Consider the following 72,089-nt stretch of genomic DNA (forward strand, 5'->3'; position numbering starts at 1 on the left):
ATTTACTAATTTCTTCATGGTATAGTATATGTAAGAGATACAGAAAGCAAGTTTGTATTTAGCTGGACACATCTGGCCTCCTTATGTTGTTCCCATTTTACACTGTTGCAGCTCTTTCATGTTGACATATATGAAAGTAAAAGGATCCTCCTCCATGGTTTCATTCTGTGTTGCCAGAAAATAATGGATGCCAACATCAGAAGCACATTAACGGTAAAAGTCACTTTACTGAAAAATATTCAATAATTTAAAAATCATGAGGTTTTTTTGTCACAACAAAACAGCTATTAGTGTAGTCAGATCACTCATGCAGGCCTGAGAGACTGCATGTGCTATCTGGTAATGGTAAGCACATTATTAATGCATACTTCTTGCCTGAGCACATAATAGCTGTTACCTTAGATTTAATATATGTCACTGGTAGACAAAAAAACCACACTGCTTTTGAAACAACCAATTTGAGTTAGCCATCAGGATGGAAAACTGTACTCGAGGCAAAAGAAAAATCTAATTTACCACCATGTCAATAAATACAGTAAAGCTCAGTCTCTTCCCTGCCATGTTTCCACAGCTCCTTCACTGGCCAGTGTCGCAGAACTTCCCAGTGTGCAAGTTTCATCTACAGACTGATGGTAATTCAAGAACACCTGCTATATATCATAGCCAATAGAAGAAGCGACCTTTTGGATTGACAGAAAAGCACCTTGGTCCTGAAACAACAACAGGATATCATGTGTAGGTTGACCAAATAGCTGACAGACCACATTTTCTTCCAACTTGTTGAGATTCCCTTAAACGCATCTCACCCTAGCCCTGGTGAGAATGTGCTTTGCTGGCAACAATGATCTTAGATGTTTATCATGTGGAAGACCCTGTCTGAACTAGTCACTACAAAACCCTTCTATAATTAAGGAAAAAGAAAATGCACCACCATAAATGTTGATCTTTTCTCCTCTGACAAAGGTGAAGTAGGGAAAATAAATCAAATGTTCTATGTTGTGGATGTCTAAAGTTAGGGAAGAGGAATCCTGCCCTCAGTGATGAGACACTGTAAATGAGTAATTCATGTCTGAAAAAATATTTTTATTCCAATTACCTGAAACACACAGGAAATAATTTATTCAGTTAATAAGGTTATCCAAGGTGAGAAAAAACACCATTAAAAGCAACTGTAGATTTAATGAGTGTACACTTTTCTGTTGTTTTCCTACACATGTATACAGAAAATAAAATGGTGGAATATATTGAATATCTCAAACAAGAACTTGTGAAATGTGCTTTTAGAAAATAATAATAATTTTCCTTTTTTATTATAAATAAAAATGATAATAGCATTTCATTATACTGATGCTGCCTACAGATACATAATCTTGCAAATGGCATCCACCTGGACAGTATTTTGACACAAATACAGCCTAGAAATCAGTGATGTCTGTCTTCATTTTCTCAAAATATCTCTGATTGCTGGTTGTTTGCATTTGAATGTACTGAATATTGACAGAATCTTTTAAAAGATAAGATCCATGATCATACAGCCCTGAGCTCTGACTGCAGATACACTGGCTTTTTGGGTACCATCTTCCTTAGCACCTTTTTTTGGGGCATTGGGGTAACTAAGGATGGATACCCACAAATTAGAGACAGTGTCTATGTGTAAGCACCTACCTTCATCAGTGGAGATCTGGGGCAGAGTTTCATTGCTAAAGCATAGACATCTGGTATCCTTTGGGGTGTCACAGGTATTTCATCTACGTTCCAGCTGCGAAAGTTCTCTCCTACATACAGAATTTGTATAGTCAATACACCTCAGAAAGTGGCAAAACTCATCTTAAAGTGGCTTATAGTCAGTCCGCTGACACAATTCAGGCTACTACAAGCCCAAACACTTGTCAGGAAGCTAAAGTAGATCTGGGTAACTGGTAAGAGGAGGGTGAGGTACACCATCCTTTACTGGTATGACTCACTGCTGCAGACACTCAGCTCTGAAGCCTCTTTCCAGGCTCTGTAAAGCTAAATTCCAGGCTTTCATACCAGAAATTTCTCCTTGATATCTAAGTGAACTCAGCACATGGTACACTTAGGGCTGGGTGTAATGTGCAGTGTAGTGGCTTGTGATTTGAGTCAGGACAATGAATGAGTCCAAGCACCTGCTTTGGCAGCCAGACACTGCCAGTCCTGCTGTCAGGGTCAGGATCTTTGAACGGGGGAAAGGTTATCAGATTGCAGATCCCTCAGAAAAACCCACAGTCTTCTGCTTATCAATAAAATGATAAAACAAATCATAAGATGAAGCAAGCTAAAGCATTGACAGAAATATTTTATTAGCTATAAGGAAAAAATCCTGTAAGATAACTGCATCTGATATATTAAGATGAATGCATGAAGAGAAAAGCTTTACTAACTTCTGTGCATTTTTGAACCAATAGCTATGAAGATTTCTTTTTCCTCGTAACTGCTGTTTTATTGCATAATATAAATAAAGAAAATTAGTTTTAAAATTCCATTCTTCATGTGTTCACATAGAACAAAAGGTAGGTGGTAGAGTGTGGGTGTGGAAATGTTTTGGAGAATGAGGAAAATGATAAAAAATGAAATTAGTTTGGTCTTAATTCTTGCATTATATAACAACATCATTCACTAGTTAAGGGAGATCTAGCTGTCTGTGTATGAGATCTGAACCTTAGAGATCAGTGTGACAAGAAAAAAAAAAAGAAAAAATAATCGAAGAAAAGTAGTGGTGACAATAAGTCTTACAGAACCTAGTTATGGTTCTCATTTAGGGATATAGTGGTGTCATGACTGTAACCAAGATCACAGTTATTATGGGCCTTTTGGTCTACAATACAGGAGTCTTTCAATCTAATTTCTGATATTCTAACCAATACAAGACCTCTGTAAGCACTTAATCACCTTGGTACTGCCAAGCCCCAGAGTGTCCTGAAGAAACAGAAATTAATTTGGCACAAAATCAGGGACACATTGTTCCTTCATCTTAGCCTTAATATGAAAATGCTTCTCAGCTGCTTGATCTAAGACAAACTTTGAAAAAAGCCACATCTGAGCCCAGCTGAGCATGTGTGTACTCACTGCTCATTGTAAACTAAAAGTCTCTATCCTCTGTACTGTATTCTGTGCTCTCTGTTTTTGTGTGGTACTCTTATCACACTTCAGACATATCACTGGTGGGCCAGCTGCAATCAGACTTCGTCTGTTTATCATATTCGTGGTGTTTTTGCTGAACCAAAAGTATAAAATAGGGAGACCCAAATTACATAAATTAACGCAAATTCTGAGTCGCTAGAAGTGACTGTAGAAAAGAAGTCAAAATAATATTTCTTTATAAAAAGTGTATATGTCTATGGGAAGCTCCTGAAATAGATAAATTAAGTCCTCTCTCTTGGGATAGCTAATATCAGGTTAGGTGAAAACACAAAGTCCTGTAAAAACCAATCCAACACTTGCAGAAGAATGAAACTGGTATTCATCAAGTCTATGCAAGACAAGTCCCCTGGACAAGCAAATGTGATCCTAGGTTTGACCCTTCAATGACCTTCAATGTTGAGTACTTATTTTAGTACGTGAATTTTATTCCATTCACTTATATATTACTTTTGTTTTACTTATGGCTGATTGTTTTAAAGAAGCCTGTGTTGATAATCATGTTTTCCTCCAATATCCAAAGCATTTTGCAGTTCTTATTTGTAATTGCTTGAACCTCAGTCTTCATTCTGAATAGTAAGTGGTGTCATAAACAGACTCTGATTTTTTATTTTAAGGTTTATGACAAATATATTACAGGGAATTAAACTCTGACTGTTCTATCCTGTCAGGAGTAAGTAATGCAAGAACAATTATTGGTAACATGACAGCAGCTCTGACAACTTGTTCCAAAAGGTGTGTTTTATTGCTGAATATAAGATACTGGTTATGTACCCAGTTATTATCTATTGATCTCAAAGCACTTTCCCTACTATGTTTTAAAATACCCATTAATTTTTTCTGTTGCATTTAACATATTTTTTCTTCTTTAAGCAAGTATTTTTCCATTTCTGATCTCCATATTTCCTCTGATTCATAGTTAAGGAACATTTTCTTTTTTTTTTTTTTTAAATGGGCAGAGATATGTTTCACCTTCCAGATATTTTTTAAATATCATATTAACATACATCACTGCAAAAGTGCGCCAAGAAGGCCATTCCAGAGGATGCAGCAATTTCCCAAACCAACCAAGTAACTAACTCCCCTCTTCATCTATTCTTCAATAACTGCATTATGAATTGTTCTCTTCAAGGAAATTTTTCTTATTCTTTTAACCTCCTTCTGGGAGATTCAGCTGATCTATCTTGTTTTTACTTTCTGTGGTAAAGCCTAGCAGTAACATTTTTATTATTTTAGTGATTTTCTAATATTATATGCGAATATAAACTGCCTGTGTGTCAATCCTCCCTACAGCTCTTTTTCAATAACACAGAATTTATATTCTTTTGATCACATTCTTTCAATAATAGCACAAAATGGCTCTCTTTCATTCATTCATTCACCTATCACTTCTGTATCAAATATAGATTAAAAAAAAATCTCCCCCAAATATAAGTAGAGTCCCTCAAAAAAGCAGAATCCAAGAAGACCATAATATTTCTCATAGCCTTTAAATCCTATACACAAACACTTCTCAGAAACATCTTCAAACAGCTGGTTTGCACTTTCTAAGTGTTTTTTCTAAAAATGTGAGCTGGTAAAAGAGGACAGGTTTTAGCAACCTGGAGTGGATCCCTGAGGATCTTCAGCTCTTTGATGGGGACATCCCCATAGAGGCTGAACCCATGCCAGAGAGGAGGAAAAATAAATAAGAAACAAGCAGAAAGACATGCTTCTGGAAATGGTCCCAACCCCTGAGATTCCTGTCATCTCAAAAAAGGGATGGAGAGAGTCTGGGTGAAGCCTGTGTCAAAAATAAGGACAGTTGAGGAAGAGAGGGGAGAAGAACAGCTGAAAACAATCCTTGCAAGCAAGAAGAGAACAGGTAGCAAGAGTAAGGAAAGCAAGAATAAAAAGTGTCACAGGACAGTTGTGATAAACTCTCCATCTTCTACCAAAAACCTGTGTTTTTTCTTTCTTTTCTGAGGCAGCTGAGATGGCACTGTCCAAAGTGCAGCAAGGACTAGATGGAATTTTTGACTCCAGCATAAATGAGTCCTTACCTGAACAGCTTCCATATAGGTCATTATGCAGATTGATAAGCTCCTAACATATAGTACTAGATACCATGGCACCATAGGATCAGCACTGGTGTTTGGCATATTGCATGGAAAATCATAAATTTGATTTTTTCCCTTTTGAGGTCACTTGCAAGGAGGGAAGAAATAGTAACCATAAATGGGAAGGTGCAATGATATTCCTGCTCACAAATGCTTTATTAATTCTAGGAACAAAATTCATAACAAGCAAAAAGAGAAAAGAAAATGGACACTACTGACATGGGTCACTTGAGGGACGAAAATCTAATTAGATACTAAAATTTTAGGTAAATATTTTAATATAGTTCATGTCTTCATTGTTACATTGAAGATTGTCCAGTTCAGATGCAGGAATGGATAAAAGCAGGGTGTGGAGACACATATGTAGCCCAAAAGAATAAAAACTTAGATGAGCGACATAAAAGTAAACCCATTACATTTCCCAAGACCTTGGACTGTAGCAGAGGGCAAGAAATTGCTTGAGGAGCATATGGTTGGGAATTGCAGTTGTTGATTTGAAGCTTTAGAGCTACTAAAAGAAAGCAGAGAAACTTTTTCTGAATATGTGTTGACCTCTGACCAACATTTCCCTCTAACAAGATTTGCATTCCTTTTTCTTTCTTGAGTGTAGAAATATATCAGGTGGCCAAAGTGCTGCTCCTGCAATTATTACAGTACAAAAAGAAATGTAGGCATGTGGCTGAACTGTGTTTTGATTAAATAGACTTTCTTTCCCAAGAAAATTAAACCAGCGTGATGTTATTTTTCTAGTTTATTGCCAAGCAGTCTGTGTGCAGTATAAAACCCAATTGTGTGATGAATCATATCTAACTATGATGCTCAAGATACACCCTCCATCTTACAAGCAGTGCATCAAGAGACTGCAGAAAGCAGGAGGCTTTGCTCCCACTTGTGTGACTCCTCCAGAGGCACAAACTAGTAATCATTTCCCTGCTCCAGGCCATGACATGCAGAACAGAAAAACCAAAACATGAGAATGATTTATTTTCCTCCTAATAATACAATTAGGTCACTACAGGAAATACGTAGTGTTGTGCAAAATGAGCTCTGTGTTCTAGACATTACAGCCCTTGTGTCAGCCATGTGTAAAAGTAGAGTTGCTGGTTTGGGACAGGTCTGCTGGTGTTCTGGAGTGTGGGTGAAACTGTATGTACTTTTTCTTTCCAAAAAACCTTTGCACTTCTTATTGCTGAATTTCATGAGGTTCCTATCAACCCATGTCTCCTGCCTGCTGAGGACTTTCTGGATGGCAGCACGACCCTCTGGCGTATCAGCCACTCCTCCCAGTTTTGGGTTGTCTGCAACACAGCTGAGGCTCATCCTGTCACACAGATCATTAATGAAGGTGACAAACAGGACTGGTCCCAGTACTGATCCCTGGGGCATAGCAAGAGCCACTGGGCTCCACCCCCTGGACCTGGCCATTCAGCCCACACATCACCAGCTCCTCTATTAGGATCTCACACACAACAATACAGAAGGCCTTGCTGAAATCAAGTTAGAAAATACCCACTGGTTTTTCCTCATCTACCAAGGCAGTCACTGTCTTGTGGAATGTTATCAGGACTTAACAGACCCTAAAATTAAATGGAAGTCTTCTTTGCCCCCTACCCTCCTTACTCTTTTGGACACATTAAAAAATATTAGAGACACTGAAAAACCAAAAATAGCTAAAAAGGGCACATGTCAAATGCTGATCATTTCAAAATAAAGATTTGTAAATGATTTAAGCACTAATTAAAAAAACTAGGTCCTGGATAATAAATTTACTTGAATGTGGATTCATAATTAATTGTGGCACTTCCTGCACAGACTGAAAATCCATAATGAAATTAATTAAACTAATATTTAAAAAGAAACAAACACTGTGTAACATTTGTAATTACTGTAGTGCTATAGTAGAAGTTAGAAAAGTGTATTAATTGAAATCCCTTTCTATTAATAGGTTAATTTACAAATCTGCAGTCAGAACTAAGAATTATGTCAAGGCAATAGAACAATGTGTCAGTGTAAAATAATTTAAGTATGAATTTTTTATCAATAATATTTACAGAAGTGTCAGTCTGTGGAGCAGACTCAATCCTGCGCAGGTTTTGTCAGAGAGCAGTGATGGCCATGACTGGGCAAGGCTGTGGGGAGCTGGAGACCAGCCCTGCTGCAGCATCACAGGGCAGGGACTGATGGCCCCAGAGCCTGGTCCTGGGCTGTGGTCAGGGCTGTCAGTGCCTCAGGGACCCAATAAATTGTATGATGCATGTAACCCTAAATCAGAAATGAAATTCCATTTTGTGAAGGGATTGATTGCCTGAGTAAAGCATAAAAGTTTATTGGGCAGGAACTGGACTTTGAAACAACAGTCCAGAAATACCAGCTCCCTAAGAACAGACAAGGTACATCCTTTAACGATGGACAAGAGCAGATGTGCATCAGACTGCACAGAAATAGGACAGACAAAACTGCGCCAGCAGAAACTGAGCCTCAAGCAAACTTATGAAACTTTAAGTTTCATAACGAGTTTGTTTTCAAAGAAATATTTTCTGTCTGGAAGACTGAAGCTGCATTCATACAGGACATTTCATCCACAGGAAGTTAGTCTATATATATATATATGTAGGTACATATATGTGGGATCTCAGCACACCACTGTGGATGTGCAGAGACACCAGGGGAGCCCCTGGGGGGCTCGGAAACCCTGGAATGCTGCCAAAAGGGTTTGGTGGTTGGATTTCGATCCATCAAAAGGAGAAGAACCTGTGAAAGAGGAAATGAGAGTTTCTTGGGTGTGAATGGTACATTTATAGAAGGAAATATAAATTTTAGAAATTAGGTACAGGGGGGTCATGAAGGCAAGATGGAGAATTCAGGGCGTGGTCCTGTGTTCTTCTTTCTTCTTCATGTCTTCCATTTTGTGTGGTGATGCTGGCACTTGGGGATTGGTTCATGGTGAAGGTACACTTGTCTATAAGGATGAATAGTATTGGGAAATAAAGGTAAATATGTCACACGTAATTTTTACTATAAAAGACACAGCCGCCCTGTGGGCGGGGGAGAGTGCACTCGACTGTCCTGCTGAGCGGACCTCGGCTGGGCAGAGAGAAAACTTTGTAGATAAGAGATAATAAACAGAACTGAAGACCGAAAATCTAAGAGTCCAGACTCATCCTTCGCAATCGCGGCCGCCCAGAACCACCTCTCTCCGTGTCGGGGCAGAGACACATAACAGCGGACCCCGACACATATATAGTTGAGATTAACGTAGCAAAGTCAAAGTAGGGAATACCAGAACTAGGACTGCTTATGTAACCAATTTCTGCTTGCAGGAAATAGTCTTGAATATAGAAATCATCTCTTTCACATATGTCTATTTCATTTACTGCATGTGCAAGAGATTCAGATTATTGAGTCATCTTTAAAATGAATGGGAACTCAGACACAAATATACTTACTCTGGCCCACTTACAGGAAAACGTAAGTAACAAGTCAAACATTTACAGCAACTGCATATAAGGGTCAGGTCTGAGTACAGGCATCAATAGGTACTTTCTACATCCTCAAAAATTGTGTTGTTTCACAACAATTTCACAGTGTGTCTTTCCAGATGAATATTTTGTTCCTTTAAACACTGTCTGGAAAACAGTAACCTAGGAGGAGAAGCTTGCACCTTCCCAGAAGACCTAATGCTAGGGTCATAGGAGCTGCTCCAGGGTGGAAGAAGCAAGAGCTGGGAAACTGCAGTGAGGAAGAGGAAGATGCCTGCCCCAGAAAGAAGTAAAAAGCTTCCCTGAGACCAGAGGGATGGAGCAGAGAAGTCTCCAATACAGAACACCATTGAGCTGTCTGTAAAGAAAAAGCTGCTCCACTAGGTACAGCAGATAGCAAGACAATAATGGACAAAGCCTGTCTCCTTTTTCATTACTTAGTGCCCCTCACTTTTCAATATTTTTAAAAAATAATATATAATTTAGTCAAAAAGGATGTGTTTCACATTCCCCCAAATCTCACAAAGCAGACACACAAGGTGAGGCCTTGGTCAAACAATGATGCCACCTCATTGCCATGGGTGCAGTCAGAGCTCCCTCCACAGTTTTAAGAAAATCTAATGTTTAATGTTGCTGCTAGCAAGAGTCTGTACCAAACCCTGCACTTTTAACAACCTCAGGTATTAATTTTTGTAAACAAGAATTTATTCTGGATTTTTAGATAGAAATCAGATTTCGCAGGCAGTTCTACAAAATAATACTGTATCAGAAAGTTTTTCCTCATGCTTAAATAGACACTTTTTGTCTTCTTGCTATGGCAGTCTTGCTTAGAAGTGTTATTTTACATAGTGTCAAAATGTACAATTTATGTTTTTAAGAGATGAAGTAGATGTGTACTGAGTTTGTAGCCATTTAAGGTATTTTCTTTCACAGAAAGCTACATCATGAGACATTCATTTAAACTCTCACCTTCCCTTGGCTACACAAAAAACTGAACACAGAAAGCAGTCTTAATAAAGTAATAAAGTTTGATTAATTAAATTCTTTTGCCTTGCTTTCTCTTAAGAACATAGCAAATGTGATTTTATCCCCTTCTGGAGTCATAGATCTGTATAAATAAATCCTAACATTTTCAGAGGAATAAAATAAGTTTGACTTTCCATCTTGCAATGACCTTGTGCCTCCATACACAGTAGTGCAGCCACACCAGTTTTTGTCACTTGAGGCTTTTCATTCTCTGGGGTAATTTTATCCCCTCTCACACACACCTGAGATTTTAAGAAAAAGTTTTCCCATTACATCAATTTTGTGTTTTTCCTCATGAAAAAGACCCTGTGATCTAAACCAAGACTACTCTCAAATCTTACCCCAAAAATGTATGAGCCAACAGGAAGTGCTCACTGAGGAATTAGAAACTGAAAATTCCTGTTGTCTTGTTGACTGATGTACATCCTGCACCAGAAAAGCAATTTATATTGGGTTCATACACACACTGTTCTGCTTGGTTTCTCACCTGTATATGACCTACATTGATGGTCCCAGCATTGCTGGCTCTCCTGCTTGATATTATTACCTGCTTGCTGGAATTATATCTTCTGAGACGAAACTTTCTGGGGCTTCCACTACTGGCAATAAACATTTTTCCAGGATAAACTAGCTTTCATTGCTAGAACAAAAGTGTCTGTCTGTAGCTCAGTACAGCTTTCTTTTCTTGAAGGAAAAAGTTCAGGAAAGAAAAGCAAAGGCCTTCCAGTGTTATCATACCTGTGGTGTCAGGGAGCCCTTATGTTACATTTACCCTCTTTTCTGGGAAAACACATTTTCTCTTAGGGGTGGGGAGGAAGTTTTGCAGTTTACAGTCCTTTTTCTGTGATGTGCAGAAGGGACCTACCTACATTGGGAATACTAGAAATGAAAGGAACAGAGTTGGAATAGGACCAGGTCTAATGTCTTCCTTCATATCCCACATTGGTTTATGCATGAGACAAGGGCAGGTATTCCAAGCGAAGCAGATGGAAAGCAGCCGTAACTAAAGAGAAGGTTTATGTATCAATTCTCTTGCCTGTAAATTGGATTAAAATGTTAAGTTAGCATTTCTTAGTGGCAGACAGCTGAATTGCTATAGAGTTTTCTGCAACAAATCAGTCACCCACAGTTTGAGCTAGTAAGCCACAAAGCTGAAAGTTAATACAGGTTGCTTTCCACAACCCACTAATAAGAGGAAGGCTGCTATTCAGTACACCACAGAGCTTTGAAAAGTGTTTTCTTTAACTGTTTTTTTAACAGTAGCATAAGTGTGCTGCAAAGTGGCAAGATCAAACAGTAAGGATCCATCAATTTTTGCATCCCTGCAAGGCACACACTGGATGAAATGCATGAGCTGTACCCTCCAACAACACCAACCCTACATTATTATAAAACCCACATTTCTGAAGGGAAGGCAGATTTGCACTGTGTGTGGGGTGGGATGGTGCCAATCTGTCAGATTCTGCTGCCCTTATTCAAGATAAGCTGACTTTTGCTCAGCAATGAGTTGATGGAGATGCTCTTTAGCAGGAGAAAAGGCAATGCCTGAGGGTGGGGGCACAGCACCAAAAGTCAGGAATTCACACACAGGTTTAGAGACACCCTATTTCAAGATATGCAGACTCTTGGATGCTACTCTTGCTGTAACTTCACCTCCTTTTTTCCCTAGATCAGGTCATTTCACCCAGCTCATCTCCCACTTACAATCAAAAACATTCATGAGAGGTTCCCTCCCTCCTCAGAAGAGGACAGTTCTGTGCATCTGCCCAAGAGAAGCCCCTCACTGCTTTTTTCATGCCTCCATTAACACAAAAATCCTATGTTCCTTAATTGAGTAAACTACAATTTTTACAGTCTCTTGCTGCAGTTAGGATTATTTTAAAATGCTGAAACAGTTTCTCATGCTCTGTTTACCGTCTTTCTCACTGCTCTGCATGAGCTGGCTGTACTCATTATCAGCTGCTGTAGTTCACAAGGAAATAATGTATGGTGGATTTGTAGGATAATGGGATTAAAGTATGCTTTAAGAAGTATTCCAGAAAAAAAAAAAAAAAAAAAAAAAAAAAAAGAGGCACTAGAAAAATGAAAAAGAGAAAATAAACAAATAAACAGACCAAAAAGTTAAAAACAAAGAGAAAGCTACAGAGGAAAATGAGGCACAACAGCATTAGGTTTCCTAGCTCACGAAATGTTGCGGTGCGTTTTGAGGTGGAGCACCCCGGGGATGTCCCCGGAGGGCCCCCTAGGCTGTGAGTTGGCTGGCAGCAGCAGGCAGGCAAGGAGACTCCACACGGCTTCTGAGGGTGCTGAGCAGATGAAGGTTTATTTGGGGTCCCAACCCCAGGTACAGCATGGTTACTGAGGGAAAAGGGGGGAAGGGGGAGCCTTGGGGAGGGAAGGGGCAAGACGGGGGAAGAGGCTGAGAGAGAGGAAGGGCTAAGAGCCAGACTGATCCCCTCGCACAGCTTAAGAGGGGAATTGAAGTGGGCGCGGAATCAGACTTGGGCCAATGGGATGACAGATGCAGGATGGTTCAGGGCAGGACCACAGGCTTAGAATATACCATACATTTCGGAGGGGTGAGACAGAGCATACCATTTAAATAAAATGGAATACAACAACGAAACAGCCTTCCAGCTCTCAATCTTTTGAGTAACACAGACTTAGTTCTACTGAAGCAATGTGGAGAACACGAAGAAGCAGACAAAACTAATTTAATGTTTGAGGTGTCCAGACTGATATAATGTGTTTCCAGAATACTGGAGCCTGTGTTCTGCTTGCCAGATTTTATTTTTGTTATTGGTGAAACTATACTTGGCGTAGAGGAGACCTATATTAATATTCTAGCACATCCTTACACATTGAATTAGTCCTCAGGCCAGGAAGAGCAAAAATATAGTCAGGTTATCAGCTAGACTGGAGATTAAGAAAGCAAAACAGGCAGAAGGGTTGTTCAGCAATCCATAACAAGCTAGCCACACAGACTTCTTTAATTTCCCTACATTATTTAACAGAAATCAGGACTGTGGAAAGGTCTCGGGAAAAGATGAGAAAAATGGAATTCAAAGAGCTGTGATGGAACAAGGTAATGTCAGACAATCTGAATTGGATTAAAACAAAGGAAGAAGTAAATTATTAAAAAGCAGATGGGAAGAGAAACCTATGGAAAAAAAAGAAAACCAACACTGGACATCAGGCTCTCCAAGGAACTAGTCACAGCACCGAGCCCGACAGAGTTCAAGAGGTGTTTGGACAATGATTTCAAGCACATGGTGTGACTCTTGGGGTTGCCCTGTGCAGGGCTGAGAATTGGACTTGATTATCCTTGTGGATCCCTACCAACTCAGCATATTCTGTGATAAAGTGTAAAAACGGCAGCACAAACTAAGTGAAAAAATCACCTTGGAGAAGAAAAATTAACATCTTTAAACGTATGACACAAGAAATTAATTGAATTGACAGAGTTATTTATAAGACCTTAAATTCATTTATTGCTTGAATACCTCTGACAGGAGTTTAATTAAAGCATAATCTACAGAGATTTTTTTAGCTTGGTTTCAAACAGATTCTTAAACTGCCTATGTTTATGACCAGCAGTACAGTGGTTAGTTAAAGAAGCTCATAAAACCAATGATCTGCAGGGAACAGGAAGCATCATCTTCCCCATCTGTGCTGGTTCATGCTTGTTTTCTGTAAAAGCCTCCCTGACTAGCATCCATCTTACCTGAGCTGGCAGTTCATTTAGCATGAATTTACCAACCATGCTTCTCCTATGGTCTGTAGAAATAGGCAGCTGCAGGCATTGGTCCTATTGGTTGTCCTAGATATACGGTGGGAAAGGAGGAAGAAGCAGGCTTAATTTTCACAAATTAAAATGGAGCTTGTTTAAAACTTTCTAAATATAAGTGTAATTGAACACTGGTCTACAACACTTCCATAGACTGGCAGTACATTTTAAACCGCACGCAAACCACATTTGCAGAAACACTTTCTAGTACAGTTAGACTTTTTCTTGCCTTATTCTTTAAATACTGCAAGACCTGTAGTTACACCAGGTCACATTTATTCTGCCTTTTTCAACTTTGGACCCCTAACACATTTCCAGAACTATTTTAGATACCTTTGGAAATTGTACATACGTAGAATATATATAATTCACACAAGTCAACAACAAAAATAGTTGAAGAATTACTGTATTAAAGAAATTAAACTTTTTGTACATAGTCTTCTGCACTAAATCAAATGTAATGGTGCTGAGCATTCTTCTGGCAAACCAAAATGAAGCACAGTCTGAATTTTGGTTGCAGATCTTCCCCACCCATAGGAGTGTTACATTTTTTAATACTAAAAATTTTGCATGAGCTCAAGTAGATGATCATACATATTTTATTATTATCATAACTGTTTATTTGCCAGCTCACAGTTCAGGGTTCCTTTTTTTTTCTTTTTTGGACAGAATTGATGTTCCAGTCCACCATCACTAAATAATGGAAATAGTCTTCCATTAGCTTTTACACTAGAACATAAACTGCAGTACAGTGTACAAGATTTGAGGTGCAGTGACATGCCTCACTCATACCAGAGAAGCATTACTAAAACTAATATTTGAGCACTAATAAGCAGGAATTTGCTTTGCATTAAGCATCATCAACTGTCAAATGTTCAGAAAAAACCTGTGCAGGATTTTATTAAAATAAGTTTGCCTAATCAGCCAAACTCTGAGTTAAAACATCTTTACTATTATCTATCTTAATTTTGTGATGAACACGAGAGGCTGTTACAGCCTTTCCTTGCCATTCTAATTTAAGGTCATCAATCAATGCAGGCATATCACAGCAGCAATTTAACAGGCCTCATTTTCCAGGTGATCTCACTGTTCAAACTAAAAGTAAAATTCGCAGTTAAGGCACAATATGAAGAAGAATGCATACTTTAACTTTGATAGCTGCCACTTTCAGGATGACATGGTAAAGTTACATGTTTTCTTTCAATTTCATTTTAGAGAACTAAAAATACCTGATAACTTTAACTTAGAATAGAGGACAACTTATGTTTTGCTATGCTTCCTTAGGTGCAAGGACTTTCCCAGTGTAAACTTCATTACTTTAATCATTTAGAGATAAATTACTCTACACTACTGCAATGACAAAAGACATGATGTCTGATAGTGAAGTGTAATTGATATCAGAGAGATGACAGCCCTGAATGATCAGAATTGAAAGCAGGATGTTTCTTTAGAGATGTTTAGAGACATGTCACCTCTTCAGTTCATAACTGGAAGTCAGGAGTCAGGGCAGTGAAATGATGACAGGGCAGTGGTCAACAAGGAAAATTTTGAGAACTGCAAAACTGATATGGGATGTCAGGTTTCATCAGGCCCTGTAGTATCCATGTGCTCTCAGTTTTAAATTCTCTATTATTTTTTACTCTCCCTTAATATTTTTCATGGCTGCAAATTTTTCTGACATTATTAAATTTCTCTGGCATTTCAGTAGGGTGAAAGAAATTTAAGCCTAATTTACAAAACCACATGGCTAAAATTGCTTTCCTGTTATTTACAGACATTTAGATAAGTCACTTGAAACTTCAGCAATCCCTGACCATAAGGGCTGAAAATCAGTGGAAGCTCTCCACCTTAAATTTTCATGGCCACAGGATGAGAAATAAAAATGAAATGCATAAACTTCAGGTTTTAAACAACAGATTCTCAGATGTGAGGCCCCACAGAACTGACTGTCCTGCAAATCACACTGTTGAACAGACCTCTCTTGGACAGAGTTGAAGCTGTCCAAAACAGAGTCATGAAATAAGAATGATGACTACCTGAGGTCACTGTGGACACTCTGTGCTACACACACATTAATCAGGAACAGCATTTAGCCAAGAAGTGGGAATTAAATGAACCTGACATAAATAATAAGACCATTTGATTATCACTGTCACCTATAATGGATCATGTCAACTACAGAACAGCTGGAAAAATGTACTGTGCTCTTGCTCATGTACTAATAAGCAGCTCTGCATGGGTGGTGCTTTACTGACATTGAGTGCTTGTACAAACCTTCACCGTTCGTGCTGTTGGTAAGGATGTCTGGCTGCTCTTTTTGTTAGCCACTATTATTTGTGTACTATTCAAGAGCCCATAGCAATAGAACAGAACCCTGTCACAAATTAATGGGTCTCTACTAACTGGAAATGTCAATGCAAAAATGAATATAAAGATGTTAATTTTTCAAGCAACATGAATTGCCTGACAGCACTTTATTACAGCAATGTTATTTACTCCTTCCTCCTCCCACGGTTTAAAAAGCTACTGCAATAAACATCAGCCGATTAGCTACATCCAGCATGGCCTTTTTGTTTTCAATTTACACATAAAAAATTTAATTTACAAAATGGCTGAGAGCAGCCTGGCCTAATGGAAAGCATCCCTGCCCATGGCAGAGGGATTGAAGCTAGATGATCTTTAAGGTCCCTTCCTCAGGGGAGTTATGAGTGCTACTTATGTCAGTCACTCCACATAGATATATATTCCAGGTCTGCATAAACCCAGCTTGAGACATAAGCAGCATTTCTATCTCTAAACTCTACAAAAATCATAGCACGAAGTTTGGCCCATAGTAAAAATCAACAGCACTTTGGCAAAGCTAGCAAGCAATCAAAAGTATTACAAGCTACTTCACAAAAAACAGACCTGAAAAGCAGTTCAAAATAATGCCTGATGCTTTTAAAGCATTAGAAGCATGCATCATTATTAAAACCAAGCTATTTCTGATCATCCATAGCAAGGGTTCCCCAGATGTTTCATACATCTATTTGTTTCACATTTACTGTCTTACAAACAGCCCTCAGCTCTTTAGTTGAATTTCTAAGATGTTTAATAGCAAACATTTACTAAAATCTGATTGCTTCTCCTATGAGAAGTCACACAGTGTGATCCTCAAATTGCAAAATGACCTCATGATTCAATAGGTAAGACAAAGAATATTCTTCACCCCTTTTAATTTTAAACTTTTCATCAGACAGCAATGGATTTTTATCACAGCTAAGTCTTCTGAAGATATAGATGCTGCACTTCTCAGTTCACACTTCACCTTCGAGACAGAATTCTACAGGGAGAAGTCCAGATATTCAATGACCAGATTGTCCCAGACTTCTTTTCCAATACCACGAGCAGTGAAAGGGATCGTGGACAGTGATCTCACTCCCACCAGATGAAGACTACTTTCAAGGTCTGTAAACAAATTTATTTATTGTCCAAAATCAAAGAGCAATTCTCTCCATTAAAGTGATCAAAAGCCTCTAGGGTTTTACCACATCTGGTATTTCTCAGCAGTGAGACACACTGACAGTTCCCACTCACAGCCTCAGGATTGTCTTCATAGTAGTAAACAGGAGCATCTGCACCTGGTCCTTTTATTAGTAGCTATTTGTATACATTCAAAACCCTTCAAAATCTGCTTGCCAGGAACATTTAACCACTTCAGAGAGACAAAGGAGACAAAATCCATACTCTGAAAAGATGTAGTAATAGAATCTTCTGTTTTCTTCTTTAGTACACATATTTTCTTATTTGTAAAGAGAACGAATTTTAACCTGGCAAAGCTTTCTGTAAAAAATGACAAGCCCTCCTCACACTACCATCAAGGGTGCTGAAGCTGCTGCAAAAGGAAAAAAGATTACATTTAAGTAATTATATTACATTAGAAAGTAGTTTTGATTTCTTGCAAAAAGGTTCTTGCAATTTTGAACAAGTCCCTGGGAACTTTGCATCATGTGTTAATAAAGATCAAACAAGACTGAGTGGACAGGTACATGACATATAATATTGAAGGGAGGGGAAAAGGATCAGTTGGGGAAGGCATTCAGAAGGGTTAACATTATCCCCTGCAGGCTAATGCCTCAATTGCTTTCTCTAGCCAGTGAAGAGATAAAGGCTTCTCACAGAGTCATTCAGAGCTGAAGATTTGTTTAGCTACACTGAATCTCTCTGAAGTACTTCAACTTGTTAACTTCAGAAGCAGCCTGCAGAGATTAGCCTCAAAAAGATCACACTTGCTTTTGTGAACACTCCCCAGTATTTATTTACCTTCCATCAGCAGCTGAAATTCACTACTGAGATGCACTGCTGGGTATACTGTATTGAACTCTGAACACCGTGCATTGCCCATGGACTGACGTTCATCCAGCTGGAGCTTAGCACTCCTGCTGGAATGACTGGAACAGCATCCACAGTACTGCTAGGATGACTGCAGGATTGAATTTTTCCAAGTGCCCCGTTGAAGTGCTCCGTTTGAAGGCCACCTGGATGCTGCCATACAAATGACTGCTGTGCCCCAGCACCTTCAGAATCCACTCATTGTGCAGCCGTGCTGGCACAGCTCCTTCTCTCACTCCGACTGCTCCTCGCATCACTGGAGCAGTGGTGGGAGCTGGGCTTTTGTGATCAAGCTAAACACAAAGAATAAGAATTCTCAACTTTTGAGAGCTACTATCAAAAATTTTTATGATTCTTACTTAGTAACAACATGAAAGGAAAATGGCCTTTTCATCTCAAACACATAATAAAGTTGGATTTTGTGACAAGAACACAGGAAAAAAAACATACTTCTGACAGAACCATTATCAGGGCCATTTTCCAACTTCTCCTGTTCTACAGTACTTCAACAGATCATTGTGCTTTCCTCCCTGAAAAATGTCCATGATATCTTCAAATTTTATCAAAATAAAACTTCAATGGACTCATATAAACCAAAAGAACAGTTAGAGATACTTGAAAGTTTTGGTGAGACCTTTCACAATTTATGCTTCTGCCAAATTTTTTTTCACAGACTATCTTCATAGCATAGCATAGATCAGCCATCCTTTTATAAATGTAGAATACAGAAAAAAGACTCTTCAAATTAACCTCAGGAAAGGTGCAACAAACTGAATCATAAACACCAAAAAATATTTTCTTTAATACTATTCAGGTTATAATCAGAGCTGAAAACAACACAACTGCCAGTTAGAGGTGATTTCTAAAGTACACCATAAAGTATGGACAGACAGCCCAGTACAAATCTGTGAGCACAGCATTTCCACAATCTTCTAACAACTCCAAAGCCCTAGAAACCTAAAGTTTCCTATACAACCATGTCAAACCAGACTTAACAAAATGAACTTGCAAAGGTCAAGTCAAATTGCGAAGTTTGGTAAATATGTTTTAGCACTGAAATAGTCTCTTTACCAAACAGAAAAGCCACAGTCAGATTTTAGAGGCCATAGTGTAATGAACAGAGTACTAAAAATACCAGTTATTTTTCCAAATGAACAAATTCTTAGCATATTACATAAACTACCTGCAATGCAGTATATCAAATACTTTATGTTCTGTTACAACCTAAGTAACAGTGTGAGAAATGTTAGCCATCACATGAAATGATTTTTACATAACCCTCAATTATGTAAACATCAGAGCATCCTAGTTTTAAAATGCAGTTAACCATGATTCCCTTTCAAAAACACTGAACCTTTAGACAGGAAAAAAAAAAAAGATTCCTGTCTGTTATATTCGAATATGAGGTGCTTTCTCAAGCATTCAGTCAAGAGATTTGCAGCTAAAAATTACAAGCAATTAATTTTATTCATACTAATTATATTGTGGCATTAGACTAACAAAAAACAAGGCACTCTGCCCTTTGGGGCAGTGTTCTGCAGAATTCTGCATAATTACTATCTTTGGGCTCAAAATTAATCCCAAAGCATGCGGAGAAATTAACGGGAACAGTTTTTAATTATTCTCAAACTCTAAGAATAGGAGAGGAACGTTTGCACTTTTTCATTTAATTGTTTATTAAAGTAAAGAAAAATAAAGAATTTTACAGTTTATCTTAAATTTGGAAGCTGTTATAGGCAAATATTGATTTCTGGAGAGTTTTTCTTTATTTCCTCAGCTTACACCCACTCAGAAGGGCATTTTGTATTTCTGCATTATCTGACACATTATCTGAACACTTCTCTAAAGCACAATGATTGCACAGGACAGTTGTATTTGTGAGAATACTCATTTAACCAAGCACTGTAATATCCATTGTTCTTTCTGTTCAACTCAGCAGAACAGAAAAAAAATGCAATATGGTAAAATTTTGCCAAATACATTAAATCACAGCATAGACAACCACTTTATGAAAAGCAGAAACTTCTCTACTTCAAATACACAACTGATAGTGTACACAAGGCAATTTCTAATCTGAACAATTTCAGTGAATTCTATGCTGTTTTCCATGTAACAGGCAGCAACAAAACCAAGACTTCTGGAAAGAACCAGCATTAGTTTACTGAAAAAGGAATGACATATTTGACCAGTCTACACATTCCCAATTACACTTCAATCCTTCCCAGCTGATGGCACTTCACATGAGGAGACTAGGTCTCACAAATTCTCTGAAACTGAGTTTAATTTAACTTCACAGCATGTCAAAATGAAGTCTTAAAGCACAAAAATCTCTGTATTCTCCTTGATCTCAAATACTTGCAGCAATTAAATCTTAGAATTACTTTGGAACATTTGGCAGCTGTTTATTTATTTGAGTAATAAACTCCTGAAATTTTCCCTCTACTTGAGATCAATACTCGAGCCAGGTGAAAGCTGTTCCCCTACACATGGAAATAATTTTTTTAGGGAAAAAAAATACAGGAAAAACCCCAACTTTCAGCACACAGTAGGAATAATTTCTTTGTAGCAACATCATAACACAGTTTTCCCTTTCATGAAGTAGGCTCAACAATATCCAGTATTTTAAGTATCTATTGATGGTGACTGTGTTTACTCTTGTGGTGTCAATAACACCTGTAGAGAAGTCTGTCTTTCTTACAGCAACATAACATACAGTCAGCCTGTCCTACTAGTCAGGGAAGAATCAGTGCATGAGTTACTGTGTTTTAAGAGGAAAATGAACCCTTATCTCCGTTTACAAAGAAAAAAATCAAATCCTGGGAAGTAATTTCTGCTTGCTTTAAAAAAGTCCAATTCATCAGTTGCATTTTCGAGTTCCAAAATAAATAGACCTCTGCTGCACAGCAATGCCATCTATTCCCCAGCTTTCAGGAGATGTTATGAGCTCCCAACACGATCTCTGGGAATGAGCCGTAGATCTGAACCATGCTTTAGAAACACATTTCCTAAACAAAGAAAGAAAACAGGATGTATTACTAACCAAGAAAATACAATGTTCCCTCACTAAACACATTTAAAGGATAACAGTGTTAAGTCAGTGTTAACAGCTTCATAGTAATTCCTCTGATATACCAGAAACAAAGTTTTCATGCTTCCACAGAATTTTACCTTGCCTCTCTTTTTCCAAAGAGCTCTTTATTTTAAATGAAAATGCAAGGCCTTGCAAAGTGCAGCCTTTCAAACTCTGCAGTTCCACACTCGAATGCCTCATTTTACTTACAAGCCATAATAATTTCAAGAACAGAAAATGAAGTTTTACTTTTCCACAATTATTTTCTCTTCTTGAGGTCATTACTTTTCCACAATTATTTTGTTTTCTTGAGGTCATTCATGCTTTCATTCATTTTTAATTCTCTCCTTGGTTCAGTACTTATTGACTTCTAACTACAGAATCTCAATTGTACTTTTCTTTTAGGAAGGTTCTCCAAATGTCCAAGCATATGTTAGTCTCATTTTAGCATAAAAATCCCTTTGAACTTCTTATTTATTACTGTATTATCTTAATTATCATAGTATTTTCAAGAAGACATAATAAAAATTATAAGTTTCTAATATTTAGATGTGTTGATTTTTTTAATGTAGTCAGGTTGCTATTTATTAAATGTAACATTTGCAAATGAAACCACATCACTAAGTGATGTATTTACTTAACAATATATGGAATATTTACTTTTTTATTTCATACTACTACTGCACAGAATCAACTATATTTGATTCCTTATTCAACCTTCAATTAACTTCGAAACCAGAGTAATTCTATTTCTCTCCCAAGCATCCCATTCCAGGGATGCAGACTGCTCTCACAAATAGATTAAGATACTTGACATCCATTTAAATTGTCTGTGTATTGAACAAAGCTACCCTTTTTTGAATTCCAGCAAGTGGATCAGGATCAAAATCACTGTATATATTAGACCCTTAGAAATCCAATTCTAAAAAAAACATGTTATCAGAAGACATTCTGATCTTACAGATCTGCCAACACCTGGTACTGAAGGGATCTATAAAACCCACTGAATGCAAACCTGTCTTCCCAGCAAAACAGAGAACTGCCTACTAATCTTACTATTCTAGATTGGAAACATAATTTTCGAACGGCCATCATAAAATTCTGAACATTCTAAAACAAGCCTCAGCTGCATCTAATGGAGACAGTAGCTCACCTCACCTTGGTCTGTTTTCATCATTAATATTACACTGGTTTTATTAAAGTCATAGCATACTACTCCCTGAACTATCAAGGATTTAAAATTGAAATCAATACAAGGATTAAGTGCTAAGCCTAGCTCTTTCAGCTTTCATTTCCCCTGCTTCATGAAATCATGTAAGGAAAATGAAAGCCATACTTGAGTGCTTTTTTTTCAGAAAGGAAGTGAAATTGTGCAACAGTACAAAACCTCTGAAATCCCCAGGGATTACTAAAATTTTATTTCTGTGTATCTTATTTTGGAAGTTTTTGAAGACTAGAATAACTGTAAAATCTGTAGAAACTCTGATCTATGAAAAAAAAAATAGAAAGAAGAAGAGAAAAAAGTAGATTTTGAGATACCAATTAATGAGGCTGAACAGAAGATTAAACCTAAATTATGTATGTTTACTTGTAAACTGAGGAGTGATTTTGGTCTGAGAACTAGGTTTGGTGTAGGCTGTATTTTGCTTGTTTTGTTTGGGTTGATTTTGGAAATTTGTTTTATTGTGGACTGGTTCATTTTGTTCCAGTTAAGGGCAACATCACACAGGATTGCCAGAACACCTATGCTTTAAAAAAAACAATCTATGTGCCTAATTTTACATCTGCAGAATAAGGCAGTGATGACAACATTTTGTATCTAGATGCTTTTAATTTACCTGTTTCTTGATCATGTGATGCTGTCTTATACTACTGAATAATTCCTCAATATTTATAAGAGCTTAGGAGAGGTAAAGCAAATCAACTGGAGAGGGGAATTCAATATGCAGAGCTGCAAGTACAATGAACTGCTTTATGGATGCCTTCATTCAGCAGTCAAGCAGTTCTAAATACACTTACTTTTAAAGGATTAAGCTAATTCAAGCTACATAATACAAAATGAAAGCATGCTGCAGAGGACGAGAAACAGCCTAAGTGTACCTTAAGCAATTTTACCATTTTGCCTAAGTATTCATCAGTGGTCATGTGAAATTGTGGCTTTACATGTGGGTGATGACCTAGTAACTAAAGTAAATTATTAGATTTATCATCTGTTTTCATACACTTGGTCATGGGATCATGAGGACAGCATCAGCTGAGAAGTCTGCCTGAGGCAGTACACCTCTGAAGTCATAATCCAGGTGTACCAAGGCAGGACAGAAGTCTCTGACGGAGCAGAAAGCCACACACTTAATTGATCTTCATTTTCAAATGCTGTTGATAAAATCACAGACCTCAGAAATAGTCTCTACACTTAAATGGTTTCCTTTACAACTCCAAAAAATTCCCCAAACTAATGTCAAGCAACTGCTCTTCTCACCATCAGATACTGTTCTGTGCTCTGAGAGGATTTACTTTATACTCTCTAGTTTACACAGCAAGGTGTGCAGATAATACCTTGTTTTATTTTTCTTGTGGTACCTTCAGTAATGACTGGCAGTCAAAGGGCATAAATGAGACAGATAGATGGAGGCATGGATTTCATGCAAAAACCAAAACAGCAGCAAGTCTCCATCAACCATTCATCATGTTTGCAATCAAGAGTTAAGCAAAATTATTCTGTTTTCACTGGATGACTGGATTCCATAAGCAGCAAAGCCATTTTTACTAGTACTTAGCAGGTAAGAAATACTCCTAACTTTCTACCAAAATACTCTGTTCTACTCTCTTCTCAAATGGTTTAAGATTAGAGTACTGTAATTATTTCCCAATTAGTTTAAAAGTATAGCTTTTCAAGAACAAGTCCACACAATCTGCCTCCGGACAGCAGACCATTATTGGTACAATTCAACCTCTGTACTCTGTTTCCATGTATTTCAGGAGGTGATAGGAAAGGGCCTTACACTTTCCTGTGACAGAGATAAATCTTCTCTCATAGCCAACCTTGACATCTGATTTCAGGGATTTCTAACATGGAACCCCCTCGTGAGAACAAGAGAGCTATCAGCAAGAATCAAAAAATGGTTTGATTTGAAAGAGACCTTTATGAGCACCTAGTTCCAATCCAACTCTTCTGAAAACACACTCCCCAAAGCCCCTGGAGCTCCTGCTCTAAAACTCTTACTTTTTTTACAGTATCTCATGATAAGTGCTGCTAGAACAGCAAGGACTACTGAATTAGATAGAGCATGGGAGGAAATATAGCTGTTACTTATTACTGCAGTAGCACGTAATACTGTATGCCTTTTAGACTGCACCTTAAATGCAAAGCTCTGAAGATCAGAAGCTCACCACTTTTTCACAGAACTAAATAAACGCTGAACAAAAAAAAAAAACTCACTGTTTTTTGGATTTAACCTTTTATACACTACAATGACTACAGTTTTCAACTACTGGGTAATGCTCCTCCCATTTAAGAGGACAAAACCAAAAATGTAATAAAACCTCGCACGCTATACATTAGACAGAGAGAAAAATAACAAGTTTTAAATACTGGGATTCATACACAGTAACTTACCTGCTGTCTGTGCAGGGTTTATTCCTATACCATCTAGGAAGAAGGGGAAAAAAAGAGAAAAAAAGAAGATGAAGCAGACATATTACAATTTATAACATTATATTTGCAGCTCAAAAAACATACCGGCAAGATACAACTATTACATCAGGTCATCATGCAGCTATTTCCTATAGCTAAAAAACATGGGAACTGACAAGAAAGCTCCATCACAGAGAAGTCCAAGCTACATATTTGGACAAAACTGAATTAGTGGTTTAGTATCTTCACCCCATGCATAAGAAATTTAAATAATGCTGCAATATTATTAAATTCAATTTGCAGTAAGTAGAGTTTGTGAAACATGAGAAAGTATTAATTTTATCAAGAAACTTTCACTGAAACCTCAATACAGAAACTATTAAAAATACACAAACTATATTCTTACCATTTGTTATAATGGCACTTGTTGCTGCAGGAACTTTGAACTAAGGGAAATAAGAGTAGGACAAAACAGCATAAGAGACATAGTTAAAGCAGAAAATATATGGTTAATATTAAAATTGTGATTTTAGCTGGTTCACATACCAAAAAAATGAGAAAACAGGTCCCTAACATTTATAGATATAAGTAACTTTAATGGAAATGGATGATTATTTTAGTAGTAATTCCACCAATGTAATGGAAATTTTTTTCTAAGTATCATGCAAATGTACACCTGAGACATGTACCAGGTAGCTCTAAAACATGAAGGAAAAAACCCAACAGAAACCACACACTATGAATGAGATTTTTTCTAACTAGCGCAAGTCTGGTTATGAGTTGGCAAATTTTAAGTTTTTGAGATGTCTCAGTAGAAACTTGCTAAGGCCAAATAGCCAGAACTTAAACACTTCTCTGCCCTGAGAGTTTTAATCACAGAGAAGATAATGCACTTCCCCTGAAGAACTAACAACTTGGCCCAAATTTTGATCTTTTCCATACTTGTATAACTTAAGGTACTGTGAAACTGGTTCTTGAATCACAACCCACTACAGTTAATGTTAAGCTATCCAGTTCAAGGAATGAAAGAACATTCATGTAACACAAAAGTTATCTAGATGTCATTCTTTTCAATGCCAGTTCACAAGGAGCTTCACTCCTGGGGAAGAGTTTATCAATCTTTTTTGCTCTTTGCTAACAAAGCACTTCATTCTGCCTAGTCTCAAAGAAATGCAAAAAGCTTCAGCCTGATCCAGAACAGCCTGAGGTCAAACACCCATAGATACTCAAAATACTCACACCAATTAAAAGAATGGCTTCCTAAAATTGAATATTTAAATCAGTAATGATTCTCTAAATCCACTACTCATATGACCCTATCACTAACCAACATTGTGGTTCCATGAGTAGGCGAAGTCAACAGGTTAAATGGCAACGCCCATCAGAAATGGCTCCTCCCTTTCAACATCTCCAACTACTCAGTCACACTCATTTCTGGTACCTCATACTTGCTTGTTAAACTTTCAGTCTAGGTCTCTATGTATGGGTAGTGTTGGCACAGCTGTATTAATACAGAATAAAACTAACTGGGGAAAACACAGTAAAAACCCCCAATTAAATCATCAAATATCTTTAACAGCAAGAAATATTCTGTATCATGTTCTCTCCAAGTAAATTTACAACAAAACCAATCCACAACCTCCCCCCACAAGCTGTGTTTTCTCTAATAATTTCTGTCACATAATGGTGTAACAGTAACAACATAAGGAGACTCAAGATGTGGAGTCTATTATCCCTCCTAACTGTTTCATTACAACTGCAATGCTCAAACAAAAGAAATTTTCAATAACCCAAAACTTCCCAAGTTTTCCTAAAAAACAGACAGAGAGAGAATTGCAAGAACAGACTCTCAGCTGATTTTTTGCCAGTTAGATGAAGAAACTCATCATGTTTCTGAACACTCGATTTTACTGTTTTCATCCAGTGAATGAATCTTAATCTTTGCGTGCTTCATCTGTAACAACATGATACATCTCTTCAAACACATGATGTGAGCAATTTAAACACCTAATGGTATAGGATTCCATGTGAAAGATCAACATGCAGAAACTAAAGAACACGCTAGCCACCTCTTCCCTTAACACAGTGTTTTGAATGTATGCCATATGGCTCATCTCAATACCTTCCACAATCAAAAACTCTGTGTCTTCCAAAGAGATTACTAGAAGAGAATGTGAATAGTTCAAGAGTTTCCTGATAATTCTGAAGAACTTTCCTGATATTCCACATAAGAAATTTCAGTATTAAGTATCCAAGAGCAGTACCTTCAATTCTCTTCGCTGTCACAAATTTTTATATCACTGCTATAAAATAGTTAATTACAAAAAACAGTCACCTCAATGCCATCTGCTGATGAATAAATTGAGCAAGGATTACTAAGTTTAGGATTCTGAAAGTTCTGCCAGGTCCCCACTGAGACCTGTAAAGCTTGTGACCATCTGTAACCAACAGCAGCTCCTTGTGCTGAATTAACCACTGCATTTTTATCATTAAAAAAACTTTAGCTTTCAAGAACATACAAAATGTTAAAAACCAACATCATCACTCTCTACTTACTTCTTCTGCAGCAAACTTGAGGACAGCTGTGAAAGGTGTGCTCTCAGGCACGCTTAACCTGAAATCACAACAAGTAAATATGTGGCTGCCAAAACAAACCCAAAGCTTTATCTGCTGTTAAACTACTGACTGAAACTTCACTTTTACCAGTGGAAATACTTTTGCCAAAGCTGTGCAAGCACTGTTCAAGGGGAGAACAGGTCCCTGGGGGGTGTGAGATGCTTCAAGAGAAGCCTTTTTAGCAAAGAACAGGGACACCTGTAAGTGTCAGCAGATGTGACAAATCTCAGGTGCGGGATTAAGCTCCATAGCAATGTCCTCTCCAGGAGGAGAGAACTCGGCCTCAAGCTGTGGCAGGGATGGTTCACGTGGAACGTCAGGAGAAATTTTTCAGTGAAAGGGCTGTCAAACATTGGAACGGGCTGCCCAGGGTGGAGTCACAAACCCTGGAGATGTTCATGGGAAGCCTGAGGCGGCCCGTAGTGCCACGGCCTGGCTGACAAGGCAGTGATCGGGCAAAGGCTGGACTCAGCCATCTCAGAGGTCTTTTCCAACCTGGATGACTCTGCGACTCTGGGGAACGGCAGTGGGGGAAAGCGGGAAAACCCCGAGAGCAGGGCCAGCCACGGACATCGCCTGTCATTCCAGACGCAGGGAGACAAACGCCGTTCCCGCTGGGGGAGCGCCCCGCCGGGATGGCCATTGGAGCCCATCCGCGATGTGACCCGTTTTCACTCCCCGCCGCCCACGCAGCGCCGGCACTCACACTTTGTAAGGCAGCCGGGGGTCCGAGGTGAGCGTCACTTTAAATGTGACCTTGGACCTGTGGAGAGAGCAGAGAGTGAGGGTTGGCTGAGGGATCGCGGGGGCTGCGCTCCCTCCCTCCCTCCCTCCCTCACTCACATGGTGCCGCCGCGGCCGCCGCCGCTCCCACCGACACGTCAGCGCCGCCCGCAGCACGGGGGCCTTCGCCGGCTCCGAGCTGCCCGAGGCGCGCCTGGCCAGAAAGGGAAGATGTTGTGCCCCGCCGACCCGCTATGAGGCACGGAGCTGCCGCGTTCTTCCTTAGTGCCTCACTGCAGCTGGAAGAGAGAGAGGCTGAGGGGTGGCGAGTGCAGCGGAGAACAGTGGGGAGGATTTCTAATGAGGCAGTGGCACTGGCTGTTCCGCGGCTGAGGTAGGACCCCGGTACCGGGAGCCGGCGCTTCCGCAGGAGCTGGAGGGAGGGGCAGGCGGGACTTGGAGGGAGCGGGGCCGGGATCGGGCTGGGCCCGCGGGATCGGCGGGCTGTGGTCACACAGGGAGTATGTAGGAGTGGGGGGTTTGGTAGCCGGAGGCCACATCTGGTGTGCTGTGTCCAATTGTGGGCTCCTCAGTACAAGAGGCTCCTGGAGAGGGTCCAGCGCAAGAGCACCAGGATGGTGACGGGTCTGGAGCATCTTAGGAGAGGGAGAGAGGAGAGCCGGGCCTGCTCAGTCTGGAGAAATGACTGGGAGGGGATCTCATTAATGCATATGAGTACCCCAAAGACGAGGGCCAAGAGAATGGTGCCAGACTTTTCAGTGGTGCCCAGCGATGGGGTGAGGAGCGATGGTCAGGAACTGGAACACAGGAAGTTCCACCTCGACGTGAGGAACAACTTTACATTGAGCGTGACGCACCGCTGGAACAGGCTGCCCGGGGAGATCGTGTAGTCTCCCATGCTGGAGACATTCAAAACCCACCTGCACACACTCCTGTGCAATCTGTTCTAGGGGAACCTGCCTTGGCAAGGGTTTGGAGTAGATGATCTCAAGAGGTCCTTTCCAAACCTAATAATTTTGTCATCCTGTTTTGCTCTCAAACCAAAATGGTCTGCAGATGCTTGTTAAAGTTATGCAGGCAAAAGTGTATGCAAACACTGATTCCTATCCCCTTAATATTTAAAACTGTTCACTTCTTCCTTGTGATGAGGGAGCTAGAACGGGAGTTTTGTTTGATAGTGATGGATACTTTTATGGGAGAAGAACAGTGGGTTCCAGTTTTGTTTGTTTGTGACTTTGGACAAATCAATTCCTCTTTAATAAGGTGCCATGGAACTACAAACTACCTTTGTCTTTAGTAGTCATGTATCTGCTAATGCAGATGATGACTGAGATTTCAACTCTGATATATCAGTATTTTCCTTACAGAAGATATTTTGTCAGATTTCCCCAGTTTCTCCTGTCTGTAGGAAGGACAGCATTCACTGCAGATGAAGTGCTTGGTGTCACACACTGCTTGCCAAACTGGTCATGGCAAAGCATTTTGTTGTGTTCACCTTCACTGGGGTCTTATTAAGGTTAAGGTAGATGCTGTACAAAAGGCTTGGAGTTGTTATAACAACTTTGGAGTTGTTATTTTATTTTTCCTAAGGACTGGCTTGTTGCCCAGGTATGAAATCCAGCTTTTCATTCTTGTGCTGTTCTTACATGAACATAGATCAAACTGAAAAAAAAAATTAAACCCCCAAGAATTTCACTATCAGCTTGTCCAATGGCAGTCACATTTTCCAGTACCTCCTGCATTTATGTTACTGTGTCTTTTTTCATGGCTGTATTGAATTTGGGAGTTGTACACATCTTGTAATCCACTAATGATCTCATGGCTTTTTCATCCCCCTGTTTTTAAGAGCTCACACTTGAAATTGGAGCTAATTAATAACCCTCTCTTAGTATTTAACCTTGCATTTAGTGCATTTAGCTAAATGCCATCCTATATTTATCTTTGCCCTTTTCAAAATCAGCTGGTTTTTTATGTGTGTTATGGCTTTGGCTTATGTAGCTCTCTTAACTGCAGCTTTCATTAATGCATTGCTGTCTCCTGTTTTCCAAGGTGTTGAATGCAGATGTGAAACAAAAGACTGATCTTTTCAGCACTTCATTTCTGGCCTCTCACTATAAGTACTTCCCCTCTGAGGAAATAAGCAGATCCAAATCTCCGGGTTGTTGGAAGTGGACTGTGTTTAGTATCCAGATTTACTTGGTTAAATCCAGTTTGAGTGTATGTGTGCTAGTGCTGAAAACAGTCTAAATCCAGGCCTGGCTAGTCCTGTGTTCTGACCCTGTGGTCTTGTCCTCTGTCAAGCAAAGGAACCAACACTTGTGACCAGGTGAAGGATCTGTTCAGGGAACTGATTTGGCAAAACCCCCCAAAATTTCCTTTCAGGTGATTTAATGTGGTTATCTTCACCACCAACAGAGAAGGACATGAGGAAGCAGAGCTGGTTGGCAGTGATACAGAACTGCACCTTAGGTCAGCTTGAGATGCTGTGGAGCTGTGTTCTGAGCAGGCATCAGGAGTTTCATGGTAATGCCAGGGGGTGGTGAGCTGACCCTGGCTGGATGCCAGCTGCCCAGGGAAGCTGCTCTGTTACTCTTCTCAGCTGGCAGGGGAGTGAAAACACAAAGAAAGGCTCAGTGGTTGGGATAAGGACAGGGAGAGTTCAGTCACCAATTACTGCCATGGGCAATACAGATTCGACTTGGGGAAATTATTCATCAAACTAGAGTATGGTAATGAGAAGTAAAATGAAATCTTAAAAGTATCCCCCCCACCCCCTCCCTTCTGGACTGAACTTTGCCTCAGAGTTCTCTACCTCTTCTCTCCTGTATGGTTCCTTTCACAAATTGCTCCAGTGTGGGTCCTTCCCAGGGATCACAAGCCCTCAGCAAACCTACTGTGGCACCTGGAGCACCTCCCACTCCACTGACCTTGGTGCTTGCAGAGTGCTTTCTTTCACATATTCTCAGTCCTTTCTCTGCTGTTCTGTGGTTTTGGTTTTTTTTTCCTCCTTCTTAGGTCTGTTGTCCTAGAGATGCTGATGGGCTGATGCTGATGGGCTCAGCTTTGGCCAGCAGCAGGTTCATCCTGGAGCCATCTGGCTTTGGCTCTGTTGGACATGGGGAAGCTTTTGACAGGGTCTCGCAGACATCCCTGTAGCCCCTGCCTCTACCAAAACCTTACCATGCAAACCCAACACACAGGGTCAGGATCTTCTGATGCAGAGTCAGGCATCCAAGTGATTTCATGAAAGGAAGACCTTTTCAGTTCTGCAAATTCAGAATTTTCCTATGCTGTCTCAATGTATTCAAAAAACTGGCAGGATTGATTTTTTTTTTTCCTTTATGAGAATTTACAGTAAATAGAGGAAGGAGAATGTGCATGATTTTTCTCCTTTAATTGGGAGAGTTAATGTGACTTGTCCTGTCTGCAAACAAGCCAGGGATGGTTTAGAGGATTGTATTTCACTGATGGGTTTATATACAACATTATCTTCAACTCCAGAAAAATTGGTTCATTTAAAACAAAAGTCTGCCCTTTTTTCCCTGTGAGTGAAGCCAGAGAAAAAAAAATTTATTTCCTCATAAAATTTGTTTTTTCTACAGCTCATAACTACCCAGACTCAAATATGTTGTGTTACAGCAGGGAAACCTAACTTTGACTTTTCTAGCTGTGTAAATGACAAAAGGAATGACAATTTCAGCAATTAATTAGAACAGTAGGGATCTGGCAATATGTAAAATCAGGTGTTCAACTGAAAGTTTTTAGGTTAAGAAAATGAAAAAAAAATTACAAACCAGAAAATAACAATATAGCCCCCTGGATGCTGTGGATGTTACTGAGATGAGCTGGAATACCTCTGACAACTCTTTGGGCAAGACCTTCTGTTTGTTAATAGCATTGCAAGAGAAAATAACTGCAGTAAATAGAAGCTGTTCATGCCATGTGCCTATATTCCACCTGGTTTGGCCTGGTGTAATTGAGTTGAGAAAAATAAGCAGAACAATAGCCACAGCACAGAGTAGAAAGTACTGGAGAACTGTGTTTATTGGTACTTAGCCTGCTTTTATTCTTCCCAGTTTGTTTCCTGTCCTCCTTGCTGTAGTCTCTGTTAGCTACAATATATTGCTGAGCATTCAAGTAGAGCTGCCCCATGACACAGAACTGGGACTCAATTTCCTGCTCCTTCAACAACAAGTCAACATGACCAGTTTGGAGTCCGGCCATAAAATTAAGCATGAGTATCTGTATTTTTGAAAGATTTCTCCTTTGTTTCGGATGCACACGGTGTGACTTAAAGCTTCTAACCTTCGTTGCATTTCTACGTTCATGAGTGCGTGTGCCATTGGAAGAATGCCAGTTTTTGTGCCCATGGAAGGAAGAGGAGGAAGAGCTTATTACACAAGCATGTATGCTACGTACTCTATGGAAGTATTAAATATGGAATTTTAAGAAATGCAGTAAAACATCTTCCACCTTCAAAATTTGCTTTTAGCTTGTCAGTTTTGGACTGAATAATGAATGTTTGACTTCCAGAAATCTTTGGTGAAAAAGTACCAAATTTAGCCTTTTAGCAGGTACCATAAAGTTAGGTCTTGGCACCAGCATACTTCTATGCTTGCAGTGAATTAAATAAAGAGCATTGCCAAGCAATGTGTTACAGGAGGGAGAGGCAGAAGAAAAACAGTGTTTCTTCAGCCAACCACGTCCCTACAAAGCACATGGAACAGACTGATCCCTTCAGCTCTTAGTGAGGCTGGGATTTCACCGGGGGATTGAGTATTGCTAACTTCCTTGAAAAAGGACAGGTTCTGTTTTTTACCCCCTCTTCTGCATTACAATCTGTTCCTGGCATTCTGGCTGCTTCTTGACCTGTCTGTACTTGTGGGACCCAGCAGTGAGTTAGTTCAAATCAGCAGAAGACATGGATGTTTCCCTGCTGACTCAAAGCATTGAATGACCTCAGGGAAAGGTCTGAGCTGACACAGCAGCAGAGGCAAGAAGATTTCCCCCTTCTGTCAGCAGGGAATCACAGAATCATAGAATTCTTTAGGTTGGAAAAAATCTGTAAGATCATTGAGTCAAGTGTTAACATGTTTGGACTTGATGGTCTTGAAGCTCTTGGGGATAAGGTTTCCTCTTGATACCATTTCCTACAGTCGGGATGCTGGAGTCTTCCTTTGGCTGGTACATCCCCTTAACTGTCCTTTGGCTCAGCGTGATGGTGTCTCTTGACCTGATTTTCCAAGCTTATAAATGTGAGCCTTTGTGACCCATCCCAGTGCAGAGAGGTACCTGCTTGGCTGCAGGATCCTCCTGTCAGCAGAAGTCATCTGCCTTTCTCAAGCAGAGTCTGGTAGGATCCTTCTGTAGGAAGATCAGCGCTCCAGAAAGGAAGAAGTAGCACTGCATCATCTCTTAAGTTGTTTTTGTTGCTGTTTGTTATCCCCCAATAATTACATATTCTATGTTTTCTCTTTTTTCTTTTATTTTTTACTTTTTCTTTTTTTTTTTTTTTTTTTTTTTTTAAACAGAATTAGTGGTGTAACACACCACATACATTTAACCTGTTTAAACTAGCCTGTTGTTACACCCCAGTAAGAAAACTTTAACCTTCTTTAAACAGGGAGTTTCTACTTTCATGAGCCTGCAGCCCATATGAGACTTTTGTTCTTGTCGTGTCACAGCATTTCTCTGTAAAATATAGGCATACATAGAGGTTTTAAAAAATGTTGTTAAGCCAAAGATAGAGGAAGATTATAACACCTTAGAAATGCCATGCAAAGTTAATCATCAGACAATTTGACATGTCTTCCTAATCTTCCTCTAACAAAACAATAATTAAAACCTATTACAGTTCTCTTGTGTCACAAACATTTTACTAAAATAATTCATCAAAATAAGATGATCGCATACAAATGTCATATTAGTCATATAGAAATCATAATGCTAGGTCTCTAGATTCCAGAAATTTTATTTTATGCCTGCATGTGGTTAAATAGTGCAGATAACCACGTATCAAAACAAGGATTAATCTTCCGAAGTACCAGCACTAGATTTTTTTTTCAATTGCTTTGAAAAAGTAATTATTAAGGATTCTTTGTAATAATCAAAGTGGTAATTCAGGAATCAAGCAATATGACAATAGGAAATAGCCCCAGGTTGTGCCAGGGGAGGTTTAGATCGGACATTTGGAAAAATTTCTTCACCAAAAGGGTTGTCAAACACTGGAACAGGCTGCTCAGGGAAGTGGTTGAGTCACCATGCCTAGAGGTATTTAAAAGACGTGCAGATATGGCAATGAGGGACGTGGTTTAGTGGTGGACTTGCCAGGGTTAGGTTTGTGGTTGGACTTGATGATCTTAAAAGCCTTTTCCAACCTAAACAATTCCATTATTCTATTATAATAAGCATTTATCAGTGTAAAAGTGGAAGGAGGAACCAAAATTGTGTACTATTTCTTGTATCTGACGCTTTTTGTTTTGGAATTTGATTCATGTGGTAGGAGCATGACACCATTACATATATATAGTGTGTCCTATTTTCAAGAATTTGTAGGAAATAATTTTCCTTCTGAATAATTTTCCAGGTGAATAAGTTTTTGGGTATCCCAAAAGTATTTTCATCTTAAAAGTATTTTGATTTATCTCTCTTTTGTCATCATGGATGCTTTTAGTGATGGCAATGCTTTTGTGATACTTGGCTTTTATATGCAGGAAATGGTTTTAAAATATTTTTCATGAGAGTCATATCTGTGTTTTAATTGGGCACTAAGAAATGAAATTCCATCTTTTCTTTTGAGCCTGTTTAATAAATTGTAATTATTCAAGTCTGGGGGAAGGTCACCCATTCTTCTGGTGAGGAAAGAAAGACATTTTTGTGGAAGGTATGGAAGGTATATAAAGGAATTTTTATGGAAGGTATATAAAGGAAACATCTCTAGATCTAAATATTTAACCTTTTCACTGCAATTTTAAACTTTATCAAAATTATTTTTGTTTGATTATGCAATGAGGACAGTTATCTTCGGGCTTGATAGAATATTTTATTACTTTGCTTGGAGAATTGTGATGAGATTGTATTTTGTCAGCCAGTCAGCAGTCTCAGAAAATACATATACCTTTATCACCTGTCTGCTGCAAGCAGTAAATTCTGTGATCTGAGCATGCTGGTCTGAGATGGCCCAGTATTTACTTCATATAATTATGCAGATTCTTCTCTTTAGTAAGATGCTCTGGGTGTTGATTTTCTTGTGCCCCTCATCAGGCTGTGCACTTCTGTCATTTAGTTTTTCTACTATTATGTGTTACAGTGGGTTGGCTTGCTACTGGAGATAAAATCACCTTATTTACAATATGACTCAGAGATTTGGACAATACACACAAACATACTGTAGACTCCAACAGTAAAACTTAAGAGTGAAGCATAAATTCAGATTAAGAATATTTTTATTTTAGTATCCCTTTTTTTCTGTAGAGAATAAATACCGATCCAACCAAGGCACTTTTGCTATACTACCAGAGTGGTTTTCTTATTGTGCTGTTTCATTTCTTAAGCAGGTTGGACTTTGCATGCAGATTTAAATTGTTACTAGCATGGTGAAAAATTTAGTGAGAATTTTTCATCCAAAATTTTATACTTTATGTGCAGCAAGAGTCCTGATTCAGCTCCTACTGCAATTTAATTATTCATAACATGCCTAGGCTATTAGATTTTTTAACAAGAAATACTTTTTTTTTTTATGAACTTTAAATAAATCAGGTTATTCTAGTGACTCCACAGTTAACATTTAATTAAAAAGAGCTACACAGATCCTCGCTGAAGTGAAGCAAGAAATTAGGCCAAATTATGTTTCCTTTTTTGAATGTAAAGACTGGTGAAGAGAAGGAGACTAAAGAAGAAATTATTTTCAGATCCAGGAAGTTGTGATTCCAAGAGGCCTAGTACAAGATTTCAACTGTGATATCCCTCACAGTTCTTTAAACAAGGTGACCTTGTATATATTCTCTTTATTCAGTCATGTGTTATGAAGATACATCTTGTATTTTTCCTCTCCATTTTGTTCTCTTTGATGGCAAGTCCAGAAGAGAGTTTATATAATCTGCAAGCATTATTGCAAGAGGACAGTTTTCACTGTCATGTAGCGCTGAGGTTACACAGATCACTAGTTTAGTGTTTGAAGGGATTAGAAGAGAGATTTACAGAAGGTGCTGCATCTCTGTGAAAATGAAAGAGAAGTGAATAATTAGGTTGTGTTTGCAAAGGCTGGACTTTTAAATTGCCAAAGCTCTTTTTTTTTATTTTTCCTTTTTTTTTTTTTTTTTTTTTTTTTTTTTTTTTTTTTTTTTTTTTTTTGTGGCAAAAAAGTAAACACGACCTTTAATTTTCTTCATCTAGAGCAGGCCTTTCTAACCTGCTGTGGTTCAGGACACCAGCCTTCAAATTGTGGCTCTGTTTATGAGGATTTGCATTCTAATTTCTTTGGGTACAAAGCCAAGTATTTCTCTGCATGTCGCCTTCCTGTGGACTTATTAATTGATCGGAGGTTTAGCTGGAATGTTCTGACCTAGGAAATATTTCTCCTTGTGCAGTTCTTGCTGTAGCACAACGCTGAAGGTTTTTCTGAGCATTTAAGATGCTTTTGTGGTAGACGTGGTAAGAAACTTCTTTTTTCTGGACCATTAGCCATAAAACAAAATCAATTCTAGTAAGTGCAAAATTATAATGGCATACGGGATTTTTAAGCTCTGAAGCATAACACTGTTTAGAAATAGTCAAGAAACATGCAGAGAACAGAAAATGACCCTTAACTAGCAAATGAAGACCAGAGTCACAACTTCTTGTGCCAAATGGGTTTCTGAAGAATGTATTAATTCTCTTCAGTAACTTTGTGCTTTCCATTGCAGGGGTTTTTATGCAGCATATTATCTTGTTAAAATATCTTCATGCCATGTCCTAAATGCTACTGTTTAGCAAGGCTTAGGAAAATATATTAACACCTTTAAATCCTCTGACTGAAATAAATTTTAACTGCAAATTCAACACTACAACAGAATTTGTAGGGTTCAGCTGAACAAATCTTGGTGAGAACTTTGTAAATATCTATACCTAAGCTAGTTCCATTGTGTTCTCTTTGCATTCAAAATGAAAAGAAGGTACTTCTAGAGCACAATTTGTAGTATTTTGAAGTAGACATCTGAAAAGATGAGCTGTTTCCTCAAAGTGCCAATTTCTTCCCAAACTGACAACAGGGAGAGCCTAGACTGGCTAGCTCTCATATTGACATCTACTGTGTACAAACAACAGGGTTTGGTGACATGAATCCCACACCTTGTTCATGCCCTTAAGTTGTTCTGGAGCTTCATTATTCAGACTCCTCTTCTACTGTTCCTCTTGTATGACTTCAGATACCCAGTTGAATTCAACTTGATTTTGTATGGTTCTTTCATTAGAATATGGGGAGACAAAGCATAAAATATAATATCAATCTTTTAGAAAACCCAGCAAAATACCAGTTAAGAATCATTCATTGGCATGAAAGTAAAATCACGTTAAGATCTGGAAGAAGAAGAAAGTGTAAATAGGATTTCAGTGGATAACTACAGTAATGGTTACCATTCTCATGCAAGAGCAATAGTCACATTTCACATTTCAAGGACAACTTCATTTGTAGCTGATGTGATGCCTTTCATCTGTAGAACTAAAGTCTTTAAGTCTTCCTCCTATAAAAAAAGAAAAAAACAGTGTTTTGATGTTGATTTAAATGTTCACCTACATGTCTTACCTTCATGCCCTCTATCCTGAAGACTTTGCTTTTACTGGGATCAGTTGTTCCACCACATGGACTTGGTTTAGGCTATTACATTTTTAGCAGATAATTCTCTTTTTCCATAGCTTCATTGCACCTATTTGCTTTAGCAATTGCTTTGGGAGCACTCCTAAATATGAATCAGGATTATGGTTGTAGAAAGGCTGAGTAGTGTACAGGGTAGTAAATGGTGGCATAGAACCTAATAAAAGAAATTAAATGGAAAAAAATGCAAAAGGAAGGTTGAATAAACTTATTTGAAAGAAGATATCACAGAATCTCAGAATGATTGAGGTGGGAGAGGACTTCTGGAGGTCATTTGGTCTAATTACTGCAGGACCACCTACAGCAGATAGCAGAGGACCATGTGTACTTGTCTTCTGAGTGTCTTCAAGGATGAAGATTGAAAATTCCTTATCTCCCTGGGCACCCTGTGCCAGTGCTTGGTCACCTTCACAGTGAAAAAGTGTTTTCTGCTGTTCAAGAAGAACCTCCTGTGTTTCAGTTTGTGCTCTTTGCCTCTGGTTCAATACACCAATTCAAAGGAAACGAGCTGTACAGGAAAGTGATGGAAGAAGAAAAAAAATACAAATTAGATTGGAAAAGAATGGACAAAATTTGAGGACATCACCTCTACTGCTCAGAAGAGTGGAACCAAGATGGTAAAACCACAAGGATTGTTAATGAAGTAGTATGATCACTGACACTACATAAAATGGGAAAATTAAATGAGCAAGTGTGAGATAACATCAAATACATTGTTGACTTGCAAAATCTACCCAAAACTGATAGAGGAAAAAAAATTCTCTGAATTTTACTTGTTTTCCCCCATAGCTTAATTATTGATTACATTTGTACTGTTTTTATTTGGACACTTTTTTTTTTTTTTTGTAGTCTAGCAAAAAAGTTCTGCCAATATGCTATTCTATATATTTCTTCTTCTTGTATATCAAATTAATTTTTTTATCCTGAATAACTCCAGCATTACTTATATTTTCTTTGTTTTCTGCTTTCTTTTGCTGATCCCTACTTTATTTTCAGTCCAAGCATATTTTTCCACTTATCTCTCTGACTTCCCTATGGTGTTCGCCCTCAGTCCTGTTTGTGTTGCACAAATTACCAGTTCTTCACCATTTCTCACCTTCCATCTGTTTTTTCTTGATGTGTAAGCCAAGAAATGGTTGCTGCAAGACTATCGAGCATTAAATTAATAGTATTATCTGTTACTTTGAAATGTGTTATCTTATGTGGATAATAAACTCCTGGATCTCGTTTGTTTTCCTATACAGAGTAATCAGTGATGCAGATTCAGACAATGTATTCCAAGTGAATCACCTGTACAGAGAAGCCAATGTAAATGTTGCCTAAAAAGAGGATTAGTGTCTTTCCTTGGCAATACACCACATTATACCTACTGTAAAAACAGCAGATTTCCAAACACAGAAGGCCTACTCTAAAAATTAAAAAATACCACATGGAGATGCTATACATTATTTAATAAATGTATAATATTAGCATCTATCATAGGATGTAAAATATGTCATATTAACAATTTTCCTTGGTTTTTTTTTTTGTGATTCACAATGAATCATGTTGCTTTGGCAGGAAGTTCAGAAACTAAAATGGTAATGTGACATTCATTATGACATGATAGTTGGTCTTAATATCAGGTTGTAGCAGGAATCATATTCTTACAGAACTAAGCATTCAGAATTTAGTAGGTTCCAAAACCATAATAAATAAATTAAGTGCTAAAGAAAAATACCCTCAGAAATAATTTAAACTCTTTTGTTAGACTTAGTGCTTAGATTTGTACCATAGTTTTTAATCCACATTCTTCCTACCTATAGCACAAATAAACTGATCACCTTAAATAAAGTGACTGTGGAAAACTGTTGTTACTTCAAGGAAATCCTGTCTACTCAAAAGTTCCTCCAAGGTGTCATTTTTATAGGAAATTATTTAGATAGTTCTGGGAAAGTTTTAGTTTAGTTTAGTTTAGTTTGACTTCTAATTAGAAGTGTTTATTTTGAAAAGGAGAATGACAGAGAAGTATCAGTTAAGTTTAGGTTTTTGAGGAGTGTTAGTAGGTAGTTCGTGAAGTCGGTGGTCTATTCTACAGCTGCAGATTAGCCCAAACCCCCAAGAACAGATAAGAGTGCATTTGCTTGCGCTCATTTGTCCATGCTGCATGAGGTAGAGCATAGCTGTTTAAGGTAAAACTTCTATTGACTCCTTAGACAGGAAGATGATTGTGGAAACTAATGATCTTCTGAATTAGAATGACTGTGTTTGTTGAATGACTTGGCACCACATGTGAAATGGCTGTGCTTGCTATTGATATTTTGTCAGACTAAACTAGTCTTTTTCACTTCAAAGAGAATTGTATTAACTCTGTTTCAAAGCCCATGAAGGCGTGCTTTATCAAAGGCTTTATCGGTATGGTGGAAATGGATTTTCTAAGAATCCCTCTTGACTTCTTGAGTCAATTATTCTGTTCAAACTGCTTTTCTGGTTTTCAGAACATGAATGTTACTGGAAAGAGGTAATCTTGCTATATTGTGGTATGCTGAAGATTTTTATGTTGTTATCTACATTATTCTTTTCAGAATTGCAGAGTATTTGAAGCTGTAAGGTGCCTCTGGAGATGGTCTACTTTACCTCTCTTCCTCAAGGCAGTATTACCTAAAGCTGGCCACTCAGATGCTTTTCCAGTTAAATTTGGAATATTTCCAATGTCGAAAACTACACAGCCTATCTGGACAACTTATGGCAGTGTTTGACTTCTCTCAGAGTAAAAGGATCACCTCTTTTGATGTGCTGGTGATGTTCTTAATGCAGCCCAGGATGCAGCTGGTGTCCTTTGCCACTGTGGGCACATCGATGGCTCATGGTCAGCTTGTTGTCCACCAGCTCTGTGAGTAATTTTCTGCAAAACTGCTTTCAAGCCAACCAGACCAGGCCTGTACTGGTGCAGTATCAGTGTTTATGACCTGGAACAACATGAAGAAAATTGGATTAAACATTTAATTGTGTGACATCTAGAGGAACAAAATACTTAGAATATTTTTCTGGCTAAAGACAATACTCCAGATGCAGTCTCAGGTGCTGCGTACAGAAGAATCACTTCCCTTATTTTGCTGACCTCACTTTCTCCTGCAGCCCAGTAATGCACGTGACCTTCATTGCTCACTTTTCTGCAAAATTGATCTTCCTCAACCAGTTTTGTTACCTGATGGTATTCCATCCCAGACACAGGACTTGCTTTTGCTCTTGTTAAACTTTCTGAGTTTCCCTGAAAACTAAACAGGCATGGTAAATGATATCCAGTGCTTTCCATCAGCTGCATAGCTGACCATCATGGAAAGCTATTAAGTTGCTCAAACAGAGTTTGCCCTTTTTAAATTGGTATAGATTAAATTGATTCCCAGTCACCCTGAGTCCATCATATGCCCCAGATAAAGAATCCAGGAGGATTTGCTCCATAAACCCCTCAGTGACATTAGAACATCTGGTTTGTAGTTCAGTTTTTTCTCTTCCTGGGTCTGATGTTTCTATTTTACCAGTCACCAGGAACCTCCCATGCTTGTCACAACCTTGCTAAGACCCTGTAGTGCAGCTTTGCAGTGGCACTGGCCAGTTCCCTCAGCACTGTCTTGTTTTGTGAAAAAAACCCTTCATCTTTAGGTGCTGTGCTTTAGCATGTGCAATTCTGCTTCTCTCTTCCTCCCTGTAAACATATGTATCAAGAAAGAGAGAAATGTACAGGCTAATGTAGAGAAATTCCAAGCCAATGATAGAAAAATATAGATCTTCAAGAAAATTTTAGAAGAGAACACAGCTTATATTTCTGAACTTTTTGAAGGGGCCTTTGCAATTCACTTCAATCGATCAAAAATTTTCCTCACACATATTTATGACTGTAAAATTAGGAATGTAAAGCTGCCTTTGAATCTTTTTCTAAATTTTTAGAGAGAAAAAAGTAATTGAAATTGGGAAAAAACAATAAGCAAAAAATGGGAGGACTCACAGTTGTTTGGGTTTTTTTTCCCTGTAAACTCTTGTCTAATTTTGTTTAAAAAATGGGTTGTGACCATAATAAAAATTAATTTCAGTTTTTTGATTGAGAGCAGATCTTTATGATGGGTTAATTTTAACCTATTCATGTGACTCTGTTCATATAACTTTGGTTAATACTCAAGCTAGATACAGCTGGGCACACAAAAAGAAAGAAAATGTTTCCTAAATATATAATCCACTAGTCACATTTACCAAACTGTAAGACATGTCTACAAATCCTTAGAAAAGAAAGGATTAGTTTTGATCCACATGAATAGTAAATTCAGCTGAAAAGACGTAGAAATGATTGAGTTTGAGCAACTCGGCTCTTAATCCACTCTGTTAAATAAAAACTGAAAAAGAACATATCCTACTTTTAATATTCGCAAATTGCTTAGTTGGGGAGAGTTATTTTTGCTGTTGGCAACAGTTTAATTGTGTTTTTTCTTAAACTTCAGTTCTGCAACACATATTTAGAACCAATGTGTTAACATTTGCTTTCCTTGTTCAAATAATGCTTCTTTTACCTCATATTAAATCTTGCCTGATCAATTCGGAGAATGTTTTTCACCGTGTACCTCAATATAAAAACTAATAGTGGTGGTGTGACTTTCTTATCGACTTTTCCATGGGAAGCAAAAGGTCTTATTTTGTTAGCTGGGATGATAGAACTAGGCAAGGAGAGTGAGACAAAATGCCTTTTATCATGGACTAGTGTGGCATGTGCCAGCTTCATGCCCTGCCTATCACATCGTCTTCATTCTTGTGGATCTTGAGTATGTCCAATCAGTCAGTCTGAAACCTGTGCTGAAGATCTTGCTTGGAAAGGCAAATTTCTTAGCAATGTTGTGTCTTATGGAAGTGCCTCCAGACCTTTTCCAGAGTCTCAAAGAATTCTTCAGAATGGTCTAGAAGACACATTTCTTTCCCACTTTAAAAAAAAAGAGTGTGGAAACCACTGAAACATCTGATTTTGCTATGGTCTCATCTGTTCATGTAATTAGATCATTACAGGGTGGTGGCATTTGGGTAGGACAGGATTCAGTTACCTAAAAGTAATTTTGCTCGTGCCATTTGAAACACTCTGTTGATCTAAGCCCACTACAAGGGGCTGGAAAAGATGATACACTTCAGAGAGACTTTCACTCATCTTGCTCCTCAGTATGAAACCCAGGATACCCGTGGCAGGTAAAATGGTCCAAACTTACACCATTACACATCTAAAGCCTTTATCAAGCAGTTGGACACCTGAATCACTCTTTAGTCTCAGGGATACCATCTCCCTCTATGCTGAGTAAAGCACCTTAACCACCTAGATTTTGGTGGCCATAACCTCTAAATGAATCCCACTCTGGTTGCCTTGACTCCCATTAAAGACAACTCTTCTCAAGTGAGATTCACCTGTATTGTTTGATATTTTTGCCTTCAGATATTTTACATCCTTAAACTTCCTGTTTCTTTTTAGTTGTTTTTGAGGGATGCCACATGTATGTGTCTGATTTTTGTGTATTCTACCCCATTTGTGTTTGGTGGCTCAGCTGTGCAGATTAACAATGCAGACTGGATGCGACACAGAAAATATTGGATCTTGTTTTCAACAAGATGCATAATATATCAAATAATTTGTCTTCCAAATAAGGAGTAAAAGAGAGTCTGTCATAACCTACCTGCATGTTTTGTAGATTAAAATGCATTCAAATTATTTCTGTGATGCTTTGCTATTATTACTTATCACACCTTAATTACGGTTACTTACATTGCTTTTCCAATTTCTCTCATATTTAGCATGTATTATTCTTCCCTGGGTAATATTGGTATTGTGCAGCATAGTGATTAAGTAAATATGGATGTTTCAGTAAATTGACCCTTCCCTCTAGCTAAAAAGGACTGGAAGATAAGTATAAAAGAATAGAAAAGTCATTGCTCAAACATCAAACATTAAAGTCTTGTTAAATTTTTAGCTCAGGAGAACTGGATGTAATATACCCGCATTCAAAAATTAAACCCACTGTAATAATCTAGAGGAGTGCAAGGAGTAAATTTCCCCACTCTTCTTCTTCTTTATTACATATACATATAATTTAGATGTAACTACCTGCTCTAGGTGTATTCAGGATTTGTAAGTTTCTTAATGTGCAAATGATTTGCACATTATATCTATATCTATATCTATATCTATGTCAATCTATATCTATATATATGCTGTAGTTTTTGTTCAGTATAGTAATCCTACTCTGATGTAAAAGCTTTTTCTTTCATTATTAAGGATTTATGTTCTCTGTGTAGAAAGCCCAAGATATTATTTGCCATTAGCATGATTTAATATTAAAACAAGTTTTATTAATCACCTTGCAGATATTCTCAGCATGTCTAAAAATAATTAAAACAAGTATGTAACTTATGATGTGAAGTTTGTTCACAGAATTTGATTTAGCAGCTTTGCCAGTAGTCAAAGGATCAAAACATCAGTAGAGAGCTGAAGAAGCAAACACTGTGTGAAGAAACAGCCTACTCCATTAGAAATGGTAAACAAGTAAGAGTGAAGACTGAAAACACCGATTTGTGTTTCGGCCTACTTCATTTCCCTGTACCATTTCTAAAACCAGTTCTTCCCCATTTATCTTAGTGCTAGGGATTGATTAACCAATGCATTTTTAAACACTCAGACTATTTAAATCAGTTAGCACAGGAAGTTTTTGGCATAATTCTGCTTAAGAACTGCATGTTCTTTTTCATTTAAATTTTGAATGCAAGCACTACCTTATTTAGATTAAATAAGAAAAATCATAGGCTTATCATGCAGAATGCCATAAATCTGCTTTGGAAAATCTCATGCAGAATTTCATATGGGAGTGGAAAATGATACAGTGCAATTATTCTTTAAGAAAATAAGCAAAACCCCACAACAAGTATTTTAAAAGTGTAATCAGGCTTTTTGTTGTAAGCTAAAGTGGTGAACATGTAATGAAGGAGCTCTGCTATTACCTTTTTATTCTTTAGATGGAGTTGGAAAAGTCTCTCCCTGTCCAAAGGCCCTGTTTCACAGGCTGCTTTCCAAGGACTCGCTGACCTTGGTGAGAATGAGATACAGTATTTCTGTAACTGCAAAAGAATGGGACATCACTTTGTTGGAGCCACACACACATGGTTTATTTTACTGTTGACATCTAAAGTAACTAAAACACTAAAGATTAAACCTAAAATTCTGATTTACGATGAAAGATAGAAAGGCATACATGCAAAATGCTTTGATGTTTTCTGTCTGAAAATTAACAGCCTTAATTGATTCTGTCAAGAGTGACGAAGTGGTCTTCACAGAGAAACTGGTTGCTGTAATGGTAACACAACTGGAAGCATCAGAGATGAAAATTCCATTTTGTTGCACCAGTAAGGGCAGGCCGAACACAGATGGGAAAAGCATGTTCTCTGGCTGTGACTTTTGCTTGATAATGCTACTTGCAAAAAAATCCAAGTGGATGTTTTTACCACAGATAGTAACAGGCATCACTTTTATGTGTTTCCTCGAATTGCCAGATAACTCTATTGTGCACATACTGTAGATAATAAGCAGCTGGTTTTGCATGTGTCACAAGTTTTTTGAAATTTGTGTATGGATGACCCAGGTAAGAAGAAAGAAAGCATCAAATCTTACTTGTTATGGTTGTATGACCAGATCTGCCTCCTCTTTCACTGTGTTTTGCATTACAAGAGGGAAAAACATTTTGTGTGTCCATAGAAGCCCCTAGAAGACAAGAACATTTTCCTCAACCTTGTTTTTCTTCTTTATTGACAATTGTGTGGTATCTCTGCCTTGTCTGTTCCATTTTCTCTCACTAAGTCTCCCCACCATTATGAGCTGCTTCCTTCATGTCCCACACATTGGCCTTTGAGAAATCCAGAAATAGCCCATATTTGCACACAGAAAGTTAAATAGCTGTGTCTTTTTTGCATTGACAAGTCATTGATCAATAAAAATGTCAAAACAGAGAACAAGATATGGCATTTTAGTACAACAAATTCAATAATCCTTTTTGTGATATTTTCCTGAGCTGAAGAATACTAATACTGAATGAAGATGGAGGACAGAAACTGAGATGTGTCAGTGGAGCATAACAAATCCACAGGAAGGGCTTAGTTTTACTGAAATTCATTTGCTATTTTATATCTGCAGTCATTCTAAGCAAAGTTACCTAAGGAATTGTATTGACACAAACACAATACATGCTCATTATGAATCTGAAAATTATTCTGAGCTGAAAGAGATTTGTTTAAAAAGTCAGAGACTGGCAATCCTGAGCAGCAGTTTTGTATGGTCTTTAAAGATATATTTCTTTTGTAATGGCAGGAAAAGTTGAAATACCTTTGAATTCAACTTGTTAGTCCAGTTTGACAAGGAAAGCATGAGACCAGATATCAGCTACCCTGCCCTTGACTGGGAATCTCTGATGTGAAGACAAAAGGAGAACTACTAATACATAATAATCTATTCAAAGAACAGACTTTCCCAACATTTGTCCTGCTGCCTTATCTTAACCTAGATGCTTTCCCAGAGGAACACTCAGGCAGAGTGGTACATCATTCTCTGCAGAGCTTTTTTCTTCCTGTGGTAGTGTGTAGGGGAGGTGCTCCAGACTTCTCAGAACAGCATGGCTATAGAACATAAGGCAATACCCACAAGTTGCAACAGAGGAAACTTTGACCAGGTATTAGGAAAAAAAATAATTCTGTGGGCGTGGTTGGACATTGGAACTGATTATCCAGAGAAGCTGAGAAATCTTCACTCTTGAAGATGCTCAGAACACAATGAGGCAAGGCCCTGTGCTTGCTGAGCTAATTGACCCTGATCTGAGCAAGCTTTGCAGCAGATGACCTGCAGGATCCTGTCCAACTTCAGTTGCTCTGTGATTCTGGGGATCCAAGGCTAAACTAAACCCATAAGCTTTTACTTACCTGGTTATCTGCCCTATCTTTTTGTCTTGTTCTTTTTGCTTTTACAGTCTAGTCAAAAGAAGATACCTAAAATTTATGCATAACTCTTGGGCTTTTTTTCCAGCCTTAAATTTAAGCTTCTTGTCTCCATTGTTAACATCTCCAAGGTATTATGCTGTTTATATCATCATCTCTGTCAAGAATTAATATGTTCCAGTTCTCTGACCTGATCCACTAGATTTATCCCACATAAAGTACAACTGAAAAAAATTAAAATCTTCTCTTGTTCGAAGGAACCAAGAGCTATTTCTTTTATTTGAGAAAAAGCCTTTGATCTAATGAACTGAACTCTTTAAAAAAGTTTGCATGGGGTCAAAACTTCCAGGCAGGACTGGAATGGTTTTGTTTTATTGCAATTGAACCAGTCAACATAAAGAAATACAATAGACACCCAGAGAGCCTGTATTTGCCACTGGTAGTAGCAACACAATAGAACAGGGGTATTTTCTCTGTGAATATCACAATATATGACACTGAGATCTAGACAACCTTTTCTAAAAATCAAGCAAATCTAGCAGATCGTAGCAAAATGTGAGATTTGCTGTGGTAAATTCATAATGTCACATACTAAATCAAAATACAATAGTACATGTTTTGCAGACTGGAAGTACATCTGAGAGGCAGAAAGGAATAAAAGATTTGGGAATTAGAGTTAATAAGGTAGAAAGTAAAATTGCCTGGGCAGCAAAATGAGTTATTCAGTTTCTGTCTGGCTTCCTGTAAACCAAGAATTCCAGTAAAGAATACAGATTAGAGGAAAAGCAGCTTGAGTGTGTGTGTTTCAGACAGACATATTTAGCAACCATGATTTTTAAGGAAAAAAAAACCATTAAACTGGATCGAAGGTGCAGGAGTTTTGAGTACTTAAATGACTTGTTTTTTGACACAAGATTTAAATCACTTGTTTTAAAAGCCAGATCATGATGGGGAAGTTTGTGAATGACTGAATCAATAAAAAGGAGAGTATTTTGTTAAAATTATGTCTTCCTAAATAAGCTGCTGAAAGTACGATGGGCAAACCTATTAACAACTGAGGGAACACATCCAAAGTCATATTTCAAGGGACAACAAATTTCCTCACTTGCCTGTTAGTCTTGCTGTGTGTTGCTAACACCTGGGAAGGCACTTAGTCACTCTGAATATATTTTATAGGGAATACTGCTTAAGTAACAGACATTATCCCAGTAAGTAAACAGACAGTTTATCCCAGTGCAATGAAAATTTGTGAGGTAGTTCAGATTATAAATAACAACACCTAGAATGATGGTTATAAAATTTCTGTTCATAATGCAATAAAGATTGCATATAAGTGTAATTATTTTATATAAGGAAAATAGTTTTGTTTTGTTTTCTTGAAGATCATTACATCAAAGGTATTTCAAGTGAAAAGAAAGAGCAGGGGAATGATCAGTCGTAATCAGTGAGGGGAAAGTAGTCCTAATGTTCAAATGAAAGCTGGAATTTGAGCAGCCTTCTCTGTAACAGCTCAGCATATTGAAAAATTCTGCTAGGTTGCCTGTAGTAGTACAAATCATAATCAGAAAGATTCTATCTTTATCTATATATATATATCTACACATACACACACACATATTTAGGTCATCTTGGCACACTAAGCAAAGTTACAGAATTTCTTTGGAGAATACAGAATTCTTCCTGTGGTCAAGCCTTGAAAATTATTTTGCTAATTCATTTTTCCACCCTTTTTTTACAGACCTGTATGGAATAAGTGACAGTGTCTTTACAGAAGTTATTTATTGTTCAGATTTCCTGCTGCTGTTAATAGTGAATTTTTAAATAGCAGCATTTAAATCATGTGTAAGTAGAGTGTGATTTAGTAAGCTATTTTTAGTGGTCAGTTCAATATCTACCCTATATACAGACACTCAGGTTCAAAACTTTTCAACCACATTTTAGTTCTTTGCATGCAATTGTGGAGGGGAGAGGGCAGCTGAATAGAATATCATCTACCATATTATATCTGTCCGGGGTTTTCTTTCCTGAACCTCATAAAGATGCTGCTGACAGTCTTTTGAAAATTCCCACCTCCCACATTCCAGGATTGTCAGGGAATTTATTGAAACCACTCTAATGTCCTGTTGTTTGCAGACCTTTCATAATGAAATGTATCTTTTTTATCGCTACAGTGTGGTTCTTCCAGCTCTGTGATTCTGCAAGGGGAAAATACATGAGGGCAAATAAACTGGCAGAGCTTGGGAAGGAGGTCAGTATCTGGTTAGAATTACATTTTAGATGCTTTTCTGTTGAAGCTGTTTAGCTCTTTGTCTGATCTGATCACAAGTTCCCAGTACATAACAGCTCTCTGTAAAAGCCTGCATTTATTAAGGAGCTTGTCCAGGGCATGGTCAGGCTGTTTCATCACTGGGGGTTCTCTGAGAAGGATAAGTTACCGAAGAAGGCAATGACTCACCGAGAAGCATTTTAGTGATGATCAGTTTCAGCTATGTTTTGGAAGACAAAGACAGTGTTTGTCAATCTATTTAAAGAGCTTCCCAGTGAGAAGTTTAATGCATTTGTGGGAATTGAGTTTCTGTTTTCAAAAGTAAACACTGTAAATCATGGACACAAAGCCACAGAAAATGAGAAATAGATAGGTACATTATATTTCAAATTACAGGGTTGAACTTTCCACATCACCTAGAAAATAATAACTTTATTTAATGGACATATTACTGAAGGTACATAAAGACTGTTTTACCCTAGAGTTGCAGCTTCTGTCATTGGGATATATGAACAGTGAAAGTGTCTGTTAAATGTTAATTTTTCTGCTTTCCTCCACAGAAATCCTACTGGCCACCTCCAAGTGTAGTGAGGATAAAATCTTGAAAAAGGATTTCCAAATTTCTTTGGCTGCCTTTTAAAACTATGTACTCTGTAGTTTATATCTTCAGCTGCCACCTCAGGAAAGACCCTTTAGTGGCACTGCAGCTGAACCTACCTAGAACCACTTGCACAATAATGTGTAGCTTTGGAAAAAATTGTTTCCCTTTGCAATAGGTCCAACAGTTGATGTGGGGAGGCTGTATGCATTTGGGCTGGTGTGTTAGTCTTCCAGAGAGGATTTCTGTGTCTTTATTAGACTTTAAAATACTGGCTTTTAAATACTGTCTGTTCCCTTCTAGGTTTCATTACAAATCCTCCTGTCTTGTTTGGCTTTCTTCTTTATCTGTGCTAAGACATATGAGCAAAATGAAACAAGGAAGATTTTTTTCCCTCTGGGTTTTCATGGGAGGGGAGGCTGTAAGTTATGATAAATCTCTCTTTCCAGGAAGACCAATAAAAAAGAGACCCAAACTCTTCCATTCTTCTGTGCTCAGCCAGCTGGGTGAAACAGGCTCTCTGGGAAGGAAAGAGTGGTAGGTGTAGGAGGTGGGAGAGGGGCAAACCTGCTGTTGAGTGGGTTGGGCTGTTTCACAGCTAGAGCAACAGCTTTTTCCAACAGGAGAGAGCTCTAAATGCATTAGTGAGCCATTTGGTTCAGAGAAAAGAAAAGACGTGAAGAAATAAAAGAGAAAAAACTACTCCCCTTCTTTCACATTTGAACATGCTGGATTTTCATTATAATCCATTAACCTACTCATAGCCTTTCATTAGAGCCCTAGGGAGACTGGAATATTTTTGGCAATGTACTGTTATGAAAAATACAAGTTAAAAACCCACATAACTTCCCCCTTCCCAGAAACTACAGCGGTCAAAGAGAAATTTGAATCTTTTCTCATACCATACCACGAAGACTGTGAAATTGCATGAGCATCAGATATGTTTCATTCTATATTTGCATGATTTTTGTGAAGAATAAAAAAAATTCCCCATAATTTGCCATGATTTGTCTACTTAGTACTCAGTACATAGGGTGCACACAAAGACTTTTAAATATATGCAATTAGGAAAAAAAATACCTGTAGGCTGATAGAAATAATGGAATTTTAGTTTAGAAAGTAGTTTAAAAAATACACTCTTTGAACCAGTAAATTCTTCTGATTACCACAGAGCTATTCCATTAGTTTCATTGAAGGCACCTCTAGTGTAAAACAAGAACTTTCTGGTCTTTCCTGTCTATATGGTGGCACAATGTTTTCCAAGTTCAGCTGAGTCACTGCTGTGGTGCTTTACAACATTTACCTAATGTTTTTTAAAAGATCTACAAGTTGCCCATTTAATTACCTAACCTACCATCTTCTTAACTACTGTCAGGGATGGCACCAAAGGCGATGGGGATTAACTCTGTGGCAAACAATACCATCCATATTGTACTCAGCAGTTTTTTAAACAGTTTTTGAAATATGGAGTTCTAAAGTCTCCAATCAAAACCTCTGAAAAGAGGATAATAATCTTCCTTGCTAGACTTCTTGATATGTCATCATTATCCCATAGACCCTTTAACAAATTACATTAAGTATCCCTATTTCCATTTCCATGCATTAATCTAAGGGCATTTTTTTTTAAACAAAATACTCCCTTCCAGATACCTGTTTGTAGGCCATACAATTGACTTGGAAAAGGTGCTGCAAATTTGTGGAGAAAGTAAAACTGGAAACACTTTAAATTTTACATGTAATAGGAGAGATTTTACGTCTGCTGAAATAATTCTGATTTCTCTTGTGAAAACTGGATTTTCTAAATTTAATACTGAGAACTTGCATTGTTTAACATGTAAACTATGGATGTTCAATGTTTTACCAGCAGATTGTGTTTGAGCCATTGCAGAGGTGCTATAGAAATATAGTAAAAGATATTGGAAAAATGTTATAACACTGGAACCACAATTATGACTTTAAATACTGTATTTGAAACTTTCTTTTTACTTGAATTTGACCTCTTATTAACAAAATTAACCCATTTTGTTTTATGGTAATTTGTTAACAATGACATCTTTTATCTCTTTCAGCTCTGAAATGTGCTTTGTCCACATTTAGGGAAATCCATGGTGAAAATATTATGGTAGGAAGCCTCACACAGAAATATGCTCTATTTTTTTGATTCAGTTATTTGTCGTAGCTGAGATATGCTATACAAGTGAATTATCAGTACATATATCTTGTTGTAGCAATATTCTATTCTTCTTTCTAATAGCTATTTATCAAATTTCCAACAGCTCTTTGTGAGTTCAGAATTCTTATCATCAACTACTGGGTAAGAAAATTTCATTGATTTTCCACAAGGTGGCACGTAAGAATCAGTCTGTATTTTAATTGATATAATTCAGCTAATGTACACTTGGAAAATGTCAAATGCATGTGCATACTCAGTGAAGAAGGAATATGTTCCTAGTCCAGAGTGTGATGTAAATGGCAATTTAAATACAGCATAGCAAGTGCTGCTCTATCACTTGCTGAATTATGCAGTTAACTGCTACTGTAGACTAGGTTATCAAAATAAAATCTAACCTAAGCATGTCACAGTTACTTGTGTCATGAAATGAAATTAAAAACTGATTCACATAATGAGGTCCCTTGGAATTGTGCAGGAATTAACTCAGAATAAATTATTTATTCATGATGCAATATTATTTATTCATGCTTATATTTTATGAAAGACAAGCATCAGTATCAATGTGTTTCCATAAACTAGATTTAAAAATTATTTAATTTTTAAAGTGAGGGTTTGGTTTTTAAAAACTCTTCATACAGTCATTTAATTTGTGAGTTTTGGTGCAGTTTCTGTGCTAGATAACTTCCTAATCAAACCAAGAAATAGGTCTGATCCAAGTTGCCATCCAAGCAGAAACTTGTCAAGATATTGCATATCTAACAGTGTTAAGCTTAATGAGTGGTTTATTCTGGTGCTAGAGATCATCACATACTCTAAATTTCCTAACATTACAGTAAAATAAATAAAATTGGCTGGCCTACCACCAAAAAGTTGCTACTATGGTATTTTTTGCATCTCAGTTAGATACTGAGTGGACTATAAATCTGAGAAACTCTGTGCTTGTAACAAACTTTGGGCAAAAGAAACATTTTGGCAAAAGTTTCCAAAAACAGACACCAATCTATGCAGTCAGTAACAAACTGTAGGCCCAGACAGATCCTACCAAGAAAGAAAATGGCATTTTTATCAAACTAAAGACACTGTAGACAAGGAATTTAATTTTGCAATGACTTTGCAGTGGATCTCTGTCTCTTTCAACAAATGTGAAATATAATCTAGCAGTATATAGCAAGGTTCTCAAGTCCATAGCAAAGAGATATTATTTCCATCTGCTAGGAAATATTCCCTGAAATTCCCTGAAATTTGCATTTTTAATTTTATTCCTCAGAATTATTATTTTCCCATGGTGAATGGAAGGGCAACATCATCAGGGGACATCTATATCCTATCTCTGCTTTATGTGAATTAGAGAAATGTGTACAAGGGATAAGAAGGAAGAAAAAACCAACACAACATGTCTTTGGTGACCAAATTCTAAATTCAGGGTCATTTTGATAAGTAACAGGGCTAATTAGCATTTTGTCTGAAATGCTTAGTGTTCTTAACCAAGGAGAATGTCGATTGTGAATTGTTAATCTTGATCCTTGATCTGAGACTGATCAGCTCTAGAAGTGATTATCACTGAAATGAATCCTTTCTCAACTAAATTTCGCAGAAGGCCGTAGAGATGTCTCTGTGTTTCAGGCCTTGAAGGAAAGGACGTTTCCAGTTTGCTGTTGGAATTTCCCCTGTGTTTCTATGAACCCCAACCATTCAAAGTTCCCATATTTTAGGAAACAAAATTCCCTGTCATTTTAGGAAACAAAAATTCCAGACAGTGTAGAAGACAGGAGATGATAGAGGGACAAACAAGCAATTGAGAGCAGTAATGAGCTCAGGCATCCTGCAAGTTCTGCATACACAGTGCACAGTGCAGCTGCTGATCTGCTGGCATTGGTGATCTGGAGACTCTTTTCTCCTTACCCAAGCACATCATATTGACAGCTGAAGGGCAGTTAGCAGCATTGGTGGCAGAAGGATTTATAATTTTGTGCTAGTGATCACTTATGCTTGCCATTTTCTGCTAAAACTGCTCCCTTGAGCTGTGATGCAGAATTCAAGCATCAGTTAATTTTTTTCTTCTGAAAGAACTGCTGTTTCAACCACTGCCACGTTCCCACTTGCACTTCTGAGGTGAAGAGTTATTGAATTTGTTTCTACTGGCAGAAGACTCCATTTGATTTTTATGTTGAGGCAGCAGCTCATTCACCAGCTATCTCAAGATGTTTGCTACTTAGAAAAAGTGGAGCAAGAACTATCAGGAGCTGTGGTTTTAATTCCTTATTTCCTCACTGTCCCTGTGCACAACAGCCTGAAGCTGGGGCAGCAGAGGTGTGAGATGCAGCAGAGCATGGACTGGCTGCTTTCAAAGCTCTTTCTCAGTGGTATGCCAGAAACTGCATATGCCTCCTTGGAATATTTTCACTGCAATGACTTTGTACCTTCCTTGCATCAAAGGAAGAGTCACTTTCCTCTTGCTATTACTAAAACCATTCCAAATTACTGTAGCCCCAAAAAGGATTGGCTAGTGTGCAAAGCAGCTTGGTAGCTCTCTGGAAAATTGCAATTGTCAGTAATTAAGTAAGTAAGCCCACCACAAGATGTTCTTGAGTTGCTGCATGACAGGTTTTGTACCTTTATAAACACTGCTTTACAAGCCATATGAAGGATTCCCATTCATTTGATGATTATTCTAAAGTAATTTCAACTAGAATTATGCTACTAAATACAGAAGTGTAGAAGTCTACTTAATGTAATTCCCTGAAAACCTTGTAATATTCTTATATTAGTATCAAAATATTTGAAAAAACATTATCCATTTACATGCTGAAAAAGAAACCCAGCATTGAAGTTTAACTGACTATTTCTAATTAAATGGAAGTAAAGTGTTCTGAATAAAATTTAGGTGACAAATACTTAAGTGACTAAAAAAGTTTTTGAATTTTCTGTCTCTGTGGAAAAAGAATAATTTTTCATTCTTATAAGCAGTCCTCATTCAGAGGATGCATAATAAGAATGTAAACAGCTGACTACTTTGCACTTCATTATTGCTAGGAACATGGCCCCAAAGCAAAACAAATGTTGACATATTCCCCTGAGTGTATTCATTAAACAAACTGATGTGTTTTTTCTGCTTTGAAGAAACATCAGTGGATTGAAATGTCACATCCTCAAACATGATACATATAGATAATGTCAGTGATGTCAGAGAATTATATTACTGCTAATCCACCAAAACATTGCTAGAAAAGTGAGGTTTTAGTAAATCCATTTTGTTTCTCTCGGTCTTTTCAGTAGTGTTAGTCTTTTTCGTACCTTTGTAATTGATTTTAACTGTCACTACGACCATACCTGCATAAATGCCTCCCAAATCAAATTCATCTTTCTTGATGTGAAAAAGGCAAAGTTAGAATGTTTGTTCTTAATAAGATAGCCTTCTGTTGACATATAGCATAGTTTTAAACAAGCTGTAGATTTCTGTCTTCACATTTCTAGTCTCTTTCCTCTGTGGTCCATCTCAAAGTATCTTCACCTTTGTTTCACATTTCATCAGGCTTCAGGTAGGTGCTGGAATAGGAATTCTGCAACTTTTCCTTTTACTGCATTTGCTACATCTGCATTTGATTTTCATTTTCCTCTATAACACCAAGAGGCTGGAATGGAGGCCACTTTGTGAGGTCTATCTGTACCTTCTGTGATTCTGTGTCACCCTGAAAATATTTGCTGAATTTTGTGAAGTCTAAAATTAAAAGAGGATTTTAGAAAAAATTTATTGGGTTAAACCACATTTTTGGATTTAAGAAATCACATCCCTGGTCATTCAGAGAAGGAAATTATATTAAAGTAGTATAATGCCTGCCATGATATCAAGATCTGAAGTTGGTTTTTCTCTGTCTTTGATATTGATGAGATAGTTTCTAGTAGTTCCCAGTCATGAATTTGCTGAGTACATTTATTGAGTTTTTAAAAAAGTTCAGTGTGTTCATAATGGCAGAGGCTGTAAAAACTGATACATCGAGCCAAACCTTATTTTGGTGGACTGGCTATGGGGATTACTAGAGATACAGCTTCCTTTTTTTCCCAACCAGTACTATAAATCAACAACATAGAAATTCTCCATTTCAGTAATTGCACATTTCTGTCTCTTGTTGATATACTCACTTTTATTTTTCTTAGCCTTGTATACATTCACATAATGGTCAGTGGAAGTAACTAGTCACATCATTCTGTACATTTTATCTGGAGGAATATGTATGTATTAGAAAAAGGAGATTCTCACAATAAAGAGTTCAAATTGTCTCTTCAACATATCTGTACCCGTGTCCTTATAAATTCTCCTTATAAAAGCTCAGCCCTCTCTTCCTTTGACTTAAGTGATTTTTTTCACTCAAGTTTGGGTTGGCATGCATTTCATCTGATCAAGTCTACAGTCTAGAGACAAACATCTGAGCTACTACCTCAAACTCCAAGAGTTGTCAAAGGACAGTAACAACAATTTCCTAAGCTAAATCTGGCCTGTTTCAGAAAGTCATATTAGAAAGAAATAAGGTATGCCATTAAAGAGCTTATTTCTCTCCCTTGTCTGTCAGAGGGATTGTTGATAACTCACATTTGGAAGTCTAGAGGATAGTCTCATTGTGCTAATAGCCTACAACTATGCTTTAACTGTTTAAAGAAAGAGAATTGGACAAAATCTTTGGGAGTTGTAGACCATTCACTTACCTGACAGTTATACTTGAAGAGTATAATTTATTTCTGGATCAAAGTGGGATCTCAACACTGCACTGCAAAAGCCTGATAGCAGATGCTCCATAAGAAGTGCTGCAGCTTGCCCTCGTAGCCTGGGGAGAGCTCTCCTGCATATCAGTGCTCTGTGGCTGAACAGCTTCAGTGTGCTTTGTCTTGCCTAAGTGTAGATGCCCATCCAAACCAGGCATTCTTATTGTCAGAGGAGAAAAAAACAGGCATTTTCAGGACATGATTCCTCAGATCTAGTTACATTTTTACCTTAGGACGAGACAATTGCCTCAGAGGTGCCAATGTCTCCACAGAGAAAAGTAGTTCAGCTACTCCACATAGCTAAGTTAGCTCTCCACATAACTAAGTAGTTCAGCTCTGAAGACCTGTATTCCATATGTCTCTAAGTAGGTCTGATGAATTCTTCTTATCTGATCCATGCAACACAGTGAGACAGTTATCTTGACCTTAGTTTCATTGAAATTCTATTTTCTTGAGTGTTTTCCTCATTTTTATGCTACGTTTGCTTTGCCTTAAATATACCCTATTGACTCCCTAACTAACATTGCTTCCTCTAGGAATTCCTAAATTCAGACAAACCATAAAAATATCCTTATTCCATTATTGAGATTCTGTCCACAACTATGTAAGCTTTTGAAAAGATGCTACAATCCCTTCCTGGACAGCACAAGTCAAAATCCTTTTCTTCATCTGGAAGCTTTGAAAAGAAATCAATCATAAAAGCATAGGTGTGGTTTGTTTCTTAGTAATAATAGCTCTACATATGCCACAAATATATGGTATCTATTTTTAAGCTTACCAATAACCTGAGTTGTGGCAAATATTCATTAAACATCCCAATGTTCTAGTATTTTTCTTTGATTTAGTGTATTAAATCTAAGCTATTAGCTTTCTGTGCAATCAATTTCAAATGATGATAACTGTCTTGCTATAAAGAAAAATAGCCTTGAAAAACATGTTTTAGAAATTCTGTCATGACAAGACAGATTTGTATCAGTACAGGGGTAATTACATTTCTTAAAAGCTTTTCCATTCCGGTATCAATTAGGGATGTTGTGGCTTTCTTCCACTATTTCATAACATTTACCCAGAAGATGGTTTTTCTTTTTAATGCTTTCTGCTGTGGAGTTGTGTATTTATAATTACAAACTTGAGTGATTAAATTCTAAGAATTATCTGGACTCCCCTGACTCCTTGAAAGCAAACATGGTAATATATTGAAGCACAGACACTGTGCCCCATTGTAACTCTCATCTTGACACTTGTAATTTTCAAAGGTTAAATTTGTAATATGTCAACTTTGTAAAATTCATTTTTTCCTGAATAAACAAAAGACCACCATGCAGATAGATGCAGTTCCAGAATGGGCTTCTATTATTGTCAGGAGAGAAAACCGAATTGCCTGCCATATAAATTGTCATGGAAAGGAAATCTTTCGTAGTGTAAGAAACACAAATACGTACGCAAGAACCTCTATGGGTCATAGAACATTTTACTTTAAATTAGCAGTGATTTATCAGAGTAGGAGTATGGTTTCATGTGTGTTGTCTTTTTAGAGCTGAATATTATTTCTTGACTAGTTTTCACCCATATATTTAAGTGGGTCACTAGTCATTATCTATTTATGTTATACCAGTTCAGAATAAATAACTACTACATTCCACTGATAGAACTGTATGCTTCAAACACTCTAGAGTAAGATACATGAAAGTACTTATCTATTTGGGGGAGTAAATTATCCATATCTGATTGAAATGCCACATGAAAATGGATCACAATTCTGACTGATCTAATTTCTTTAAATACACTGCTGTTCTTAAAGGTGCAACCCCTATCTTTTTTACTGTCTTTGTGTGTACACTCAGCCTTTGCTAGGAGGCAAGTGCAGCGTTTGGTGACTCGATGTTGATGAGATGCCTAGTCTGGAGGTCTGGACCCTTCATGCTCGCTACTGACAGTTCAAAACTGAAACCCAGGGTAACATGCACCCTCAGAGTTCAAAACCTGTAATGTGAGCTGAGCTTGGCACCTGAGTCTACCAGGGTTTGACACGTAAAGCAAGCTACAGTGTGGTAACCAGAGGCTACTTTACATCACGCACCCATATTTTAGGACCCTTGAGACTGCTTTGACTGTGAATTTTCTCAGCTCTCCTGCTAACATGTGTAAAGGCAATACCTGTTTCTCAGCCTCCTCAGCACTCACCTACCACCTCAGAAGCTGTCAAATACTTATGCTAAAATATGAATGCAAACTGGACATGATTAAATTAAAATTATAACAATTGTTTTTCTCTTACATTTTGCATGGACTTTGCTTTTTGTGTATGAAGCCTGAAGAAAATCCTTGCTTATCTGAAAACTAGTGTGTTTATCTGCTGATATAGCTTAGTGTAATGAAAAAAAATTTTTTTCCCTTCAACACATACACTGTTAAAAAGCATCTCCACAGAGTTTTATTTAAAGTGTTGGCAGGTAGCTGAATCTTAGTGATCACACGGTTACCTGTGGCTGTAAAGCAGATGATGAAAATTAGTATTTACCTGCCTACCCTCAGTGACTTTCTGGGAGGTTTGCTAGCTGCCCACACCCTACCTTTACTGCTTTTTGTGGGGCTGTCTGTGTAGTGGCCAGTCCTCTGGAAAGCGAGAGCTGTCTACTGGCACAGCACATAGCTGAAGGGCACAGGTGGGCAACACAAATGAACAGCACCTTAACAGCTTTCTTGAAGCATATACATTAGCAATATTTAAAACTGGATGAGGTGAATAACATTCAGATGAAGTGTGATTAAGTCACCTCTTGACTTTCTTTTATGACAACCTAAAAAGGGACAAAATGTCCCTGAAAGCAAAGGCTAGTGGTGTGTTCCTTAGAACTATGGCAATCAAAAAGAGAGTTAAAGAAGTTCAAATATGTATAGCAAAGCCAAAATATGAATGTGGTAACCTTCATTTCTCATTCCTTTAAAAAATTTATTCATGCAGTTATTAAAAAATTCCTGAAGTCATACCTGACCTGAACAGATTTATTTTGTGTCAAAAGCCTTGTACACTCTGCTGCCAGTTCTGTTGTTCATAATATTTAATCTATAAAGCATCATCTTGTGTCCTTCAGCTTTTAAAAGCAGGCAATTGCAAGACGCTTACCTTAGAGAAAGTGGCAGATTTGTATTTCTTCATAATTTAGCATGATGAGCTCTTTTTATACCCATGTGAAAAAAAAGTAATTTCATGGATGTTTTGACAGTGCCCATCAGTTTTTTTTCAGAACACTGAGCAAGCTTTTGATCTTTCCTGAAAATTAATGAACTATTGAACAGAAAAAAGAAGCAAGCAAGAAAGGAAAAATCATCCTCCTTTTTCCTCTGCAAATAGAGTAATTTCCCACAAAGAAAATAGGTTTATGTAAGGAATCGATACAGGAGATTTATTTCTCTACCAGAAAATCCAAAGTGTAAAACACAGAACTACTCCACAATAAATAGCAGGTGAATTTGGAGGAAGAGGGGCTGGGAGCAGCTTTGGTGCTTTGAAGGTTGTAATGTGAAGTTACACATTTCCATAGTAAAACCATAAAAGTAATCTCTTTCATAATCACTCTGTTTTTACCATGTGGCCCTAATAACTCATCTGATCTTCTAGCAGCTACGAGGCATAGTCTCTGATTTGTACTAGACAAGGTCTCTGCCTTACCTTCAAGTGAAAACATTTCAAGGGTGAAACTACTTGCTCTTGCTGAATGCAATATAGAGGATTCCTTTTTTTTCCATAAAATTTTGGGTGAAGATGAATTTATATATTTATAGTGTGTTTCGTATTTTCAAAACAAAAACTAACTTACTAGAAAACTTCAGAAAAACTCAGGTCAGCCCTTGTTTTGTGTCCTAATGAATTACCATAAGTTAGCTCATGCAATTGGCTCAGCTGGAGCTGGCCAGACTACTTTTTTCACCAAAGTTGTACAAAGCAGGACAGGACGATTGTCACACCTGACAGTATTTCTCTCCTTCATTAAAGTGAATCAAGTCAGCTGGAGAAGTATTTATGTGGGGCTTAATTAGACTAGTCATGGACTTTCAGTTTTAAATGTGAATCAGCCTGCTGAGCTGGAACCATTTTGTTCCTTACTGAAGTGGATCAATTTAGCACTTCTATAGGCATTGTGCATTCAACTCTAATTTTTACTTAGGCTTTGCCCAATACTGTTCTTCTGTCTTTTACACAGTAGAAAAGTTGACAAGGATTTCAGAAATCCTTAATCCTAACTCCTCAAATCAGGCCTCCTCCAGTGAGAGGATGCTAGGAAACACACTCAGTCCCTGTAGTTTTTTAGTGCCTTTCTCACCCTGCCCTCTGAAGGGGTAAATTATGTTTACTGTGCTTTCTATAGCTATCTGGAAGAAAACCTTGGCCTCCCCAGTTTTTTCCTGTTCTACCTGGAGTTTACAGGTAAGTGGAGTGAGGAAGGTCACAGTCATACATCCAGAGGTCTACAATGGGCACTGCAGAACAGACTGATGTTAAGTGACAGAGAATAGGGCCAGAGGAATGATGCTCAGGTACAGTGTAACTTCTAGGTCACACCAGAGCTTGAGCAGTTCCACGTCAATCCAAGTCCTGGATTTTAACTGATCGTTAAATTTTTTACTCTGGTGGCATAGTCCCAGCAGTCAAAGAATATAAGGAAGATGCCACTTTTTGCATGATGATAATATTAGAGTAGAAAATAGTTGAGAAGGGCTCCAAGCACAATGTTTCTGTGTCTAAACCCCACTAGTTTTCACCAGCCTTTCTCACTACCATCTCAATATGTTCTGTCATTCTGCAACTTTTAGGTCATATATGTACCTTTCATACCTTGTCTGTCAAATCAATAGGATGGTGAAAAGATCATGGAAAGGATATTTTTTTTCCTTTTGCAGAACTAATTGCTCTTTAAAACATCTTGAGGTAAATAAGATTATTGACAGTTACAGGACACTTATTGAGTTGATGACATGAGAATCTCCCAAGCCCAAGAAGAAGAAAAGCAGAAGAAAAGAGCAAAATAATTGTGTTCAAGGAGAGGTGCTCATAACTTTGGGATAGGAAGTTCAGCCTAATTTTGCAGGAGATTTTTTCCTCTCTGAGTTTTATACAGGACAATTTCTAGAACATCTCTTTTCTCCTGTGCATTATTAGTTATCTTTATTTCTGCATAGCAAGAATATTCTGTACAACAAGAGATGCTCAGGTCAAAAAAAGGACAGGCTTAAGCATTTACCTCCTGTCAAAACCACTTATATATATGGCAAATATGGGAATTTTGAAGAGAAGCATCCATATGTAGTACAGCTCTGGGATACAAAGTGCTTAATGCATTGCTTTCATACACTAGTCTTGGTGGTATTGGTTTTATTTAATTGCACCCTAAGGCTTGCACAGAAAAAAAAACCCTTTTAAAATACATTAGAAACGGCACGTGTACCATCTGTGAGGCACCAGGCATGTTATAGAAAAATGTGGATTTACTATACGAGAAGAAGTAAATCTGCTTTGATAATTTTCAGCGCTGAATTTTTCATGGGAACAACATTTAGTTGCGAACAGTGATTGTACTAAGTAGGTCAGCTAAGTAGACCCTGGGTCTCACAGCAGCATCGGTTTCTATCCTGAAGTGCTTAAAAGATTTTAAAAGGCACATGGTAGAAGAAACAGGAAGATGGAAAAGAAGAAGGAATTAGAACAGGCAACCCAGAGGCAGTGGGATTAGCCCTTGCCACTTGAAAGGATTTATTTAATTGGGTGGTTAAACTGCCAAACTAAAAACTGTGGAAGATGTGGTGGAGTTATCCTTAAGTCAGGGAAGGTGCTTGTTTAGATGGACTTCCTTTCTTTGTTGAGGGATTCCTCTGGGATTCTGAAGTCTGCCCTTGTCTGCATGAGAGTGGAATTGTAGTGCAACAGTAACACTGGATCCTCACTTCCAATCATTTCTTATTCGGGCATCTATAGCAGCCTTCTTCTAATAAAGTGCTATTTATTTTGCATGAAAAAGATTGCAATAATGGCGAAGAAAAATTTAACAAGCAATCTCTTCCAGTCTTTTGACATGTCACCTTGGAAAACAAATACTGAACAAAGTAGGTCAGCCAAATGGGAGAAAGTCAATTACACTGTTCCAAATGTGTGTGATATGTGAGCCGTCTTGGGAAGAGGATGGACAGATGAGGCAGCTGGATATGTCTCATGGCAATGCTCAGATAATGATGGGCATGACAGCTCTGAAGGCATGCTATTGTGGGCCTGTTCCTCATATTCCATTGTGAGCTTAATTTCCCTCAGGCAAAATGGCTTCCCTGCTTTGTTGTGCTGTACCTTTGAACATCTTTGTTGCTAACTATTTTCTAGAGCATGCTTTTTTTTCTGCCTAACTATAAAGCAAAATAATTTCTTATTAAAAAGTGCATGCCGTTAAGAAAAAGCCAATTCTTTATATTACTACATCTTTCTGCTCAATGTTTTTCCAGTTATACTGACCCATTTTTTTGTTAATCATTGATTTAATGGTGGTATCTCAGAGCAGCATTTGAAGTCAAGAACTCACCGAGGCTTTCAGTGAATAAACAAATCAAAAGCTCATCCATGCTAATCCACAATATTACTGGGACGAGCAAATTAAGTCCCAAAGTCACTTTGAGTTGAAGTGGAGGCTGCCTGGAAGGTCAAGTATTCACAGACTTCAAATATTTCTTTTCATATGTAATTCTTCATGGAACCATTTTTTCTGGGCATTTCTCTTCTAGAAGTTATCAGATTATGTCTAGCTAGAAATTTAAGTCTTGTAGGAGGTTGCCTAAAATTTATATATTGTGACGACCTTTATCTCCTCAGTTCTTCAGTCCACCACAGTTTATTTCTGACACATAATCCTTTTGTTTCAGAGAGAAAATTAACCTGAAAATATTCAGCAATTATAAAGACGTGCTGTTATTTTAGAGCATTATTTTTTATAATGTTCTTCCACTTTCTTGAGGTCTTTTCATTAGATTAGATTAAACCACAGCTGAAGTGACTTAAATCATAATTAAACTTTAAGATATACCCATCATATTCCAGAATTCACTGGAGGAGGAAAGTGCACATCAGAAGTAACCAGTCCAGCTGTGTGCATGATGCATAGAACTGTACCTCTTTAGTGTATGACACTTTTTGTGAGTCACTTTTCTGGGGGCATACATGAATCACACCCAATTTACTTCAAATCACAAAATGCCATTATCTGCTACAATCAGACATTGTTACAACTCTTACTACAATAAAAATCCAGGCTGGCAGCCATTCAGTCTTCTGGCAATGATTCTGAAAGTACCCTGTCTGGATTGTTTTAGATTGCATTCTACAGACCTGGAATTTTTCAGCTTGGGAACAGAATTGGTCATTCAGAAGTGATACTTCACTGCTTACAGTTATAACACAGTTATAAGCTTCTAAGTTCTACAAGAAACAGTGAAACACCTCAATTCATGGACCCCAAGGATTTTGCTTTCTTTTATAAAATATACATGTAACTTTTCAGTAGTGTATTGTGTAAAGGAGGGAACTCATGTACATAAAATGTATTTTTTTCTTACTCTTTTTCCAGTAAGATCATGGGACACCATTCCTGTCTCCCTGGAATTTCCCTGTGAAAGATTTGGAAATAAATATAGAGATAGTAATAAATAGAGATAAATAGACATAAATAGAAAGAATGTCTGGGTGGTCTGGAAACAAACTGAAAACAACTTCCTAAGCATAAAGAAAAAAAAAAAAAGGAACCATATATTGAAAACCAAACCATAGGGAAGTGTTTTGGTAGCTATGTTCACCTTTTAACTCAAAGTAGAAGATGATGTATTAATAACATTTTAAAGCAACATTTCCTGAAGTAGTTTTGCCTGAAGGAATTAATTCAGAAAGGAAGCAAATAGAGAAAAGGTTAATGGAAAGTATATGAAGAAATTCTGCAGCTTTAAGTGTTCTGAAAGAGATGCTTATGCTTAGATTCAAAATAATTTAAATTTCAGTAATACTGAATTGTCAATAGGTGAATGTCAGGGGTGTTTTTTTGGTGAACCGAAAGTCTCAAGAGGCCTCATGTCCAGCAGTGTCTGCCTGGATTCCAGAGCAAATTTAGAAGCTGAACAAAAGCTCTGGCAGCAATGGTTCCTTTGCATTAGGGAGGCAAGATTTTCCTTTCAAAATGATGATGATAATGATGATGACAGTGATGATGATTAGGGTAACACTTGTAAGGTGACATCAAAAAACTAAACTTTCCCCTGTATTTTGGTGGAATCCTGCTGAAAGAATTTTAGGCCTGTGAGTGAAGGAACTATTTACTCTTGCTTTTTCTCACCAAAAATGTCTGGAAAACACAGCTTCATGCAACATTTATAAGCAAACAGAACTGTGCCAAAGACATACCTAACCTATCACAAAATATTCTTACAAAACACAAGCTGCAAGACTCAACACTTTAACTATCTTCTAGGAGACAAGGGTGTAATAACAGGAAGAAAAATAAGGAAGAGTTTTGATGTATAATCAACCCACCTAACTCCTATTTTAAATGATTAGAGTAGGAGTGGATTCACACTTGGCTCCAATGTTAGTCAAAAGTGTGATAGTAAAAGTGTGTTCTGGAGGTAACTCCAGCACAAGACTTCTTTCAGCAATTAGCTTTGTCTGTTAAAGCACCAAGAACAAATGTGGGGATACTAAGAGAAAATTCAACTTGTTCTGGAATACAAAAAAGAATTAGGGAGAATCTTGACTGCATTTTTTTTTTAAACATTAACCCCACTCACTTATAAAATTAAATAGTAGAAAGCATTGTTTTTCATAAAAAGAACAGCTTCTTTGTCTGGAATGTTCATTTCAAATTGCACAGGACTTCATATTGCAGGGGTACCTTTCCTAAATATATTTTTCAAATACTTTTGTCTGTGGCTCTGCTGTGCTCTGATAATTTAAGATTTTCTGGGAGAACTACTGGCCTTGGTCATTTCCCTTAATATATCATGAGTTCAATTTTATGTCTTGACCGCTTTGGTGAATGCCATAAAAAAACCCCTGCATATTTTTCAACAGTTCTAACAACTTTGATAGGGAAAGAAAGAGTGCGGGAAAGTCAAAATCAGTACTTTTGCTTAAGAGCAATTGTTCTTATAACTCCATTCATCCATAAAAGAAAAGAAAATAACATAAAATTACTTCATAATTTGACATCAATGAGCAATCTCTGTGTATATTGAATTGTGAAGAGTGATTCTGGCTGATGTATTTAGCAAATGCTGGAAAAAATAATTTTCAAATGTAAGTATTCAATCATGTAATTGCATATTATTCCCATAATTTAGTTTTGTCCCTTTTTTTTCTTTTCTTGTTCAAGAGTATTGAAGTGGTATTTCCAGTCCTATTGCTGTCTTAGTGACATCAGTAAGAGTAGATTTGAAAGATTTTTCCTTCTCTGTTTTTGAAGTATATTGCCCTCTGAATAAGAAACCAACTGGAGGCAAATAGTCCTGCTAGATTTGATAATGACAAAATTAATTTTTTAAAAACTCGTCCAAAACCACAATATCTGGTCTGGGAATTATATTTCATCCAATACTGTGGCATTACTGGAAGTTTTGTGACAGGATATTGAAGTCACTTGGCCATTTGATGTCCTCTGGATCCTGGCTCACTTGAATCCTCTCTCTCAGAATACTTTCATAGCAAAGGGGACAATTGATGCCAGACAGCTGAAGCAGCTGGGCTCATTTGGAAGGAAGACCACAAAATGAAATTTTTCAGAAGGGCTTTTAGGGAGAGTGAAAGTTCACATCCAAGAAGACAGCTTAACATCTTTCTTGCTCAAAGAATTTCTTGATTAGACCACCAGTTCCCAGCACTGGTTGAAATTTATCAAAACCACTTCCTCACATGAGGTTTCTCAAGATAAGGTTACCAATGGGCAGACTTTCCTGTGGCTGAATCAGAACCTATAACCTTCTATAAAAGTTGTACTTTCATCTGTTATTTTCATAGTGCTTCTGCTCCTATGTCTGTGTTTTACACTAATACTTCCCATCACATGGTATTGTTTCTCCTCTCAATTAATTTCAGAAAGAACCTTTGGTATCATAGAAACCTGTTCCTTTAAGATTTGCCTGGGTTAACTCGAACTTGTCTTGAAACAGCTGCACAACAGTTTCAAAACCAAAAAATGAAGCTTAGCAAATTGTACTTGTAATCTTCTTAAGGTGGAAGATGCTACAGAAGGCAGTGCTTTTTTTCTCCTTAAAGCTTTCTTTTTCCAGGTCATCTATAAATATTCTTCAGCATCAATCTTGAAAATTTGTTCTTGTGCTGTCTGTTAAAGGCTTAGTTGTGCTTTGAAATGTACACCTGCAAAAATGTTGAAGCAGCAGAAAACATCCATTTTTCTCCCTACCTAAATATATGCAGCTGAATGGGGACAAACAGTAATTTCCTTACCTTTTTCCTTTTTCCTTTTTTTTTTTTTTTTTTTTTTTTTTTTCTTTCCAAAAGGGGAAATGCTCCCAGGAACATGATCTGTGGCAGTTTTCCATCCTGTTTCACCAAAGTCTGTTCCCTGTTCATTGCTTTATACTTTATTTCTACCATTTTTTCCTGGGTTATTTCAATTTCTATTTGTGTGTCCCTCACTTCCCGTTGGTATTTCACAGTGCCATATAAAGATTTCATTTGGTGACAACTGTTTGAAACAGAGCAGCATGGTGTTGGATTAATGAGGCAGTTAAAATTAGCTAGAGGAGTCCCTCTCCTGCAAGTCCTCAGAGACACAATTCATTGATTATGTATATATATGGGAATATAAATAAGAAAGATTGGTTTGTCTGATACCCAAAACCCAGATGAAAGTTTGAAGATTGAATTATAAAGAGAATTTTGAGGTCTAATATAACTAATAGGATTTATATTTGCAGAGAAAAAAGTGTCTCAAGAATGAGAGTTGTATAAGAATAAAATGAACTGTTAAGTTAGGGGTACAAAATACTATTTAACAACTCATTAGCAAAGACTTTGAATATGCTTGAAAAGACGGTAATTTATTTTACTTAATACTTACTATAGAATTTGTTTGGTTTTTAAAAATAAATAGTTTATGAAAAATGTCCAGCAAGTCTTACCTTTTAACAGAATCCCTGTGTTTGTATCTTGCAGAATTTAGGAGTTCTGCATGCAGTGGTGAGAGAAGATCCATGTCTGTGAGCTTGTTACAAACTTCAGTGGTAATAATGACAAGGGTAACTTCAGTGTCTTCTGCACAGAGTTCCGGAGGATGCACTGCAGAGCTCAGTGGCTGTTTGCCCCTCCTTTCATGACCAGGTGACACACCTGCTGGGGGCAGGGAAGGCTGTGGAGGTTGTCTACCTGAACTTCAGCAAGGCCTTTGACACTGGCTCCTACAGAACACTCCTGGAAAAGCTGGCAGCCCACGGCTTGGACAGGAGCACTCTTTGCTGGGGTCAGAACTGGCTGTATGTCAGCCCAAAGGTGAATGGTGCTGCATCCACTTGGTGGCCAGTCACCAGTGGTGTGCCCCAGGGATCAGCTGGGCCTCGTGCTGTAATAATATCTTTATTGATAATCTGGATGAGGGGATTGAGTCCACCATAATCAAATTTGCAGATGAGACCAAACTGGGAGCAATTGTTGATCTGCTGGAGGGTAGGAAGGCTCTGCAAAGGGACCTGGACAGGCTGAATAGAGGGGTAGAATCCAACAGTATGAGGTTTAACAAGTCCAAGTGCTGAGTCCTGCACTTTGGTCACAAAAATGCCATGAAGCACTACAGAGGAAAGGTGACTGGACAGCTCTCTGTCAGAAAAGACCTGGGAGTGCTGGTTGATAGCAGCTGAACATGACCCAGCAGTGTGCCCAGGTGGCCAAGAAGGCCAATGGCATCCTGGCTTGTATCAGGAATAGTGTGGCCAGCAGGACCTCGGCAGTGATTGTCCCTCTCAGCACTGGGGAAGCCACACTTCAAATCCTCTGTCCAGTTCTGGTGCCCTAAATATAAGAACATTCAGGTGCTGGAGGGTGTCCAGAAAAGAGCGATGGAGCTGGTGAAGGGTCTTGAGCACAAGTCCTGTGAGGAGCAGCCAAAGGAGCTGGGCATCTTTAGCCTGGAGAGGAGGAGGATCAGGGGAGACCTTATTCTCTACAACCGAAAGGAGGGTGTAGCTGGTGGGGGTTCATGGCAACCAGCAGAAGGACACAAGAGGACACACAGTCTCAATCTGCACCAGGGTAGGTTTAGGTTGGACATTAGGAAGAAATTATTCACAGAAAGGATGATTAGATGTTGGAATGGGCTGTGCAGGGAGGTTGTGCTCCTAGAGGTGTTAAAGGAAAACCTGGATGTGGCACTCAGTGCCATGGTTTTGTTGACATCGTGGTGTTGGGTGATAGGTTGGACTCAATGTTCTCAGTGGTCTTTTCCAACCTAATTGTGACTGGGAAATTCCTGTTACCTCCTTGGAGTCAGCCTCACTGTCCATGCCAGCAGCCCTCTGCTTTGCTAATGTCGGATCTGCCACTGTCTCTCTTACCCTGTACATCTTCCACTATAAGTCCCCTAGTTTTCCACTTTTCCTGTAACATCTTCCCTAATCTTGCCTGGTCTTTTGGAGCACAATGTGTATTGACCAGTGGATTGGGTGGTCAGAAAGTGCGTGCTCTTCTCCTCTGGCCACATCACCAAATGAAACTGTATCATCACTCAGACATAGTGTACTAATTTAAAGATATCTGCCAGATATAAATTTATTTTTTTTACACTTAGAAATATGAGGTTTTGAGCCATTGAATGTAGTTTTGAGTTGCTGTTAATGGCAGGAAGAAATTTAACCAGTTTAATTGACTGGTTGATTGTGCATGTATCTCTCCCCCTATTCCACAGACCACTATGTTGCTCAAGAAAGCAGTTCCTGCTTCTGGAGCTATGCTAACAATGTTTTCCTAAACATCCCATCGACCTCAGGGTTTGCTTGTCTTTTTATTTCTCTGGGTTGAATGTTTACATTGCTTCTTGAACATTTTGATCTGCTGTTTTAGGAACAATGGAATTCCCCAAGAATTCATTATTTTCTTTTAAAGGCCAAGGAAATACTTGTAATTCATTTTACCTAGAGGAACTTTAGATGGAAATACAGGGAATATTCACTTCTATCTACGGGGACCAGAGAAGATTAGAAAACTAGCAATAATAGTACATCATTTTGATAATGCTCAAACTAATATAATAACTTCAATGTCAAAACCCATGAGTTATCCTGGACATTATATAAATTTGCTCTTTTTTTATACTTACCTTTATGCTTTTTTTTCTCCCTTGGATCAAGATTATTTAGAAAAGAGGATCTATATGTGACTCAGTTTATTTATTCTAAAATTCTTATACACTCTAAAAATGACACAAAAGTTTCATTCTTTGTCAGAATCCCATGAATGTTATATATGATGGCAAAAGGCAGATTATAAAAACCTACAACTGCAAAAAGTTGTTGTATAGGTATTAGTCTGGGATTATCTCTTATGTGCTTTCTAAAAAACACACTGCAGCATGCAACCAAAAGTTATATATTGCAGGAACAGTGAACAAGCACCACCAGTATCTGAGAATATTATATATGTCTAATTAGATGAATGTGAGAAGTAGATAAAAAAATTAATATATTTCTGACCATTTGAATTTTAATTTAAAATATTTTTATACAGCTCAGTAAGCAACCTGAAGTTAGTCTCTTTGCAATTAAGTCTTTAATGTTGCAAACAGTGAATTTGTCACAGCAAATAATTTAATAATAGTAAGGTTGACCTGCTCTGTTTAATCCTTGCTAATTACTGTTCTTTAGATATCTACTATGGCAACTCTAGAATAAACGTAGAAAATGAGATAATTTTTCTTTTGTTTGCTTAAATAATATGATGATAAATTTCCCATCCTCGTTGCCCTTTTTCTCCTCTGCATCGCAACAGTGTCAGCTCGATGGTGCTTTCAAAGGTCACAGTTATGCCTCTGAACTCTACCCTTATTTATGGGCCATCTACCCTGAACTGGCTGATCACTGCTTTGTACCTTATCTGTCATTTTTTTGACAACAGCTACTCCTGTCAGTGTTCGTCAGATATAAATAGCTGCTAAGAGTCCATGCGTTCTGTTTGAAATATTTTTTACTTGAGGTCTAAATGGATGTAATGTCTAAAGTACTCAGTTCCTCTCTTTAAGTTAGCTAAGGTATATTTCTACATGAATAAGGGTGACATCATCTCTGTGTGGGAAGTATTGAAGAGAACAGAAAGCATGTATCTGGAGTGACTTGCTACTTTAGGATATTTTCCACAAAATGTGTTTTACCTAAATGGGTTTGGACATTAAAATGTGGGCTACAGCTCATAATTTTGGAAGAGTTTCTGTGCACTGAACTGCGGGGGCTCTAAGAAAGGCCTTAGGGGAATAGATGTGTCTAAGAAGTAGAGAGGGCCAATAGAAGTGGATCCACAAAATGACTGAGCTGATTCTGAGGATCTGACATGTATGTATTTAGATCACAATGGGGGCTCTAAGAAAGGCCTTAGGCGAATAGATGTGTCTAAGTAGAGAGGGCCAATAGAAGTGGATTGACAAAATGACTGAGCTGATTCTGAGGATCTGACATGTATGTATTTAGATCACAATGTATGTATTTAGATTTTTATCATTTGGGTTTTTTTTTTTCCTTTCTGTAAAGGACTGTGTCCATTTGTGCCTGAACTGCATTAAATGTACACCTAGTATTGCTTCCAGTTTTTTCCAAATGCCTCAACCTTCCAGTCTGGTTTCATCAAAAAGGAATTTCAGTTAGGCACCCCATGACCACTCTGTGATGGAAATTGGAGTATATGGGGGAAAACCAGGAAAGTCACCTTCAAGGTACACTCCTGGATCTGAATTAGCAAACTAATGTGCGGGGAAAAAATTAATAAAGAGCAATGAGTGGGTGAGAGGAAGTATATGCTGCATTTTAAAATGAAATTATGATATACAGTAATTCTCTTATACACGTTTGCAAGGATATCCATAAAACAGAAGTTACCCAAGAAAATGAATCAGTGAAAACAAATAAGCTCATATCAGAGTTTAATCTGCTTAAGTTATTAAAGAAAACAAATTAAATAACCTAAAAGCAGGTATAAGTAATTTCAGAAAGCTAGGAAAATACTAGCTATTAACTAAGGCATTACTATAGTGAATCATACAGCTAAGGCCTCAATAGAAATTGAATGATTGTAAATTAATTTGGATTATAAATAGAGCAACAAATCCATACCTATGCTTAAGGATAAAAAAAATCTTCATGGAAGTGATGAACTCTGCATCTTTTAATACTTTCCAGAAACTGCTATTTGGTATTTGTCAGTAAAGATTTTGTAAGAGCTTCAACAGACAATTGCAATATCCT

General features: G+C 37.8%; 1 protein-coding gene across 1 annotated transcript; it reads right to left on the minus strand.

The window, feature by feature from the left end:
* Positions 1 to 18,692: 18,692 nt before the first annotated feature.
* Positions 18,693 to 28,176, minus strand: UFM1 (ubiquitin fold modifier 1). Its single transcript, XM_041407362.1, has 6 exons — positions 28,085 to 28,176; positions 27,948 to 28,004; positions 27,182 to 27,239; positions 25,032 to 25,071; positions 24,608 to 24,640; positions 18,693 to 20,926 (listed from the first exon to the last, which is right to left on the minus strand). Coding segments are annotated over exons 1-6 (258 nt in total). The 5' UTR covers positions 28,087 to 28,176; the 3' UTR covers positions 18,693 to 20,858.
* Between the last annotated feature and the right edge of the window lie 43,913 nt (positions 28,177 to 72,089).

The sequence above is a fragment of the Onychostruthus taczanowskii genome, unplaced genomic scaffold (assembly GCF_017590055.1).
Source record: "Onychostruthus taczanowskii isolate IOZ18803 unplaced genomic scaffold, ASM1759005v1 scaffold26, whole genome shotgun sequence".
Classification (NCBI taxonomy): domain Eukaryota; kingdom Metazoa; phylum Chordata; class Aves; order Passeriformes; family Passeridae; genus Onychostruthus; species Onychostruthus taczanowskii.

Excerpts from the sequence above, each read along its gene's own strand:
- UFM1 (XM_041407362.1), bottom strand. Across the intron at positions 27,240-27,947 it reads CCCCGGCTGCCTTACAAAGT|GTTAAGCGTGCCTGAGAGCA; the intron begins GTGAGTGCCGGC and ends TTGTGATTTCAG. Across the intron at positions 25,072-27,181 it reads TCAAGTTTGCTGCAGAAGAA|TTCAAAGTTCCTGCAGCAAC; the intron begins GTAAGTAGAGAG and ends TATTTCCCTTAG.